Here is a 72089-nt window from a genome sequence, read left to right as displayed (position 1 = left end):
CCCTCTTCTTTTTTCAACCTCCGAGCAGGTCCCTCCCTTGCCCTTAACATTCTTTCCCTTTCCTCTACCACTAAACTCAATCCTCCTTGACCCAAAAGAAGACATTGTTCCCCCCAAAATACACCCCTAAATTTTAGAAATTCACACATGTACCCCGCTCAGCAACCCTTCTCTTGCCTCTCATGTTAAAGATTCCCAACCGAAATCTTCCACCACCTCTACTTCCAAAAGAAAAACACCTGGTATTGATGATGCCTCACACTACTCCATCAACTGGGATAAACAATGATCATCTCCAACTTGTTGTCTTTTGTAGAGTGCTCCATCTGATGATCCCGAGGCACGTTCCATAAAATTACTCACTAGGTGATGACCTACTGTCTCACCTAGTGTGATGTACCCTACTGGGGCAAAGGTGGGAGCACACACACACTTCCTACCCCTTCCTCCTTTTGTTTAAACCCTTGTTCCTTTGTCTTCCCATGTTATTCCCTCCCCCCCTTTTTTTTTCCCCCTCCCTATTCACCCCTAGTTCCCTTAATTATCCCTAATTTTCCTTATTTATTCTCCCCTTTTTGTAGGAAAATGTGGCCGGATGCCATGTGTTACCATCGAGGATGCACCAGGTACAAGGTTCCCACACCCCACCCCCCCATAGCCATGCAGAGACTCTCCCACATCCACCAAAAAGAGCTGGTTAGGATGTGAGAGAGGAGCTATAAACTTCAATATATACCAAGTACCACAGAAGTCTATTTTGCATATAGGATTTCTCCCCCTTTTTAATCTTCCACGTATCAACCACACATCAAGGGGCTCCAATACCCCTCTAATACCATCTTATTTTCCAAGGTAACGAGGGGGGTCATGACCACACATAGGCCCATAATTCCTACACCCCCCCATGGGCCTAGCACCATGAGAGAGAACTTTGGCTGGCCAAATATTGCTGATCACCCACATAGGGCCAGATCAACCTCAAACTCTGACCACCCACACACAGGGTCTGGTCAGACTCACATGGCAACCATCAAGGGATTCTATTTGGTGAGTCCTTTTTTAGAGAGTTTGTGAGTTTTTAACTCCTAAGAACATAAAGAAGTAATAGAAATCTTGCCAAACTCGCTAGGAAAAAAGCCCCGCCTAGTGGGTATAAAATATAATCCCCCTTAAATGATAAACATAAACAACTAATAGAGAACCTGCAAACATTTAAAAAAAAAAACCCTTAAATGGAAAACATAAAAAACTAACAGAGAACTCACAAACTCACAGTAAAAAACTCTCCAAATAGAACCCCTCCATAGGGGTACTTGGAAACATAAAGAAGTAATACAAATATTGACTTCACATGCATGTTTCCATTCTATTGACCCTTCATCATGTCAAAGGGATACCACTTTAAATTTAATTTAAGGGTATCCCTTCATTCAATTTAGAGTAGTATCCCTTTCAGATGTATTTAATGACAAGGTATTGAAAAAAACATGTTCTAGAAGACAGAAGGCGCTGAAGAAGTTCAACTTCATAAGTGACTATTCAAATCCATGACTTGGCAAACTGTATGAAGGCTTCATCACATGTATGTCATTTAATATATTTCAAAGGGATACCACTCTAAATTGAATCTAATAGAGGCCAAAAGAGAGATGCATGTAACATCATTGATTCAATTGACAACTACAAAGCATAAATTCAAAATTGTTTAGGTTAGATGAATGTTATGCCAAAAATAAATATCAAGGGAATCTGATGACTCCGACTAGAATGTAACATGGGCAAAACAAATCCTACATGTCACTTGAAATATGGGTCTAAAATTTATCTTGAATCTACATTGTTTTATGGCTGATGTAGACTTTAGGAGAAGTCAACAAAACTGGAAGATCTCCATAACAATGAGCCAAGGTTGGTAAATTGCCATGCAATCCATGTTCTATCCCAAGACACGAAGGCAAACAACATGCATGTGCTTGCATGGAACAAATATTCCTTGTGATGCATGCTGAATGAAGTCATTGCAAGTACATGATGGTTCACTACAAACACGCACTATATATGTCTTTCCCATAGGATCAGATTCAAAGCTTTCAACCATGAACTCTTCATCTTCACCAACTTTGTGCATCATTCTTGGGGTCACATTAGCTGCAGCATGCAAAGAGCATTTAATGCAATCTATAGCTGCCTTTGAAATGCTTGTCCTACGCTTCATCTTGCGACAGCTAGAGGTAGGAGTCACTTTTTTTGAGAGGTTTGGTATTTGATTCCCTCCAGGTGTGTTATTTGCATCAAAGTTTCCCAAAATCTCAGAAACATCCAGAACAAACTCGGATCTTTGTAGCTTCCTTACTTTTACACTTGTCAAACATACTCCTACTTGCACTGGCCACTTTTTAGTAGCTATTGGAGCACCAATAATGTTGTTGCTTGGAATCCATGAATGTGTCACATCATCCCCGCAAAACCAAAAAAATTGCACTCGTTGACCATGGGCATGGTTCATTCTTCCCTTGAAACTAGGTGCTGGATTTTCTTGCAAGCTATTCTCATTAATCAATTTTCCACATTTGCGACTGACACTTGAAAGCCATGCTTGACAATGCACTTTGCTTCCTCACTCTGCCCTACGAATGGCCTAGCAAAGATCATGAAAATCATCTTCATGCACCCGCATGTGCAGATCATTAGCTTGATGTGTACTCTGAACATTGGGTGTTGATGGTGGCATGCCCAACCTGTCTTCAAATTCAGAATCTCTTCTAGTGGATGCCTGGAAGGTTCTTTGTGCACATACCATGTACTCAAAGTCATGGTGATGAGAGTCATCAACGCTCGAGGGCTTGCCCAACCTTTTCTTTCGTCTCACAGTCTCCACATCTCCCACGAGGTGTGGATCATCTGCTTCTATCCTAACAGCATTCACTGCAAAATTTGCACTCTCACTGCCTACTGAGGACTAATGTAACTTGATCTTCTATTGCCTATTCGTTGAAGCAAGTTCTCCAACGAAGGACCAGATCCAATATGCAATCCTTGGACATGTTGTTCATGTGAAGAGAGTGGGAGAGAAGGAAGGATCTCACTTGCAACTTTCTCACATACACAATGGGGTAATATACACAAAGGTGGAGGCTGAAAACAGTTTTCCTCTTCTTAGTTGTGAAAGCCAAAAGAACTCTAAGTACAAAAGAATAGTTGAACCCTATATGTGGGTCTCAAACCAAACTCAGCTCCATAGGTATTGCTTGCATAAGGCACTCATGAATCCCTAGGAGCATCGAGTTATTATAGTGAGATTTGTCTCTTTCTTTCTTGGCGTAGCACTTAGCAAAGCTGAGAAGCCCACGTATAGCAGCATCCCACCTAGAGCAAGGATTCACCATAGCATGAGTGCTTTCTCCCCACACCATCTTGATTTGTGAGCAGAACTCCTTACTCTGCAACCAGCCATTATCCAATGTGAACGGTATATCAAGATACCAATCAATAGTTAAGGGGATAGCAAATGACCACCATATGGGAGCATGGTCAAAAATCCTCGAACTGGAAATCAGCCCCCCCCCCCCATCGGAGGCTTCATCCACCACCCCTCATTGGCACAGTAGAACCTGTCCAGGTGACCTGCCCTAAACTCCAAACCCTTCCTTTGATTATTCCATGTGTACCCTAGCAGTCCCTTAGGATCAATCTCTGCACAGTCAGAAAGGCCCCATGTCAAGCATAGCATTTCCCAGGCCTCATGCTCCTTCCCCATAACATTTGCTTTGGCATGCGACTGATCTCGAGCATCCACTGTCATATTCCAATCACCACCAAGTAACCAAAAGGCATCAAAGTACTATTCCTTAAGGGCATTCCAACAAATCATTCGCAAGCCAGCAAAGTTGGGGGCATACATGCTCACTACACAAAAAGAGAACCCTTTAAGACCGAACACCCATTCGGGTCTTTGCCCGCACCGTCAGATTGCAGCGGGGTAGGCTCGTTCGTCTTGTCGCACATTAGCACCTCCTCAAAAACCTTAGACATACTACACTGTCGTCTCCTCAGCCCTCTCTCAACTCGAGCATAGTTTTTTCTTGTAGGAGCCACGCGCATATGACAGGACCGCCGATCTCAGCAAAATTCGACAGAGAAGTCATCAAATCTATTCCTTTTACGCAACCATCAACTCTCTCTCTCTCTATCTCTCTCTCTTTGCATGCATTATGCTTGTGGTGGATCTTTGTCTTCTTGGCTATGGCTACAGTTCCTCATGTTCAATTAGTGTTGAGCTTTAAAGAAGCCAAAAAGTACTTACCTTAACTGCACCTATGCATCTAACGCTTCTCTTCACCTGCCCATAATACAAGGCTGGACTATCTTCCTCAGATAATAGCAACAGAGGATAAAACGCTTCTGATTGTCTGCCTCTTCTTCATCCCACTAACACACAACACCTTCAAGACATTAGGAATAAGCTCCATAGTAGAACTAGATTACCTCTGACAGTTAAGGCAGGATGAGTGTCAGGAAGGTAAGCAGGTAATGGAAAAGAACCGGAAGGCAGCTAAGTGAATGGAAGAAGCAAAAGGAATGGGAAATGGCAAACTTACGCTATGAATGGGAAGAAGACTTGGCAAGGTAAGATTAGCGTAAAGAGCTCAGGTGATGTAGGTATGGACTAACTATATGCTTTTTTTTGTTGTTGGGATTTTCATAGGGCAGCTAGAACTCAGGTATCACTTCTAAGCCCTAGGTTAAAATCGATTGATGCTACCTGTGCGAAGACGTACATATGCAAGTGAGCGCTTGTGATACAATCTGATCCTAACTAAGGAAGACTTGGTTTTCCAAATCTTCATTTTTGTCGAGAATGGCTTGTGTGTTGATGTAATAGTGCTTCAATCGGCTCCCGTTTATTGTTGTGTTGAATTGGACTCCATCCAATGTTTCTAGCAGTACAGCTCCGATGGGATTCATCTTTCATACTTGTAACAGGACTAAGTCGCCTTCCTTGATGTCTTTAGCTTTCAAATTTCTGTCAAACCATGCCTTTCTTCTGCATTTTTCTATTGTCATGGCATGGTACGTGACTAGTCTTGTCTTTGTATGCTTCTCCAACTGATAGAGCCTTTCTTGCAAGGATTCATGGTCTCCCATGCATTCCTGTACTATTATGCCTAGACTTGGTATTACAAATTTGAGTGGGACCACACCTTTAAGGCCATACATGAATTGAAAAGGTGTGTTCCCTGTAGTCATAAGGTTGCATTCAGTTTCTCTGCCCAATCAAAATGTTGTGGTTCTACTACCTTGGTGAGGATAATGCATATTATTTTGTTGGTGGATTCGGCCTGTCCATTCCCTTGGGGGTTGTAGGGTGTGCTTTTTCTATGGATTACCATGAAGCCAGATAAGAGTTCTTGGATTACCTCATTGACAAAATGTGTGCCTCTATCCGACACAATTTCAATGGAGCATCTGAATCGGGTGATCACATTTTCGTATAAGAATCTTGATGTGCTTCTGGCATCTGCCTTTCTAACTGCTTTAGCTTCAGCCCATTTTATAAAGTAATCAGTGGCCACAATGATGTAGCGTGCCTGTGTTCCTTTTGCTGCTGGTGGATGTATGGGATCCACATAGTCAATCCCCCATTTTTCAAATGGTTTTTGTGTAACAACTGTTGTTAGGGGATTTAAGTCTTTGTGTTCTGGTTTAGTAGTCCGTTGGCATACATCACAGCCTTTTACATATTCATAGGCATCTGCCCATAGTGTTGGCCACTAGTAGCCTACGAGGAGAACTTTTCTTGCTGTGGCTTCCCTTGGAAGTGTCCTCCTGCAATGCCTTCATGGACTTCACTTAGGATTGGCATGATCTCATGAGGCATTACACATCTTCTTAATATCTGGTCCTTGCCCATTTTGTACAGTTGTCCTCTGCAATGAGTTGATGGGGTGTAGCCTTTAGAATCAATTTTCTGGCATCTACTATTTTCATTCCAAGGGGTGGTCTTCCTACCATCAAGTACCCAATGATATCTCCACACCACTCTGGAACAGCATCTATTTGAAATAGTGTGGCATCCCATAAGTCATCTTCTACTCCAGTGGCTTCTTCTCCCGACTTGACACGAGACATGTGATCAGCAATGTAGTGTTGGGCACCTTTGTGGACCACTATTTTGAAGTTGAATTCTTGAATCAAGAGGAGCCATCTGGTTATTCTTCCTATTGTACACGCATGGTTCACAAGATAAAGCAATGCTTGATGGTCGGTGTAGAAGACAAAATCATTTGCCAGTAGATAGTGCCAAAATTTCTTTACACTATACACCATTGCTAGGGCTTCTCTTTCTGTGGTTGTATAGTTGATCTCTGCATCATTGAGTTGTCGATTGGCGAAGTAGAATGGGTAGTCTTTCTTATGTTCACCAGGTTGACAAAGCACACTCCCAATTGCATACTTGGATCCATCAGTATGAACACGAAAATCAATATCCCAATTGGGAGATATAAGGATGGGTGTTGTGATTAGGTGCCACTTTAAAAGCTCAAAGGCTTGGTTGCACTCTTTGGTCCATAAGAATTCCACTAATAATTTGTAAAGTGGTCTAATTATCATGGCATGCCACAATATAAATCTTCTATAATAGCTGGCATGTCCCATAAAGACTTGTACACCTTTGGAATTTGTAGGAGGCAATTCCATGATGATTTTGATTTTGTCCATGTCAATTGCAATCCCATGTTGAGAGACGATGTGTCCCAAAACAACTCCCTGGGGGTGACCATGAACTGGCATTTTGTTGGATTTAGGGAGATGCCATACTCCCTGCATTTGATTGTACTACTTCAAGACATTTGAAGTGGTCATTTTTGTTTGAATGGATGCACAAATCATCCAAGAACACCTATAAAAACTTATTCAGAAATGACTTGAAAGCTATGAACATGACTCGCTGGAATGTGGCCAGGGCATTATGAAGGCTGAATGGCATGACTCTATATGCGAAAATACCCCATTCTGTAGCAAATGCTATTTTTGATTGGTCTTTAGCAGCAATTTGCACTTGGTTATAGCCACTAAAGCCATCCAAGAAGCTATATATTTCGGAGCCTGCCACCTTTTCCAACACTGTTTCTATTAAGGGTAGGGGATAGTGATCCCTAATTGTGGCGGCATTCACATTTGTTAAGTTTACGCATATTCTGAGCTTCCTTTTGCATTTAGGACAATGATGATGGGTGAAACCCAATCAGTGTGCTCTATCTCGTAGATGAATCCAACATCTAGGAGTTTTTCCAACTCGTCATAAACCATGGTGCCATATTTAGGATTTGTGCGATAAGGTCCACATACCTTAGGTGAGCACCTTCCCTTTTAGGTATCATATGTACTACCACTTCAGGTGAAATGCCTTTCATCGCTTTGTATGACCATGCTAGGCAATCATGGTATTCCATTAGGAGTGCTTTGAGTTTGGTTTCATCTTCTTGTCAAAGCTGTTTCCCAATGAAAACCATTTTTTCTTCCTCCCCTTCAAGGGCGAGCTTTATTGTGCATGTTTTTGCTGGTCCCTCATAGATTGAAGTTTCTCCAATGCTCTCGATTTCTTGAACTTCAGATTCCCTTAGTGGTCTTGGCATTGCTATTGGCACACTACCACTTGTGTAAATCTTGAATTATTCTGGTACTTCTCGAAGATCGGCCTTCCACTGGTAAGGTGTTTCCAAGTAAGGGTTCATTTGCTGCGCATACTCCTTCCAGTCCCTCAGGAGACCATTCAAGAGGTGGTGGTTCTAATTTTGAGGGAGCTGGCTTTGCGAGGTACAATTCGACGTTTGGACTCGTTCAAATTCATTGAAGTGCTCGACCTTGGCTTTTCTGCGATTTCCTCCTTCAGCTTTCTTGCGAGATCTTCTGCTATTATTTAACTTTGGAGGTTCAACTTTTGGGAGCTCGACTGCCATTAGGGCATGCAGAATGGCTAAGTCATTATCAAAGATTCGATCTTCAATTTCAGGATTCGTAGCCTCAGTTTCAAGGTCCCAAGGAAAATCTGAGTCCTCATTGGTATGGGTACCTTCTTCAGGTTCATTATTCCACTCGAGGTCAGCCATAAAGAATGGCATCTCTAGATCGATTGGTTCTTCATGTGGGAGTGGAGGATCTACCTGTAGCACCTTAGCACCAATCTGTGAGAAGATGGGGTCTAATGAATGGCAGTTGTCGATCATTGCCAATGTTTGTATCCAGTTATTGACATTGCTTTGTGAGTCACCATCTATGGCATGCTGTTGCAAGGGAGCTGATTTGCTTGAGATTGTCATGGAAGATGTGTCATCCAATTCTCTAGGCACAATTGGTTTTATAGCTCCTGTTCCCACATTCACCCTGACTGTGGTGTCGCGATTTTGGATTGTCAGTCTATCAGTTTCCTAGTCATGGAGGACTGATGCTTCCCGTAACCAAGGACGTCCTAGTAAGATTTGATAGGATTTTTTGGCGAGATCCAAGATTGTGACTTGAAGGGAAAATCAGACTCCTGTGATCTTTGTGGACACGCCATTCACTATTCCCAAGGGTTTAGCCCGTGAATCATCGACAAGGTGTATGTTGAAATTGGCCTTTTGCATTGGTGGGAGACCCCATTCTTCATAGAGCTCCTTTGATAGGACATTTACACTTGCTCCACCATCCACTATGGCTTAGACTTCATTATATGCCTTGTGGATCAAAGGCATAGTAATGTTGCATATGTCATCTCTCTCACCCATCTGCACAGGGATATCTTCGATGTTGCTCATAGGTGGAGGGGGATTTGCGAGTTCAATCCATCCTTTGAAACTCTCCCAGAGATTGGGACAATTCTGTAGGAGAATTCTGATGGGAATTGACATAGGGCAACTCAAGATGCTAGAGAGTGCGGCTCCTTCAAGTTGATGTGGCGGTACATTATGTTGTGGAGTCTATTGTTGGAACAAAGGCTCGAGTACAGTATCAATACTTTGTGGGGCCAAGTCATGGATTGGGTCTTGAGCTTGTTTCCCAGCCTCAAATTGAGCTTGTTTCTCAACTTCAAATTGAGCTTGTTCCTTTTGCACCCATTGTTGAAGTGCTTGAAAACGAGCCTTCTCGACCTCTGCATTTGGGTATGGAGCTTCTTTTATTTGAGGCTCGGGAGTTGATGTGGATGCGCTTAGTTGCTCATTGCTTGGCGGAGGTGGAGGCACTTGTGCTTTCTTTTTCAGAAGTCGCTTTCGTTGGATTGGAATGTTAGGGTCCTTGGTGGCCTCTTTCTATTGGCATGTAATTACATTTACAGTTTGTGATATTATACTTACTGGACCCAGACTTTGATGGTCCACCCCAATGATGCCGATTGGGACATCAGGCTTAATCTCTGTTGTTTTGGGACCTTATTTTTCATGGGACAATCCATACAAGCATGTCCTATGCCACAATCTCTGTAGAGTGGTTGGAAAGTAGCTGGGCTACCACAATGAGGGCACTCTGTGATCCGGTGATTTTTGCCACAACTGTAGCACTTGATTGGTGCTCGATATGTGTTGGGATGTACTTGATTTGCATAAACTAGTATTAGACCCTCTGCACCTTCTACATAGTGTTGAGATATCAAGCTCTACCCCCGATATATCTCCTGGATGACTATCATTTATGTCACTGCCTATGTTAGTTGTACTCGTGGTGTAGTTAGACTACCACGTATGTTTTTGGTTTGGGTTCACATATGAACCACGTATTCTAAGGTTTGACATATAGGGTATTTCCCTCTTCTATTGTATGGTTGTTGTGTGCAAAAGTGAAGAAAGGCTTCACCCTCCAACCTTGTGTCCTCTCTCTTTTGTGTGTTGTGAAGAAAGCTGAACTTGAGTCTCCTATCTCTCTCCCTTATGCTTTACATGGTATCAGAGCCTTGTTCGTGGTAAGGAGCTCAAGAAAGCAAGCCAAGTTTGTGGTGTCCTGGTAAGAGGACCAGTGTTGCTTTCCTATTTCGAGTTTGGGAGCAAATCTCTGCAGGTAGCACAGCCAGAAGTGCAGGAGTGCACTGTTTCAGATTGAGAGGCCCTTCGCGGTGTGGCGAGAGCGCAGTATATGCTGCGGGAAAGGGCGATGCCCTTGGTGACTTTATTTTTTTGATTTGAGGCCGTTTCGGGGCCCGTTTTGAAGACGGAAGTTCTTCGCAGGCACTCAGAAAAAGGCCTTGTTTTTCGCTGTGCGACCACTGCGCGCGGCTAGTCGGTGGAAAGGTGCCACAGAAATTGCATCGTATGCCTGTGTGCAGAGATATTGGGAGTTGCAGATTCATGCCTGTTGCCTGTTGATGCAAAATCGTCACTAGGAAGTGACTGTGTGGTGAAATACCACTTTCGTCAGTGTTGCAGATCTGCCCCTGTGAGGCTTTTTGCAGAAGTTTTGCTATTTGCCCTTGTGAGACATTTGCTGTGTTTACAGGTTGCTGTTACAATTCATGATTTGTAAAATGTCTAAGAATCTGTCTACCATTGTCAGTGAGAAGCTTGACAAGAACAACTTCCAAGCATGGAAGTTCAGGATGACAAACTTCCTTATGGGAAAGGGAGTTTGGGAGTACATCAGTGGTGAAACTGCAGAACCAGTTTTGGGTGCTGCTCCCACTCCTGCTGAATTGAAGGCCTTTAAAGAATGGCATGAAAAAGCCAGAAAATGCCTGTATTGGCTGTCTGTTAGCATTTCAGATTCTATGATTGTGCATATACAGGATCTAGAGACGCCTAAGGAGGCATGGGATACATTGGTGAAGCTGTATAGCACAAATACCAAAGCACGAAAGATGCAGCTAAAGCAGGAGTTGCACAATGTGCAAAGGAAAAATCTGAATATAAATGAGTATTCCTTGAAGGTGAAAGGCCTTGCAGATTCTCTTGCCTCCATTGGAGCACCTGTTGATGATGAGGACTTAGTGTCCGTGACCTTGAATGGTCTTGGGAAAGATTATGCACAGTTTCGGACATCCATTGGAGTCCGTGAAACATTTCCTGATTTTCAGGAACTTATTGCTCTCTTGCTGAGTGAAGAGCAAAGGAATGGTGGTTCAGCCACCTCAACTTCTCAAGAGACTGCTTTCTACTCGAATACAGGTAGAGGCAGAGGTAGAGGAAGAGGCCGTTTTGGTGGCCGTGCAGGAAATCAGAACCAACAGCAACAACAGGAAAACCAGTCCTATGGAGGAGGACGTGGTAGTTCTAGAGGCAGGGGGAGCCAAAGAGGCCGTGGTTCATGGCAAAGGAACCAGCAAATAAATAGCAGCACAAAATGCTATTATTGTGGAAAGCCTGGACACAAGGAGAATACATGCTATAAAAAGCAAAATGACATCAAAAGTGGGAAGTTGTAGCAAAGCAACTATGCATCATCAAGTGGGCATGGTGACGACAGAAATGAGCACCTTTTTGTGATGCAGCATATGGTTAACTCCATGTCAGGAGATGCTGCAGCTTGCAATGATGTTTGGTATGTTGATTCAGGTGCCTCTAACCACATGACCAGTCATGGTGAGTGGTTTCATGATGTTAGAAATTTGGATAAGCCAGGTTATGTTGAAACAGGTGATGATACTGCGCACCCAATTACGCAGGTTGGTAAAGTGCCATTGGCTATGCAGGATGGCAAAACGAAGTACTTGGTAGATGTACTTCATGTTCCAAAAATCACTAAGAACCTGGTTTCAGTTGGCCAGATGGTTGAGCAAGGTCTGCAGAGGTTAGATTTAATCCTGATGGATGCTTTGTTGAGGACTTGAAAAATAAATGCCGCTTGGTTGCGAAAGGCAACAAAAATGGAAGAATGTTCACCTTGGATGTTGATATGCCTGAGGTGAAATCTGCTATGTTTGCGCATGGGAGAGGTGTCATTGCAGATATTGAGATATGGCACAAGCGCATTGGGCACATGAATATACAAAGGCTGAAATCTATGCAAACGAAAAACATTGTTGCAGGTTTGCCTAAATTCAGAGTTGAGGGAATGCAAAAGGTATGTGAAGCATGCCAAATGGGTAAGCAGGCCAGACATGCATTTCCCAAAAATGCTAAGGTGAGCAGAAGACCTTTGGAAGTGATCAATTCAGATGTTTGGACAACCAAAGCTGCTTCTATTGGTGGATGCCATTATTATGTGACGTTTATTGATGACTACATTAGGAAGGTGTGGATTTATTTTATGAAGCACAAAAGTGAAGTGTTCAGCCATTTCAAGGCTTTTAAGGCCATGGTTGAAAAAGAGAAAGGTGTGCATATTAAAGTGCTAAGATCTGATGGAGGGGGAGAGTACTTTTCAGAAGAATTTTGTGAATATCTAAAAGAACAGGGAATTGAAAGGAAGCACTCATGCAGGTCTACCCCTCAGCAGAATGGGGTTGCAGAAAGGAAGAACAGGCATATTGCAGAAGTAGGACGGGCGATCCTAAATGAGAAAAACATGCCTGATTATTTTTGGGCTGAAGCAGTAGCAACTACTGTTTATATTATGAACAGAACCCCCACTGCAGCTGTCCATGGCATGACGCCTGAAGAAATGTATACAGGCCAAAAACCAGATATTTCTCACTTGAAGGTATTTGGTTGCATAGCTTATGTTCATGTTCCTGATGAGAAGAGAACAAAGCTGGATCCAAAGGCAGAAAAATGCATCTTTATTGGATATGCTTTGCACCAGAAAGGGTATCGCTGTTGTAACCCTTCCACCCGCAAAATGCAAGTGAGCAGAGATGTTGTTTTTGATGAAATGAGCAGCTGGTATGCACCAACTGTTATGGTAGGAGATGCAGATGCAGGAAATGGGAATGCTGCAATAAATGCAGAGCAGCAATCTCAAGCCTTGAGTGGACCCAGAGAGTCCTCTACTAGTGGATCTAATGCATGGACAGGGAGATTGAGATCTAGTGAATCGTCACATGGCAGCCCTAATAGTGTTGTGCAGGTATCACATAAGGGAAAAGAAAAAGTAGACCATGCTCCAGTGTTTGATGTGTCTGCTGGTAGCTCTCATGTTGATGGAGAGTCAAGCGGCTCTGAAATGAGCCTTGATGAGGAACTTGGGATTCCTTCTATTGTTACACCTGGTGCAAGGAAAAGCAGGCATGATTTAAAGACTCCTGCAACTGATCCAGTTGTACGGAGGTCCACTCGTATTAAGTATCCAGTTGACAGGCTGAGATATGATGGGTATACAGCACATCACTATGCTTATATGGTCAAGGTTCTAGAGGAGCCAGAGCCCACATGTTTTGAGGATGCAGCAGGGCATAAAAATTGGGAAGCGGCTATGGATGAAGAGATGGCTGCCTTGGATGCAAACCACACTTGGGATTTGATGCCTTTGCCTCATGATAAGAAGGCTATTGGCTGCAAGTGGGTTTACAAAGTAAAGCACAATGCTGATGGGTCTGTTAGCAGGTACAAGGCAAGATTGGTTGCCAAAGGTTTTGCGCAGACATATGGAATTGATTATGAGGAAACTTTCAGCCCAGTTGCAAGGATGGCAACCGTGAGAGCAGTAATTGCTATGGCTGCTGCAAAGGGATGGTCTTTACACCAGATGGATGTGAAAAATGCCTTCTTGCATGGTGATTTGCAGGAAGAGGTTTATATGATGCAGCCAGAAGGTTATGAGGATAATTCACACCCCGATTTTGTATGCAGGTTGCGCAAAGCCTTGTATGGCTTAAAACAGGCGCCGAGGGCATGGTCAGACAAGATAGGGCAATATCTTGTCACTATTGGATTTCAGATTTCCAATTCAGATTTTTCACTTTATGTGAAAAGGACAAACAGAGGGATTGTGCTTGTAGTCATCTATGTTGATGACTTGATTATTACAAGTGATAGTGATGCAGACATTAATGAAGTGAAGCTGCTGTTGAAGCAGAAATTTGAGATGAAGGATTTGGGAGAGCTGCGTTACTTCTTGGGCATTGAGGTTATTAGATCCCCGAGTGGGATATGGCTGTTGCAAAGGCAATACGGTTTGGACATGCTGTCCAAATATGGGATGACAGGCTGTAAGCCTATCTCTGTTCCATTGGAGCAGAATGTGAAGCTCAATGCAGAGACAGGTGAGCTTCTTGAAGATATTACTATGTACAGGCGCATAGTAGGTAGCTTGATTTACATGACTATAACCAGACCAGATTTGAGCTATGCTGTGGGGCTGGTGAGTCAGTTTATGCAGGCACCGAGGAAGCCACATTTGGATGCAGCTAGGCGCATACTACGGTATGTGAAGTCCACATTGCATTATGGACTGTTTTATGAAGCTGGGTGTGCATTACAGGTACATGGATACACAGATGCTGACTGGGCTGGTAGTGTCTCAGACAGGAGATCTACTAGTGGTTTTATGTTTTCTCTTGGGAGTGGTGCCATCAGTTGGAGCAGCAAGAAGTAGCCAACAGTTGCCTTGTTGAGCACAGAGGCTGAGTACAGGGGTGCAGCAATGGCTGCATGTGAAGTAGCTTGGTTACCGAAGCTACTTGCAGATATGGGACAGTCAATTCATGCAGCAGTTGTCATTCATTGTGACAACATTAGCAGCATCATGCTTGCTAATAACCCAGTTTATCATGCTAGAACGAAGCACATTGAGGTGCATTATCACTTTGTGAGAGAGAAGGTTCTAGCTGGTGAGATTGATCTTGTCTATGTCAGCACTGAGGAGCAGGTGGCTGATATTTTTACGAAGGCATTGGGTACCGAGAAGCTTCGCAGGTTTAGGAGCTTGCTTGGTGTACGTGAGATGGATTTGAGCTTGAGGGGGAGTGTTGAGATATCAAGCCCTACCCCCGATATATCTCCTGGATGACTATCATTTATGTCACCGCCTATGTTAGTTGTACTCGTGGTGTAGTTAGACTACCACGTATGTTTTTGGTTTGGGTTCACATATGAACCATGTATTCTAGGGTTTGACATATAGGGTATTTCCCTCTTCTATTGTATGGTTGTTGTGTGCAAAAGTGAAGAAAGGCTTCACCCTCCAACCTTGTGTCCTCTCTCTTTTGTGTGTTGTGAAGAAAGCTGAACTTGAGTCTCCTATCTCTCTCCTTTATTCTTTACACATAGTACACTGGGTGCTCTGTTTCATACTCAAATGATGAGTCTACTTCCTCGGCTTATAATTGATGTATTGGAACTGCCTGAGGAGCTGGGTTTGGTGCTCTTGGATATGATCATGTATTCGGATTCCTGAGTAGTTGTGGGACTTGTGTCGAAACAGGAACAGGATTTAGCCTTGGAGCTGGGGGCTCTTATGCAAGTGCCGGTTGTCTATACACTGGCATCGGTGCCGCTTGGTATTGTTGAGGTTGAGGCGGGTTGTTGCGCATGTTGAAGATGCAATTGTTTTCATCATGACCGCCGATGATGCAAATATGGCACCACAACCTTGGCGGTGGATTTGCTTGTGCAGTGATTCTAGCTCTTAGGACCGGGCACTCATTTGCTATATGATTGGCCATACAATGTGGACACCATACATTTTCTTGCCATGGATATGTCTGAGTTGGCGACTGAGACAAGTGAAGTTTTTGTTCCATGGCCTACATCATGTCTTCTTTCAGCTTCATGGTCATCGCCTCTAGGCAATCTTCATTTGATGTTTCGGCAGTGGACTTTGATTTGCCCTTTTTCGAGCGCTTATCTCATGTACTAGATTTGCTATCATCACTGCTAGTGTCTGAGTCGGTCATGCCATCCTCGATGTCAATGGCTGCCGCATGAGCAACACTGAACATTTCATAGCTGCTTATCTTTTTCATATCCTTTCGGATTTTCTTTCTTAGTCCTACAATGAACCATGCCGTGAGGTACTTTGCATGTGGGCGTGGGTCACATTTGGTGATTAATCTTTTCATCTTACCCAAGTACGTGTGTACATCTTCTCGCTTGCTTAGTTGGAGAGTGGGATCATCTTGTAGCCTCTCCATTTGAAAGCGTCGTTTGAATTCTGTTTGAAGTAGGTCCCATGTGGCATGCTCTTCCACGAGAAGGTCTAGGAACCATTCAGACACTTCATCATGGGAAACCAAGCCACCTTGGTTTCATGGGATTGATCTCCACCTGCTCGGCATGTGGCATCAAAATGCTAGAGGAATCGAGCTAGATCTCCCCTACCATTATATTTGGGAAGTTCCAATTTTTCCAAGGGGTGTCTGCCTTGATTGTTATTATTTCTTTAATTAAAGAATTTGTCAACCTTTACATCGAGGCTGATATCCCCATCATTGTCGCGACAGCGTCTAGCCATATTGGGGCGTGGAGGAGTTAAAGGGAGTGATTGAATCTCGGGGGGGGATTTGGTATAGAGGATTGTCGGGGGCGGTGGTTGCAACGGAGTTGTATGTAGATTTGGTAAGCGGTGGAGTCATAGGCATTGGCTGGAACGTAGCTGCATGCAGATTAGGTGAGATTTGCCAAGGGTGTCTCTGCCACAAGTGTGGGTGTGGATGAAGTTTTGTTGGGAGGGTTAGAGTGGTGTTAGTTTGTGTAGGACCGTCATGTTAATAATGTGCCTAAGATAGTCATCGCCAACCGGTTTTGTGCATGTGTGTGTATGTGTGCATATGCGTGTGTGTGTGCATGTGCCTGTGCATGCGTGTGCATGCACATGCGCACGTACACACACATGCACATGCACACACACGCACATGCGCACGCATGCACACACACACACGTGCGTGCGGTAATTTGGTTTAGAAAAAATATTATTTGTTTTCTAATTTGGTTTAGAAAAAATTTTATTTAAATTACTTTAAAGCATAGGCATCTTTTGACATTAAATTAAAAATTCTCTTGTTTTCCCCTAGGGCCCACCCCACCTTGATTCTTTGATATTTTTGCGTTCTTTAATACTTAAAATATTAAAATATTTCCTCAACTTATTGTCCAACTTACTTTATTAATACTATCCCCCCCCCTACTTACCTACCACTACTGGCATGATCTTCACACTCATATAATTTTTACTGCAGTTGACTCCTCCACCTCCTCCATCCCCGCCACCTCCATCTCTGCCTTCATATCCTCCACCTCCGACCTCCGCCTCTTTCGCCCCCGCGTCCTCCTCTCCTCTGTCGGCTCCCCCTGCTCTCCCGCCTCCTCTCCACTCCCTTGCCCTCTCATTCTCTCATTTTCTCCCTCCTCACCTTCTCACCCTCCTTCCTCCTCTCCCTTCAATCTTGCATGCATCTTTACCAAACCACTTGGCAAAGAGATTTTTGGGAAGCATTGACAAGCTCTTGGTTTGACTTAGGGGAAGGACATTCCCATTAAAGGGGTGTGATGGAATGTAATGCTGAGTACTTGTTCGATTCCCTAAAATCATCATCTTGAGGGAAGGCATACTAACACTCTGACAACCTCCTCCAAAAAGCCGAGCGGTGCTGTCTACATGCTAGGGCATACACATTTAGGATCCCAATTCAGGATTCTCTCGTCCACACTTCCATCCAAACTGCCCGTCTTGGAATGAGATCGCCCTAATCATAGAGCTCTGAAGCCAAAGTTAGTGAGATTGAGATGTAGACCCCTCCGCTCCATCCTACTATGGGAGACCACTCCTCTAAACATGTGTTTGATGTGATGGCATTGTTTGATGTCTGCGGCTGCAAACATGTGTCCTGAATCATAAGGATGTCCATTGCCCGCCCTACCAGTGCCCTCTACAACTCTTGTCGGAGTATCCAGTACTGCGTCTGGCTACAAACACGGTCGTGGAGCCCGTGTACATTCCAACTCACTATGGTCCAACTCATGAGGACAGGGGAGTTGAGAACAAGGCTCTCCCATGAGTGGGTGCCTGTCCTAGAAAGTCTGCCTTGTGTGATTTTGCCGAGGGTTTAGAGGGGGAGTAGTTAGTGTCTGTGCAGCGTCGTACTAGGGTGGATACAAGCTCAATACTAATCTTTCGTGCCTAGTTCATCATGAAGGAGGCTTCCACCCCGAATAGCTCTGCACACTTTTGGAGGGGCCAGAAGTGTGCCTGCTCCACTTTTGCCTCCGACGGCAATTTGATAACTCCTGTCACCAAACCACACACCAGCTCCTCGCACATGAAGCTCAACTGAAAGTTCACCTCCATGCCATGTGCATCTCAAGGATCTAGTCCCTGTGGCCCCATCCACTTGTCCAATCATGAGTGTAATCTGATTACCCAAAATAGCATCAAACACCTCTGGGGACCATTCCAACCCTGTGGAGGCAAACGGAAATCTCCAAACGGGGTGTGTCTGAGATCCCACTGCACTAATCAAACCCCTCTTCCAGGGCTGAAGGACATGAGCGTTACCTCCAATGGTAGAGGGTATGAGTCTAGAATCTCCAAATAGTTCTAGGGTCCTAACCTCCAGAAGTTCCACAGTAAGGGATGCCTAGGTTGGATGTTGGGAGCTGTTGATCGGGAGGAGGAGCCTCGTCCCTCAGGATCCCTACTGCTACGAGATGAGGAAGCAAAAGGGGGCATCATCGTTCCCTTGCTTGATGGCAAGGGTGTCAAAGCAGAAGAAGCTACTGCTGAAGTGGAGAGGGGGGCGGTAGGAGAGGGAGGGATAGGGGCACGAGGGACAGAGGGAGGGGGGTGGGTGGTGAGAGTGACCATAGATGGGGGGCTAGGGGGGGAGGGGGCGGGGGGAACCCTGGAGGGGGAGGGGGAAGTGAAGAGGAGAAGGGGGAGGGGTCTGGGGGGGAGGGGGAGGGGTCTGGCGAGGAGGGAAAAGGATGACCTCAGGCCCCCTCTGCCAATCAGGCTCACCGGGGCTCTGGATCGTCGGCTCCTCCACGGCCCTCGTTGGGCTAGCATCTATGACTTCCACCATCATCGCATCTAGAGCTCTTGGGGCTTGCTGCTACTGCAAGGATGGGTGCGAAGGCTGAACCTCCGAAGCTGGAGGATCGGCTGGCAGTGGCCCTTATTGTGTTGTTGGATAAGGTGGCTCATGCTATTCCTCCTTCGAGACCTCTCGATCAACCCTGTCCCTCTCCCTACAATTGGCCCTCTACCTGCAGCTTTTTCGGGCCTACTTGCTTGGTTTCTTTTTCTTTTTAACCTGTGTCTAGTTCCCTTCTGAGAGGGTAACCCATGGGGTTTGAGACTCTTGCTGCTCCTGCCTGAGAGGATGCTGAACGTGGGCCTACTGACTCTGCCTACTCTGTGGAGGAGGGGGAGAGGCGCACGAGGCCACGGGGGCAATCTCTGGTGAGGTGACCCATCTGTTTGCACCAAAGACACTGGTTTGGTAACCTGGAGATCTCCACCCTCTAGCAAAGCATGCCCCCTTCCAAGGTTTCGAGAAGGATCAACTCTAGGAGGGACTCTAGGCTCTCAACCACCACCTCCATCATTTGCTAGAACTGTGGCGGCCAACTTTGGTGAGGACTCAAGCGCTGTGCCAAATGCCTGACCAATGGAAGGGCGGATGGCTTGATACTCCTTGGGGAGCCCTAGGAAGCGGAGTGTGACCGAAAAACATGGAACATGATGTGTCGTATCCATGTCCTCCATTGTGAACCCATTATACCAAGGAAAGAGGTAGACAAGATGCGGGCCAAGTAGGATGGGGCTTTGCTCCACAAGTGTCGAGGCAGTGTCGAGGGAGCTCAATTGGATGAGAAAAATGCCTCATCCATAGATGGTGACCTCTTGGATGTGGTCTCCCTCTAATGCCAAGCTCGCCTGGATCCTCTCTTGCACCTGTCTCCATGTAGATGTGAGGCCCACAATTTTGCCCACAAGCGCCTTGTCCTGGAGGGACTGAACTACCTCTGCTATACCTATTGCTTGTCAGCTGGGAAAGAAGAACTTTAACGGCGGCTGTGGGATTTGAGGGTGCTACCATAGAGCCCCTCTGGCCAGACCAAGGGTCTCACCACCAAGGTTCTTCTTTTGCCTTAACAACAACTGCTCCCGCTGCTAGGAGGAAGAAGAAAAGGAGGGTGAGGAAGAAAAGTGTCAGAGGGGGAGGCAGAGGCAAGGTGGGGCGAAGGAGGGGGCAAGGATAGAAGTGGAAGAAGGAGTCAATGTGCTTGGTCCTATGGTGATATACTAGATTCCTGGCCAATGTTTGTGCTGATTGATTATCACATTATATTGTTGTTGTCTTTGATTCATCAAAGCAATCTATTTTTGCCAATAGTCTTTTGAGCCATATAGCCTCACATGCACCTGTAGCAGTGAGTGCCTTATATTCTACTTCAGTTTGAAGACAAAGAAACAATTGGCTGTTTATTTGACAACCATGATATAGCACCTTGATCAATTAAAAATCCATATCCCTATGTGGATCTCTTGGGATGAACCAATGTGAATGAGTGTAAGCTTTGTGTCCCAAACACGATCGGTGTTAACCACACTCTCATGATCTCTGGCATAGTCATTGTCACAGTATCCATGCAACCTTGGATGACATTGGTGGATTGGCAAGAATAGCAAGAAGTCAGGGATGTAGCCTTAAGGGCTCTATACAAATCACATGAGTGAAGAAAGATAGAGAAGAGGATTCCAATAAAGGAAACAAGGATCCGACATAGTTCCGACAATCATGGGAGAACAGTCAGAACATGGTCCGATGTCGATAGCAGTTAGATGTAGATCGGATGAAGGAAGATAATGATAGTGATAAGAGTAATGCCAGAATGGCAAAATTCAAACTAATAAAGCAACAAGAAGTCTAGTTTCAAGAGGATAATGCTCAGAGTAATACTTGTAATAAAAAAGGAAGATTTGACACCTAGCAAGACTGGTTCAAATAGTAATCTAAACACAGTCAGAAGTAGTAAGGAGAAAGTTGAAGGTAAGAAAGAAGAAAAGGATGCACCTAAAAGGGAGTAGGAGTTGCTGAGCAAGGAGGAAGTACAAGAATACTTGATCAATTGCTCAATCTGGTATTTTCTTTTAAAGAATAGTTGTGCCAGAATTTCCATAAGGAATAGCCTTCTATAGTAGCTGAAGTGGGAGTAAGAATGGAAGTTGAAGAAGATCTGGAAACCTATACATCTATGGTGGAGAATGTTGATTATAAAGTACCTACAGTAGATGTGGAATACAAAAGACAAATAATTCCATAATTAATCACATTGATTGGGGATCTAGTGTCAATATACTATCATAAGAGTTGTATAAGTGCTTTTGTGTGACAATGAATTGGTCCCGACACCTTTTCAGGCCAGGATGGGGCTCATCCAACCATTGGGTATAGTGAGAGGTCAGCAAATCAGTATATGGGGACTGACATTTACAATAAGTTTCCAATCCCCATACATATTTTACTCCCTCTCTTGTCAATTTGGTGAGTGGCATACATACATGTGAGAGATACCTCAGAAATCTGCTATGCCATTTAATTTGGCCAATAAATCTAGACAAAGCTTTGACATTCTTAGGAAACAAAGCTTTTTGTATGACTGATACCTTCCTTGGATCAATATCCATTCCATCCTCAGATATAATGTGCCCTAATAACACACCTCTTTCCATAGCAAAAGCACATTTACGTGGATTTAAACTCAAACCATCCATCCAACATTTCTCAAAACATAATCTGAGATGATCCAAATAAGAAGATGTTGGTAGTACCTCCTATTCTACAACCTCCAGATTGGGAGTTACCCTTTCATGTGTTTGTAGATGCCTCTGATGTGGCAGTTGGAGCAGTATTGATGCTAAACAAGCATAAAAAATGGTTCCAACCTATTTATTATGCCAACAGAGTGTTGACAAAGGCTGAAAAGAATTATGTAGTCACTGAAAGAGAAGCTTTGGGAATGGTATATTCTTTACATAAGTTCAGACATTACCTACTTGGTAATAAGGTTGTATTTCATGTAGATCACCAGGCTAAATTGATCTATTTGGTAACTAAACTAGAACTAACAGGAAGACTTGCAAGGTGGATGTTATTGTTGTAGGAATTTAATTATTAGATAATTCATACACCAGGGAGACAGCATGCAATTGCTGATTACTTGAGTAGACTTATCACAAGAGAAGATCCTATTGGAGTGTCGGATCAACTACTAGATGCAGACTTGTTCGTGATCCGAATGGATGATCCAAAAGATTGGTATGATTAGATGTTATTTTTCCTTATTGATGGACTGGTGCCTGATTCTTTGACAAGGGATTAGAAAAATAAAATGGTGTTACAAAGTAAGTCTTATTTGGTTGTTGTTGGTATGATCTATAAAAGAGGTGTTGATCAGGTAATTAGAAGATATGTACTAGTTCATAAGCAGCAAGGCAGTATTGATAGAGGCACATGTTGGAAGTGCTAGAGGACGTTTCTCGGGGGAGGTCACAAGTAGAAAGATTAAGCAAGCAGGCCTATGGATTAAAGTGCAAACGAGCCATCCGACATTTCTCAAAACATAATCTGAGATGATCCAAATAAGAAGATGTTGGTAGTAGCTGAGTTACCCTTTCATGTGTTTGTATATGCCTTTGATGTGGCAGGTGGAGAAGTATTGATGAAAAACAAGCATAAAAAATGGTTCCGACTTGGTTATTATGCCAGCAAAGTGTTAACAAAGGCTGAAAAGAATTATGCAATCACTAAAAGAGAAGCTTTGGGAATGGTATATGATTTACATAAGTTCATACATTACCTACTTGGTAATAAGGTTGTATTTCATGTAGATCACCAGGCTTTGATCTATTTGGTAACTAAACCACAACTAACAAGAAGACTGGTAAGGTGGATGTTATTGTTGCAGGAATTTGATTATCAGATAATTCATACACTGGGGAGATAGCATGCAATTGCTGATGACTTGAGTAGACTTATATAGGAGAAGATCATATTGAGTGCCAGATTAACTACCCAATGCAGACTTGTTCGTGATCCGAATGGATGATCCAAAATATTAGTATGATGGGATGCTATTTTTCCTTACTAATGAACTAATGCCTGATTCTTTGACAAGGGATTAGAAAAATAAAATGGTGTTAGAAGCCTTATTTGGTTATTATTTGCTGGTGTGCTCTATACAATAGGTATTGATCAAGTAATTAGAAGATGTGTACCAATTCACGAGAGCACCAAGCAGTATTGATAGAGGCACATGCTGGAAGTGCTAGAGGACATTTCTTAGGGGAGGTCACAGGAAGCAATGTTATGCAAGCAGGCCTATGGTGGCCGATAGTGTTTAAAGATGCTCATCAATATGCAAAGGAGTGTTTAGCATGTCAAAGAGATGGGAAACATTCACCAAAGGAGAGGATGCCTCATCAACCGATTCTTCCACTTGAACCTTTTCAGAAATGGGGCTTGGATTTTATTGGTCCAATTAAGCCAGCAGCTAGGTATATAGATAATAAATACATACTTGTGCTCTACTGATTATTATACTAAGTGGGTTGAGGCAGTAGCTTTGAAAGATAATAAGGAAAAAAGTGTTGCAAGTTTACTGTATCATAATATCATGACAAGGTTTGGAATACCAATTGAGATAGTGTTTGATAGAGGTACTCATTTTATTAATAAGGTCATTGCAAAGCTAATTAAGACTCACATGATGTTGCATAAGAAGTCTATAGCATACTATCCACTAGGTAATGGACAGGCTAAAATTTCAAATAAGATCATTATGAAAGTTTTCAAAAGGATAGTTGAGGATAATCCTGAGGATTGGGATCAAAAGCTAGATTCAATTCTGTGGGTGTTTAGAAACGCCTTCAAAATAACCATAAGAATGACTCCTTTTAGATTGGTGTATGGCATAGAGGCAGTTGTTCCCAATGGAGTTTATTGTAGGGAGCCTGAGGATTGTTGCAGAACACAAGTTAGCTCCTGAAGAATCCATGAATTTCAGAATTCAGCAATTGCTAAAGTTAGATGAGGATAGAATTATTCGTTCAGGCATCTTGGAGATCATTCAGAGAAGAAGACAAGCTTGGATTAATAGAAATATCAAGTTTAATTGTTTAAAAAAGGTGATTTGGTACTCATGTACAATTCCAAGTTGGGACAAAACTCAAGTTGAGATATGATGGACCTTATAGGATTGTGGAAGTAATGATACAAGGGACATTCTTGGTCAATAATTTGCATGGGAATAGCTTTCCTAAGCCGATGAATGGTTTTAGGCTTAAACCATATTTTGGTAATGATCCGACTAAATCTTGACTTGGAGCCAGAGTATGTGGAGATACTAGCATGGGTGCAATGATGGTTTGTATCTGTCAAGTGCAGAAGATAAGAATTGTAAAGAAAGCACTTGAATTAACAATTATGCAGCGGGTACAGCATTGGCAAGTTGTTGATGTCTGACTATAGTTCTGACCTGAAGGGTTGGCAATATAAAGAAATGTTGAAAGTGATATATTCCTATTTATGGAGCTGAGGCGGTGTGGTTGGGTTAGTCAAAGCATGGCTAAATCTTGTGTACAATGGATTGCATTGGTAAGTTTTGACTGGGCAACTCTTTTTTGACCACGGTCAAATCTGACTCTTGTTCATTGACTTATGTTTGACTATGTCTATGTTTGGATGATGAGCTTCATTGACAACAATGATGTAGCCTATTTGATGCTTGAAGGTGACTCATTGATGAATGTAGTTTCTATCATGATAGTTGAAGGCTATTTGCACTTGGATGGTCATATTTTGCCTTGCATTCATGTATTGCCTTATGAGTCATATGAGCCTTACCTTTGTACAAGAGTAGACACTGCCCTTGCAATGACAAGTGGTAAGACCCTCTTCATATTCAATCTATTTGAAGGCATATGGAATGCAAGAAAGATCAAAGAGCAAAAGAGTTACAAGATTGGCTACACTAAGAACGTCTCCAATGACAATGAACCTCACACTATGGTAGCTTGGAAGAGAAGAAGAAAAGGACAAGACATTCCATCAAAGGCAGGTATTTCCCCACATCTTCAATTTAGAATTTTCGTGTGTATGGTCAATAAGGATCTCTGCCTTGGGATGTCCCCCTGAAAATATTGTATTGGGTTTTGTAAGGGTTGCTAGTCGTTTTGTCAAGAAACCTCCAAGAGAGATTGTAAACCAAGGACCACCAAAATTGGAGTGAGATCATGTTGGAGCTAGGGTGTCCAAAGGAATTTACTGCCAATGCAACTTAGAGTGAGTCTAGGTCCGGATCATGTGTGTTGCCACCAGAGGTGGGCAAGCCATGAAGTTTCCCATAGACTATTGCTAGGGGTCAAGTTCATCAATTTGTGGGAGGGTGTTAGAACAAATTGATGAAGGTATACCTATGTTTGTGTGTGTGTGCTTGTGTGTCCATGTGTGTAACCACCTGTGTGGTGAGTGTGCCTGTAATAGGTGTGATTGATGATGTGTCAGTCAGTAGGTGTGAGTGTGGAAGGTTCTAGTGGATGATTGAGAGATTCATGGAGAGATCAGTGGAGTGATTTGTAGATCTGGGATGCTCTCTCTTGAGCTCACATAGAATGTGTCACTGGCCTATATACTGGAACTTTCTCTCATGAATAAATCACTCTTTCTCCTTGATTGTTGATCTCATCATGACTTCTTTTCAGTTCCTTCAAAAACAATGGCAAACCCAATGCCAATAAGAGCCAAATGCCTCAAACATAAACACCATCCATGAGCATAAGCATCAATAATTTCTCATCCAAGAGAGCATAGCACTATGAGTGCATCAACTGTAATGTGTTAAAGCATTTAAAATAGCATCTATGAGCTAAACGTCCATCAATAAAGCATCCCACAAGGCAATCTAGGCCTATCAGCACATCCAACAAGGATCGTAGTGCATCCAAATGGCCTGTAAAGCATCCACTGCAACCCAATGCAAACCACAAATGAGTGCACACGGCTCAGACTACAATCAGAGTGATCTGCATAAGGTATATCCAAGAAATCATGGCCCCACGGCAATGACCACTAGTGAAAATAGAACCTAGGATGTCTCAAAACATGGGTGTCACTGCATAATTGAACTCAGCAAGACAATATGCAAATATCTCTCTTCTGCCACACAACTCCAAAATCTCATCCAAGGATGGAGTAAGAGCCAGTCAACCCTTGCATTTACTTGCAAAAAATGAACCTTAGGAAACTTAACCTTTGCAAAATGCCACATGGCAAAAATCAATGAGAAGGTCCTGGAAACTTTAAGAAATTTCCTTCAAAGAAACGACGGAAAAACACAGAGAAGCATAACTCCCTCGATTCTTCATGGAATGGCAAGCAGCTTTGTAGACAGATGTTTCAGGTAAGTCCCAGATCTAACGGAACAGACAGCTCTGCAAATGGAGGCCTGGATGTTCAGATCCCACTCACACAGGAAATGAAAAAATGAAGACATGGGAGTAGACAGAGCTTCACCACACCACAACTTCAGAACTTCATGGAATTGGAAGCAGCTTCACAGGTAGACGTTTTGTACCACTTTGAATCCACTGGGAGTGTTTGAACTGCAAATGGCGGCTTGGATATGGAGATCCAACATACGAAATCCGCGCACGAAATTGAATTTCACCACTTTTTGCAGGAGCTATAACTTTCCACTGAAAAGTCGGATGACAGATATGTAAGAACAAAAAATGAAGTAGTCAAAGTCTTCTACAAATTTCCTTTTGATCTCAGGGCAAGATTCAACTCCTAAAGAAAGATATCTTCATCACAAGACTCTCAGGTCTAAAATAAACTGTCTAAAACCACCTGCTGGCCTACAAAAAAAACCACTCAGAGAACTTTCCAAAAGAGCATGTGAATTTCAAATAGGAAAGAACCTTCTTAACACTATTTGCAGACACCAATTTCCACTACAACTAGGAGAAGCTGCATGCACAATTCATTACTCCCAAGGTCTTTCCATGGACTACTTAGCATTTGACCCTACTGGCACAAAATCCCATGGGCTTGCTTATACTGCATTATCACGCATAAGAGATCCATATAATTTCTACATGTTGCAAACATTGGAAATGAAACACATCAAAGTATACATATCTATTTTGCAAGAAATTGAACGATTAAAAACAATGGATGCAAGGAAATTTGGTTGCAGCAATCTCACCCGAAAATGTGCAACAATACCAATCCTCCAATACTTGTATAAAAGGACATTTCAAAAGCACGAGGAGGACATACTATGCAATGCAAACATCCTCACATCACAAATATTTTGCCTTTAAGAAATGTACCTGCACTCCCATCATGATCCTAACATTCCAAACTTTAAACATATCATTGAAACAATGGACCTTGGAATTAAGTTACTACAAAAGTGAAATACATCTACTACATGAACAATATTACTTCAATAATGGAGTCAAATGCTTGCTACCAATGTTCCAATCTCTATCCTTGCAAACTATAGCTATAATAAATGTATGTAAGCCACCAAAGACATAAACAAATTTTTGCATCCATTCACTAAATCGCATGCTCAGCCTTTTCAACAGAAACATTCCCATCTTAGGAGACTTCAACATTGACCTATAAAATGAGAACAACTAACATGGATAAACTCCTCATGTTCATAAAATGATACAATATGGAAAAACTCATTCACGACCCAACAACAATTCAAAATTCCACTTTGGGTTGTATTTGGACAAACATGTTCATCCAAAATTGAATTTTAGGAATGCACTATGCATATTGATCGGACCATTCATTAACATATACTGGTCTTTCATAAGCATGAATGTACACAACTCCACATAGGGCAGGCCTTTTGAATATAATTGAGCTTGTCTCCTTAACTTGTTGAAAAAAGAAATCAGATGGCCTATCACCCAAGTCAAGCCATTCGAGTCGTGACTGTACTTTCACTGCTACCATTCTAGAATATTCCATATCCCACAAATGGTATCTAGAGTTGGTAGCAAAACAGGGTCAAAAGGACAAAGTTTGAGGGTAGCCAATTTTAAGGAGTGGATCTAAAGCAACGGTGCTTCATTGAGCCTCCTTAAGTGAGCTCTTGCTCGACCTTAATGCTTAAAAACATGAATTACACTTAAGAGCCCCTAACCGAGCAGGATTGCCTAATTGGAATATCAAGATGAAGCCATTGAAAGAAATGCTAAGTAACTCTACTTTCATGCTTGTTGTAACTTGCTCTAAAATGCTAAGGAAAGACCTACAAATTCCAACCCTCTAATCACTAGCAATTGCTTCACTATGTTTGTCTTTTTTTTTCAACGATGAAATTAAATTAATTAAAAGTAATAAAAAGACAAAAAAGTAAAACTGACACTACACAACAACGCGAAGCACTTTGCAAGCTACCAAAAACTTTGATGACCTACATCCATAGAAATCTCACACCTCTAGAATCTCATGCTAGAAGCATCCAATTAGGTCATCCCATAAGGGAGCTCCATCAAAGACCAGAGCATTACGATAACTCTATATATGCTGTGTTGAGAAACCATCTCAACATCATATGTTCGATATGTGCATAGCACTAACCCAATAGAGTGCTATAAAGGAAAGGGTTACATACCCTAACGCTTACCCTAAAAGGGTTTGTATATATTCTACATTTTCAACTAAATTGAGTGTACAGTTAGTCATTTGTGGTGTGCTCTCTAGTTGTTCCCTCTCTCCTCATCTCCACTCTTCTCTTCTCCCCTCTTCATATTTTATCATGGCATCAGAGCTCCCTTGCCTTTCGCTGAGGCATTGCGATCCTTGAGAGTGTGAGAGTGATTGAGAGATAACATCTACGAAGAAGATGTCACTGCTCTTAGGGTCAAAGTTCTCTAGATCCTCTCTTCATTTCAACAAAAAGGTTCTCTCCTTAGTAGGGCTGGTGTTAATGTAGAAGAACTCCCTAGTACTTGATGTTAGAGGTAGTGAGAGGCATAAGTACATAGGTTACTAAGTGCTTACATGTGGTGTGTTGAGTATTGCATTGCCAACTTTGCATATGCACTCATTAGCAGTGGCATTTGATTGGATGCACTCAACGAATGCTCTTTGAATAGCTCCAATAGTTTCCTTGTCTACTTTTGTCATGTATGATGTGCAATATGATGCTGCTCCATGTGAATTTAATATAAATTAAAGGTCATTGTTATTTTAATACAGTTGGGTTGAAGTTTTAGTAAACATGTCCTTAGGCTCTCGTCTTAGGAACATCAGCCGAGTAGGAGAGGAAAGGGGGCTAGTGAAGATGGAAGGGAGGAGTGTGAGGGGTGGGGAAAGGGAACTATGGAAGGGCTAGAGCCGCGGAGGTTAAGTAGGGTTAGCGGGTGTAGGAAGGCCCGGCACGTCTAGCATGTTAGGAAAAGGTGGCCACAGGGCATCGTCGATTGCTGAAGGCGGGTCGGGCACCGTCGTCGTACCGTGAGCGATTATCGCCTTGGGTGAGCGTTGTGGGCTGGCCGCGCTGCTTAGGCGACCTTAGGTGCTTAGGGAGGGTGAGAGAGAGAGAGAGAGAGAGAGAGAGAGAGAGAGAGAGAGAGAGAGAGATGGGGTGAGGGGGGGAAGAAAGAGATGTGGGGGGTGGGAGGGGGGAAGAGAGAGGTGGGAGCGGGAAAGAGAGAGGTGGGAGGGGGGTGGAGAGAGGTTAGGGGTGGGGGAGGAGAGAAAGGTGGGTGGGTAGCGAGAGGAAGGGTGTGTAGAGGGAGGTAGAGAGATGGTGGGAGGCAGGGGGATGGTGTGTGGAGGAAGATGGGGGTGTTGAGAGAGGTAGAGAGATGGTAGGGTGTAGGAAGATGGTGGGGTGGAGGAAGATGGGGGTGTAGAGAGAGGTAGAGAGATGGTGGGAGGAAGGGGGATGGTGAGATGGGGGAGTAGAGAGAAATAGAGAGATGGTGGGATGGAGGGAGATGGGGTGTAGAGAGCGATAGAGAGATGGTGGGAGGAAGGGGGAATGGTGGTGTGGAGGGAGCAATGGGTATTACCTTAAGTGGTGGAGGTGGAGGTGATGGAGGTAGGGGGTAGGGGAGGAGGGGGATGGATGGAAAAAAAGGGGGAGGTGGCAGGGAGGTAGATGATGGCAGGTGGAAATGGAGGTGGTGGAGATGGAGGTGGAGGGGATGGATGACAGAAGTGATAGTGGAGGAGGAATGTTGGATGGAAAAAGTGGTGGTGGAGAGGGGAGATTGAGGGAAAAAGTGGACGAAAGGTGGAGGACAGAAAATGGAGGCAGACGAAAAATATGGAGGAGAGATGAAACTGGCTTGGAAAAGTGAGGAGAAAGAAGTTAAGGGGGGGGTATTGTTGCTTTTATAGGATGTGGGGGGTTTAAATGTTAATTTTGTGTGATTAGTGTATTAATGTGCTTCTATAAGTCAACATTGTTTAAGGTATAAATTCTCATCCTTTTGCACAAATTGGAAGCATTTTTCACGCCTTTGTCTTGAGGGATGTGTCTTGAATGGTTTTTCGAAGGGGGTTCTTGTCTCTCCCAAGTCTAGGTTTCAAGGGTGTTGCTCACCTACAATCATGTCATTGCTCGTTTGTAGCATAGATGTTCACAAGTGTAGAATAGGTCCTCGGGTCATATTTCGGTGAGAGGTGTAGGCTAAAGCATAGAAAGCAGATCTCATGCTCGCTTAAGTGAGAAAGAGGGCTTGATTACAATGATGAATAGAGGCTCTCGCCTCCACGGAAGTTCAAGGGTTTAGAAGGGGGTTGCAGGGTTCAGAAGGGGACAAGGTTGAGAGAGCTATCTTGGGGTTCCAAGGTTCAGAGAGAATTGCATATTTAGGAGGAGTCCATGGTTGAGGAGTGGAGAGCTAGTCTCATTCGTGACTTCGAGGGGTAAGGGTTGAGGAGGAGGGACAAGGGAGGAGAAGGAGAGAGAAGAAGGAGGAAGGAGGAGGAGGAGGAGGGAGGAGGAGGATCAGGGAGGAGGGAAGAGGAGGGAGGAGGAGGAGGAGGGAGGAAGGAGGAGGAGGAGGAGGAGGAGGAGAAGGAGGGAGTACAAGGGTAGGAAGTGCAAAGGTAAGGGCATACTAGAACACGATAGTGTAAGAGAGCATGGACATAATGGAGATCAATCACGTGAACACAATAATGAGCTTGAACACTGAACCCCAAAGAGTGGGAGCTTCATTCCATTGAGAGATATTTATATATGTTGATCTCTACACAATCCATAGGTACCTCTAGGGCGAGACCTCTTTTGTAGGAGACCTTTTGGACAAGAGTCCCTCCACTTTTTGGGGGTACCTTTTGGGTCTCTACACAAAGTGGGGGGAACTCAAAAAGTGTGGCCTTTTAGTCTCTCTTTCTCTAGGTTTAGTATTTCTCTCTCTAGATCAAGATATTACAAGCGGAGCTTTGCCGCTACTCTACACACACAATGGCCTCATCGCTGTTGCTCTAGACTGCACTTCTAGCCCTTGTTGCCATAGGGTTAACACCAATGTTTTGGCTGTTCTTTCAATTAATGGTTGTAACTATGATCATTTCAGTCTAGAGCGCTCTGGGTGCCCATTAGCTCCTTTGTTGTTCGCAACAATAGTTACTTGATTGTCATATTCAATGAGGAACTTTTCGTGGTCTTACACTTCCAATCGATCGCAATTCGCCTCTCAATTCTTTGCGAAGGATAACACTAATATCCTAGTCATGGCAGATCCTGACAATCTTGATGTATCATGACCATTTACTTTCTTATCCCTGGTTAACGCCACAAAGTCCACAGTACTTTACTTGGGCTAGGTGTTCCACCGAACTAGTTGTCCACTTGTGGATTTAAGGTAAATCTGCCGAGCTTAGTTTTTCAATACCTAGGGTGCTCTCGGTGCCCATTAGCTCCTTTGTTGTTCACAACAATAGTTACTTGATTGTCAGATTCAATGAGGAACTTTTCGTGGTCTTACACTTCCAATCGATCGCAATTCGCCTCTCAATTCTTTGCGAAGGATAACACTAATATCCTAGTCATGGCGGATCCTGACAATCTTGATGTATCATGATCATTTACTTTATTATCCCTGGTTAACACCACAAAGTTCACAGTACTTTAGTTGGGCTAGGTGTTCCACCAAACTAGTTGTCCACTTGTGGATTTAAGGTAAATCCGCCAAGCTTAGTTTTTCAATACCTAGGTTTCCTCTTGGGGTCAGATTCCATGGGTTAGAGAGATTACAATGGTGCTTGTAGAAAATAGAGGGTAGATTCACAAGTGGTGAGACTACTTCAAGGCCATGTCGGTCACCACCTTGATGATTGGAAAGGGTCAAAGACTCCGATCAGAAAGCTTCGAGCACTTCCAATCAATCTCCTTGAGACATTTCTTAATGATCTGCAAATAAACCCATTGTCCTTCCTTGTAACTTAGTCATGGCTATGCTTGTTGGCTTGCGTTCGGTCTCCTAGGCTTTGGCAATGCGGTCCTTTATTGACTCCATGATCAGCTCATAGATCTCTATGATGTGATTGGCTTCGTATTTCTTCTCGGATGTCCTAATGAGAAGGGACTTGAACTTCTTGCTGAAAGTTGCTTCATAGGGGGCAGTATGGGTGTCGTTCTAGGGGTAAGTACTGTTCTCAGTGGGACTGAGCATCCACAACATAGCATTTTAGAATATCAAATGATAACTTGTTGTAGACTTTGTACTCGTCATCTAACTACTGATGAAAACTGTGCTAGAGAAACTGAGCTTGGTACCAAAGTTGTCAAATAGGGCTCTCCAAAAATGACTAGTAAACTTGGAATCCCTATTGGACACAATGATATGGGGCATGCCATACATCGAATATCACCATCTGAGAAATAAACGAGCTATGTCATGTGCATCGATGGTACCTTTGCATGGAATTAGCATGAAAAACTTGCTAAACCTGTCCACGATGGTTAGGCACATGGTGATCCTAGTACCAATGGCTGGTGGAAGGCCTGTAACAAAATCCATGCTTATATGCTCAAAAGGTTGGTTCGGGATCTTGAGGGGATGGAGTAATCTTGGTAGCCTCCCGTGAGATGCCTTCACTTTTGCTGGCACACCTGGCAATGAGACCAATATTGAGATGAGCATCACTACGTAAATGAGGCAGAAAAACTTGCGCTCTATCTTCTCAAGAGTGCTTGTGACGCTCTATGTCCACCTGCTGGAGAATCGTGCATATCATGGAGCATGGTAGCACCGTATGAGGGCAACACACAAAGTCGTCCTTTGAAGGATAACCACCCATCATGTATAGCATAGTAGCCTAGGCGTTCGTCAAGCATGACTTCGCACCAAGGTATCTAGAAATATGCATTTGTATGGTACTGGTTGTGCATCTCCTCGATAGAAGACTCCTAGACTAAGGAAATAGAGGTGACCATTCCTCCTCTTTTGCTAAGAGCATCTGCCACAACATTCTCTAATGTGGGCTGATACTCAATCATGCCACCAAACTGTTGAAAAGTCTGGCTCCATTTGGTCTATCGATCGGGCCACTAAGCGACGAGCATGGTCTAAAGCCACTTCAAGGCCTGAAGATCTGTACAAACTGTGAAATCCTGACCATAGAGAAAATGTTTCCATTTCTTGAGGGCATGGATGACTGCACATAACTCCTTGTCATAGACTGAGTATCCGGTCTCTGCTAGAAGCAACTTGTGTCCCTCAAATACAACGAGGTGACTGTTCTACTCCAGAACCGCTCCAATGGCATAGTCACTAGCATCAGTCTATACATCTAAGGATTGATCCCATTGTGCCAATGCTAGGCACAGTGTTGTAGTAACTGCCTCCTTCATCTAAGTGAAGGCCAAAAGAGTTGTCGGAGTAAAGGTAATAGGCTATTTCCTGGCTTTTATTCCCTGTAAAAGATCGGTGATGGGAACTACAATTTTTGCCAAATCCTTGATATGCTTCCGATAGGCATGGCAAATGTCCATAAACATATGAATCTCGTGTGCTGTGGTAGGCACCTCCCACTCTATAATATCCTCCACCTTGGTGGGGTCCAAGCGAATTGCTATCGAAGTGATGATGTACCCCAAAGTAATGTAACTCCAAGAAAAAATTGGTTTTCTTGGCATTGATGTACAACTAGTTGTCCTTCAGAAGTTGAAGAACCTACTGAACGTGTTTCACATGATGTATTGGATTGTTCGAGAAAATTAGAATGTCGTCGAGAACCACAAACACTCTTACTGATCAACATTTTGAAGATCCGAAGCATCATACAGTTGAAGTACGCAGGTGCCCCTGTGAGACCAAAGGGCATCACCACGAACTCATGCTGGGCTTTCTCTGTATAGAATGATGTCTTCTAAATATCTGGCTCATGAATCGGGATCTTATTGTGCCCACTCTTCAAATCAATTTTTGAGAACTTGGCTTCGTTAAGGCGCTCCAAGATGTAGTCGATCCTTAGAATGGGAAACCTGCTCTTGATGGTTAGCTTGTTCAGTGCGCGGTAATCCACACATCCAAGCTAAATTGTCCTCCTTGATGAAGAGGATGATGGAGCTGCGTATGGTGAGTTACTGGGGCAGATGAAGCCACTGCGTAACAACTCCTCTAACTACTGCTCAAGCTTGTCCTCCATCGTCTTATTGAGACGGTAAGGATGCTTGTTGGGAGGTGATGATCTAGGCAAAGCTCAATACGATGGTCCTCTAGCCGACTTGGTGATAAGACTGGAGGCAAGCTCGATGTGAGGAAAATGTCCTAGTATTGCTAAAGCAAAGCTTCCTGCTCGAGGGTCCTGGTTGGAACTTCTGTATTGGTTGCGTTGACATAGACAATGTATGCCTCTCCTCCCTTGCAAATCTCGCGTGCCATCTAGATTGCGAAAATCAAAGGGCGAGGCAAACTATCTAAGCCAAGCTATGAACTTACCCCCCTAGTCCGGAATTTTGAGGTCCACAAATCCTGGTTCCGATAGTCTAGGTGAACTTCGAACTGGTGCAACCATCGGGCTCCCAAGATGTCCGCTGCTTGAGTTGGTGCAACCCTGAAAGTACAGGTATCTGACCGTCCTCTTATCTTTAGAGTGGCACTGAGGCCACCTTGTTGTCCTATGAATGCTCTCCATTCAAGGCAATGGTATCGAAGTGAGTCAACCTAGCTCGCTGAGCAGCTTTGGTAGAAATGACATCCCCTGAACTCCCGAATCTACGAGGATGAGGACTTTCTATCCACCAATCTATCCGTAGAACTGGAACATGGTGGCAAACTAGTGAAAGTCCTCCTTCTGTTGATCGTCTTCAATCTCCTCTGTAACCACTGAGGTTATCTTGGCCGAGTCAAAGCGGTAGAAGAACCACTTGACGTGTATCCAACTGCTCGCTGCTGCTTGAAATGTGGGCAATCCTGGTTTTTGTGCCTCTACTCGTGGCAATAGAAGCAACAGTTCTCTTTGGCATAGGTTGCTCGATCGGGTGGATGCATCCAAGCACCCTCCATAGCCATTGTTGTCTTTTGCTAGCCAGTCCTTCTGTTGCGCCGTGCTAGCCTTCTTTCCTCATCTATAGCGACAGAATCCAAGGGCTTCTTAATGTAGACCCGCTTGGGTACTTAACCCTTATGCATGAGCTCAAAGTTCTAAGCAAGCTCGTATGCACACTCATAGTCCCATGTCTAAAAACTACGAACATACCACCGGATGTTTGATCGCAACCCATGAACGAATTTGCTCATCTTTTTCCTCCAACTACCATTGTATGAACATTGCATGAATTTATTGGCATAACAATTCACTTACTTGGTGTCCCCCTAGCATAGCTCGTAGAATAGAAGTACTACAGTAGCAAGAACCGTGATCAAAGATCTCTCACAAATTCCATTGAACTGTAGAAAGGTGTCTCCTCATATGCATTATAGTGATCCTTCTACCACATGTGTCACTAGGTGACCGCCTTGCCTAGATGCTAGGAAGCACCACTCATTGTCCTTCATAGGCATCGCTGAAAAATAACTTTCGAGCTAATTGAGCCACAAAGTCAACACTAAGGATCTTTGCTTAACATCATACCATATGAAGTTGAGCTTCCCCAAAAAGAAAGGCTTAGTTGAAGGTGGAAGTCTCTCCTTCTCTCCTTTTCTCCCCCCGCTAATCAAAGTAGAGAAATGCGAAGCTTCCGATACCGTTCTTCCTTTTCTTCTTGAGCAATACTTTCCCAAATCTCCTCAACTTCCCGAGCCTCTCAATCATGTGTCTTTTGCTTCTTGATCTGCCCTTTCAACATCTCGAGCTTCCCGAGCTTTTACCTCTCGAGCCTCTCAATCACGTTCTTTTGCCTCCTGCGCTAGCCTTTCACGCTATCTCGCAACCTGCTGACGATCTTCCCGCATCTCTTGAAGCTGGGTCATGCAAGTAAAGAGAGCCTCAGACTGTTGTTGATGTATTTGCATCATAGCCTACAGCGTGGCTGTCATGGGCAGACATGGAAGTGCAAATCTCCTCAACTTCCCAAGCCTCTAGATCGTGTTCGTCTTTTGCTTCTCGAACTGCCCTTTCAACTTCTCAAGCTTCCCAAGCTTTTACCTCTCAAGCCTACCAATCACGTTCTTCTTTTGCCTCCCGAGCTAGCCTTTCACACTATTTGGCTGCCTGCTCACGATCTTCTCACATCTCCTAAAGCTAGGTCATGTGGGTGAAGAAAGCCTCAGACTGTTGCTGCTGTATTTGAATCATAGCCTACAACATAGCTGTCGTGGAAGTGTATGTAGGATTCTATGGTAGAGGGTGAGGCATTGACCCCCCCCCCGCCCCTTCTTATGTTTAGACTGCTCACTAGTGCTCATGGCGTCCTTACTGAGTCTTGTCTAGACCATAAACAATGTTTATGGTCTGACCCTAACTAGCCTGAACCTCTTGATTCCTTCAAAAAGAGTTCCCCTCTTTACTACATGCCGTAAGGTGTAAAGACCTACGGGTGAAGACGACAATCAGCCCAATGCACAATGGAGTAAGGGAGGAGCAGCAGTGGAGTATGGTACTACCACTAATCCAGGGTAGGGACAAAATACAAAAAATAGATAAGATACCACTAGCCCGAGGTAGGGACAAAATACAAAAAATAGATAGGATACCCCTCTGTCTTAAGAAAGAACCTGAAGCTCTGATACCAATGTAACGGAAGATAGACTATCCTCACTCTCTCTCCTACTCAACTGCAAACTGCAAGATGATGCACTCGATACACAAAGTGATGCTATGGATGTGAGTGAGAGAATCGGAGGGAGAGAATATAACTGAAATGCATGAATGCCCAAAGGGCTGAATACAACTGTATGGAGGGGCTGAAACCCTCAATTACAAAACTGGAAAGAAACTAGACTACCTAGAGGAGGTGAATCCTCACTAGATCCCTGTATAGGCTGAGGTACCCTGCTGGTCTGCTGCCGGTAAGCCTGGCTACTGCTACTCTGAAGGCTTTAAGGCCTGAGAAGTGGATGAAGAATGAGGGCCAAGGGGGCTACTTTTATAGGCTCCCATGGACCCCTAAAGTGCCGACCAGGCTGCTATATGCTCACTGACCAGCATCATCCTGTCCCGACCTGCTGCTGCTGCTGCTGCTGCTGAACCACGTGCTGACATGGCAGCCGACTGGCCACGTGGCAGGTGCTGACATCAGCACTGCCACATGGCAGCTCCTGTGCTGCCTGCATGTACTCCTGCGTTGTCTGCATGGCAGTCGGCATGGCCACAGGCTGTGGATGCCCGTGACACACTGTACCCTTTTATCATGTATATATAGTGTGCGCGCGCACACGTGTGTGTGTGCGCACGCACCAATGGAGAAGGCTAATCAAAAGATAGCCCACATTCTCTTCAATCAAGCTACAATTGTTTGTGAAGACAAGAATTTTCCTTCATATATATAACAAATCACAAAGTAGCCCTCTTGCACGATCTGATTTCCACTCACTTCAAATGCACATATGCTAATCAAAAGATAGCCCACATTCTCTTCAATCAAGCTACAATTGTTTGTGAAGACGAGAATTTTCCTTCATATATATAACAAATCACAAAGTAGCCCTCTTGCACAATCTGATTTCCACTCATTTCAAATGCACATATACAAAAGATCATACAATAGGCAAAAGGTGTTCCATACATCCTTTCTTGTCCATCCTTTCTTGTCCAGAGTCATGCGAATGACTCACCAAGATAGAAATGGATAGAACTCAAAGGTAGTTGCCATTACATTTGAGCTAATATAAAGTTTCATAAACAACTAAACTGGTAAATCTGCCATACAAGTAGACTTTCTTGTATAGCAAAAATATAAGTGCATCACAGCAACATCCATGAACTTCTAACTTACCAAAAAAATTGCCTGATCCACCTGCTGGCAAGAGTGCAGAGCACTATGCAAAGCAATAAATACGTACATTGAACCATATGCCCACAGATTAGTGAGATAAGCAGTGAGTTATCAAGATACTTTTTGAAGTTGTAAACGCTTTGATGATTCTGTGTCCAACACTGTGCTTCCAAGTCGCGTTGGAGGCCAGTATCGAATCACAGATCTACCTAGAATGTTCTTTGCAGGCAGGGGCCCCCTACAAAATTTCAAGAACAACCAGTAAGACAAGATTGCATATTGCTCCCTTTGACTAAGGAATCAAGTAGAAAGTAAATGCATTTACCAGGCATGTGAATCATAGCTGTTGTTTCGATTATCTCCCATTACAAACACATAGCCATCAGGTACATACTGCACAGCAAGTTTACAGAGAGGTGGTCAGTTTGGAGCATGCCAAGGTTCACTATGAGCAATAAATTGACAACAATACACTCAAAAACAACCTGTGTGCAGGTGTGAAAGAATATGGCCGATTGGAAAAAATCTTAGGGTTAGAATCAGGCGGGTGGTCAACTGGAAACAGTCTCAGAATAGAGTTGGCATAATGGCTTTTTTCCCTCACACAATAATCTGACTACTTTGAACTCACTGAATCGACATTACTTGGGAGACATTAAACAGCAAAGCTCAATATCAGAACTTTGGATATTGAAATGTTCAGGAACTAACAATACTACGCATATCATATTTTGGTGGCTCCGCAATAAAGTCCTCACGCTGGGGAACACCATTCACAATGAGCTTTCCATCATGGACCTGTATAAGACAATTCATCATCAACCGCAAAACAAAGCTTCCCAGAAAGCAACAGCAATCATGAGTTGCACACAAATGTCTCGATTAACAAAAAAAGAAAGCATACTTCAACAACATCCCCAGCTCTTGCAACCACACGCTTTATAAACACCTCTCCGGGACCAAAACCTCTTTCCTGTCATCAGCAAGACAGCAGCTAGAACCACATTATGGATTTGTGAAAGATCACCAGTGTTATGTGAAGAGACGGGACCAAATAATAATAATAATAATAGCAAATAGAAGAAAGAAAGAAAGAGGGGGAGGAAGGTTTAAAGGGAGAGAGAGAGAGAGAGAGAGAATGGAAATATCTCTTGCCTGTAATACTGGAGGAGCTGTGAATATGACAATGTCATTCACATCTGGTCTTCTAAAGTAGTACGAAACCTGAGAAAAGGAAGACACTCAATGAGGTTCGATTTCACATGCTTACGCACAGAATATGGATTCAAAAAAAAAGGGCATAATTATGTAAATGCAGTATTTACTACACACACATACCCTGAAAAAGAGAAAGAGAGAGAGAGAGAGAGAGAGAGAGAGAGAGAGAGAGAGAGAGAGAGAGGGGGGGGGGGGGCCCTGGGGTGTAAGAGAAACTGATTTCACAATTACAGAGGAGTGCACAATGTCTGGTAGTATATTTTAAACAGGAATGGCAATAGGCTGAAGGGTATAAATACACTTCAGGCTGCATTGTCATAAACGATGGCAGTCAAGCCAACCTAAAGAAAATAAAAAAGATCAAACGATATAAGCATCAAGAGACAAGTGATGAGCTCAAACGTTTTCCCTAACTTGCAAAGGATGGATACAACAGAGAAGAGACCCTGATAAAAGATTTCACAAGCTAGGTGGCTCAGATAACAGTTGGAGCAATTTTCCAGCTGGACCTTTAAGCTACAACTGACTGTAAACCTTTGTCTGATAACAAGTAAATGTCATATGAGAAAGGAGATTGTAATGCAGCAGGCTCTTGGCACATGCACACGTGTCAGCCATTGATGGCCATCTCCTGCTGCATATGGCCCAGCAGGATCAAATAGACAACTCCCCAACTAACAGACAGTCGATCATAGTAGCGAGGCACATGCCTTCCGTTATAGAAGATCCCATGAGCAGTTCCAGCAGATCTTTCGGGGTCCTTACAGCAGTCAGCAGGGCACATTCCTAGGCTGCTTGGGGCAGAAAAAATTCGATAAATATTGTACCAGATCCCATGAGCAGTTCCAGCACATCTTCGGGGGTCCTCAACAGTTGGCAGACCACAGTTGATTACACAGGCCTGCTGGGGTACGTTTTGGATAAACAATGCATGCACGAGATACCAACAAGAATAGAGGATGTAGCTCTCTGAAAGCCTAAATCATAAGGCGAAGAGTTTTTGCATAGCTCAGGCAGCTTCATCACTGGTAGAAGTGTGCACAAATATTACTCAAAAACGAAGCACTGAGATCTGAAGAAGCATACACAGGAAATAGGACAGCCAAAATACCATATGTATATTGCACCAAAATATCTCCATATAAAATGGATTAACCCTCCTGAGTGCCAACCCCTGCAGCTCCTGCCAACAGGCTATGCCATCTAGACAGCTCGTTAGCCAGCTGGGGAAGAAAGAAGAAGGGGGGGAGGGGGGGCGTGCGGGATAACTAGAGCAAAGACTGTCACTCTTAATCCCACAAAAACCTGTTTGCAAAAACATGCAGGAAAGGATAAGCAGCAGCTCCTTAGATGTTCAAAACTTCAGTTTTCCAGCCTTCCCTTCACTGAGATTCGCTGGTGTACTGAGCAGTGCTTTGGAACCTTCAGCCACACTTGTAAAAGTTCTTTCTGGCCAGTTCTATTCCATATCTGAGTTCTCTATTTTCTGCACATCTTGAGAGTGATTGGAGAGCGTTGTGAGATCCCTTTGCTGGCATATTCCGCTGCATCGTCTAGCAGTAGGTTGCTGTCTTTTATTCTGTGATGGTGTTAGAGCCCAAAGGTTCAACTCAAGATTGCACCGAATTGAGAACGGTTCTTTGCTTGATCAGTATGGTGCTATGTTTCGTTAGATTTAGGGGTCAATACCCTACCAATAATGTGAAGAATATGGTACATATTTAGTTTTATCCACAATTGGCTGCAGTGTGTACCATATTCTTCAGCTGGTAAGATCAAATCATTTGCGTACATAGCCAGAGGCATACCCAGCTAGCCTAAGTTCGCCTACGCAATACATACATTACAAAAAAATGACAGGTCATGTCAACTAAACAAAAACAATGACCGGTCTAGGAAACGACAGGTTTTACAGACATCAATCGATAGATACGAGGATGATCTATTTTACATAAGAAGTAAATTTTCATTATCATTAGCCTAAGCATGTATGACTCTTTAAAACCAGTGATAGTATGATATCCGAAATCCTTAAGACTAAGCGCTTGCGAGCTGAAGTTCACAAGACAGATTTCAGCACAAAAAGCGTGATCACTAAAGTCAAGCAATAGAATGAAAATTGATACATTCTCTGTTTAAAAAAAAAAGAATGAAAATTGATACAACATTGCAAACACAAAGGAGAGAGTGCAAACCTTTTCGGCAATGATTTTATCTCCGACCTCAAGAGTAGGGAACATGGAAAGGGATGGGATAAACCTAAAGTCTGCTATGAACCATCGGAAGAGAAAGGATAGAACGATGGTGACGACAATAGTCTTGTAGTCTTCAGCAGAAAGGTTGACCCAATCAAAAATCCGTTTTAAGAATCCATCAGTAGCACTGTCGCCAATACAGCTGAGACTCTCTAGTGGTTTCCCCGTATCACCGATGGAAGTTGAAGCTGTGTTTATAGTCGACTCGTCGTCGGCTGTATCACGGATGGGAGATGATAGGCCGGGGACCTCGAGCTCGGGGACCTGGCTAATAACAGGTTCATCATTGGAGGCAGCAAGGCGGCGGGAACCGGGTCTGCGAGGGCGACGGCACAAACCATGATGGCAGATGGAAGTGAAGATAGGGCTAAGGGAGAAGTCAGTGCAGTAGAGGGGAGCAACGCTCCAGGAGCGCAAATGTAGCATGGGAGGAGGGGGGGTCAAAAAAAAAAGGGGGGAGGGGAGTGGAGACGGGAGGAGCGAGGGGAGGGGGAAGGGAAGGGGGAGCGGGGGAAAGGGGAGGCTAGGGAGCCATGCGAGGAGCTCTGCGGGGGACGGGAAGGGTGGCAGAGATGGAGGAAGGAGGAGGAGGAGGAGGAGGAGGAGGAGGCGAGCGAAGGCATTCTAAAAAAGCAAGAAGATAGCACTCACAGCACAAGGATCGCCATAGCCATAGCCATAGCTCAGTTTCTGAACCTCCCACACTACACACTCTTCAGCTGAAGATGAAGATGAAAAAGTACTTACTACTTATTGACATATGCTCCTCCTTTGTGGGTTGCTTCCTTGCTTGCTTGCTTGAGGAACAAGATACGTCTTCCCCTTTTCCTAACCCACATTACCTCACCTCCCATCCCAGCCTCTTCCCCACCCTTTCTTGCTCCTTGTGTACCCGCCACCGCACGTGCTTTACTACCCCCCAAGCTCTCTCCCTCGCCACAAACATGAAGCTTGCCCAACATTTTTGGAGCCGAGTCTATAAGCACTGGCACACCCAGCTCGCACATTGCAGCATTTGCTATGAGCTGGCTAGACAGCTCCACCTTGCCTAAGCATGTCGATCGCCCGTGGCTGGTGGGTGGTGCTGTGAACAACCCATTCCAACTCATTGGCACCTCACTGGAGATCCTCAATACCTAGCCTAAGCCGCCAATTGGGGTTCAAGCCAAACCGAGCCAAGCCAACTCTATGTGGTGTCCAAACAAGCCAATACCTAACAATAAAAACACATCTTTCTCCTACAATTTGCTCAAAGTACTTTGATTGACACTTGGGCAAGGAGAGGGCAATGTTGGAGGACCCTCTCGAATCATGTTTTGCCATTTCCATCAACAGCCCTATGAGATGAACACCATCCGCCCCACCTGAACCCACCCATACAGTTTGTTTCTTGCCTCTTCTTCTCACCCTTGTTGCCTCAATCTCAACAGGGCCAAGACAACTCACCCCCTTTCAACTCCTTTTGTGCATGGGCTAGTCTGGCGCCATAAGATGCTCTGGAGCAGCATATAAACAAACTCAATGCAACATCTACTTCCAGGTAAAGGAGCATCTTAATATCGAAATTTTAGCGGCAGGAATTTTTGTTTTGTTGCACGAGAAAATGTTTGTGTCAATACTGGTTGATTGTCAAATCAAAAGTTAGGGAGGACACATTGAGGACTATTGGTGTAAGGCAAGGGGCTATGGAGCCGCTATTGGATATGGTCACTTGGAAAAATTTGGAGGAAATCAGAACAACAGCAGTGCAACTGTTCACTGGGTCTGTCAAGGGCATCTTTGGCATGCTCGTGCACGAATGCTTGTCGAACATCAACAACAAGGGTCTAAACACGAGTATATTATACATCCAGCAAGCTGGTTCACGATTGCGGTTCAGGATAATGGCAAGTTGAATCCTTGGAGAGTTTTTTGCGGGTTGCTGCATTACTTCTTAGCGTCCCCTCCATATTTGACATGGGCAAAATGGTCCTACTACCTGGGCTTATCGACGATGCAGCAAACGCGCATGGTTACCTCCCCTCTCCCCCTTCTTGCCCTTTCCCTTCCCCTCACCCCTTTGGGACCCTTTTACATTACTGACATGGAGGTGAAGTATACTATAGATCAGTCTATGAAGCTCCCACACTGCACACTCTTCAGCTGAAGATGAAGTACTTGCTTGTTAACATATGCTCCTTTGTCCTTGCTTGCTTGCTTGCTTGCTTGAGGAACAAGATACTTCTTCCCCTTTTGCTACCCTCACCCCAACCCAAGTTTCCCACATTACCTCACCACCAGTCTCAAGCCATCCCAGCCTTTCTTGCTCCTTGTGTACCCAGCACCGCATGCTCTACTACATTCGAAGCTCTCTCTCCCGCCACCTCGCCATGAAAAAGAAGCATGCCCAACGTTTTCGGAGCCGAGTCCAAAGTATCGGCAGCACTACCACACCTAGCACACACATTGCAGCATTTGCAATGAGCTTGAGAGACAGCTCCACCCTGCCTAAGCATGTCGACCGTTGGGCGATGCCGTGAACAACCCATTCCAACTCATAGGCACCTCAATGGAGATCCTCAATACCTAGCCAAAGCCGTCGATTGGGGTTCAAGCCAAACCTAGCCAAACCAATGCTATGTGGTGTCCAAACAAGCCAATACCTAACAATAAAAACACATCTATCTTCTACAATTTGCTCAAAGTACTTTAACTAATGCTTGGGCAAGGAGAGGGCAATGTTGGAGGACCATCTCAAATCATGTTTTGCCATTTCCATCAACAACCCTATGAGACAAGCACCATCCACCCAACTTGAACCCACCCATACAGTTTGTTTTTTGCCTCTTCTTCTCACCTTTTTTGCCTCAATCTCAACATTTAAGGTTGTTTATAGAGTGGTCGTCCGTGCACGCTTTGGTGCACACATGCAAGTGCATGTGTGTGTGTGTATGTGTGCGTGTGCACGCATGCATGCATGCATGCATGTGTGTGTATGTGTGCATGTGTGTGTATGTGCGTGCGCGCATGTGTGCACATACATGAGTCCATGCACAAGCGCGTGCATGTGTGTGCACACACATGGGAATGTATCCCCGCACACACACATACTTTATTTTTTTAAATCTTACATACACACACACACACACACACACACATGAAACTCAAATTTGGAATGACCATGAGGATACAAGGATTTATAACATTTCCATGAAACATGAAAAGTAAAGGAATTAGCAACACAAAGATTGGATAAATTATTGTTGAATGTGATGTAGCTAGAAGCTGACAATGCCATGCAAAAATGAAAATTTGGATCATTGCAAAGAGAATGTGTAGCTTGGTCACAACAAAGTTTTTTGAGGATAAACTTTTTGCGAAAGGCTTATATTTATCCTAGAATTTGACCCAATGCAAGATAGCTTGGTCACAACAAGCCATCAATAGACTTAAAAGAAAGATGCAAAGGGTCCAATAAAAATTGAACAAGATTTCTTGCAAGGTTGCATATAATAAGTCATCTTTGCTTTCCTCATGTATCATTTCCATTACTTGATATTACTTATTTGTTAAAGTCCATATGGTTTATATTGACCCAATGATCATGCTATGTAAAACATTTGGAATCAGGTGATGTACAATGCTAGCCATACCTTGCAAGGTGAAGTCAATGTGGTTGCCCCTTTACACACTAATTGTCAATAAAAGGGAATCGCTTCGTGGCAAAAATCCAATCAGTCTTGAGCGATGCAAATGCTATAATTCGGGACACTAACCATGATGGAACTATACAAGTTATAATGGAATTTGGATCCTTTGTAGTTTAATTTGGACACATAAACAAAGGTACAATAGAATAAAATGACCTTTTTATTATTTGGAATGATACTTTTGGTATTGCACAAGCAATATTACAAATAGAATAAAACTATCTTTTTTTGTTATTTGCAAGCAAAGGTGCTATATGCAAAAAGTGGTAACATTTTTCCTTTCTTTGATCATTGAAAGAAAATTCTCAAACACAAAAATGTACAATGTTAGCCGTTCCTAAGGAGGGTGGAAGTAAGGTGGTTTCCACTTTATAGACTAGATAGTTGATAATTTTGCAAGCTATTTTACTATGGAGCTAAAACAAGATATGCAAATATAGTGATATTGACAATAATGGCACGTTACAAGGGGGTTATATATATTCAAGGGTCATGTTATGTAAAATGTTAGCCATCAAGTGATGTACAATGTTGGACATTCCTTACAAGATGAAGTCAAACATGTTTGCCCCTTTATACACTAAGTGTCAAAAAATGGGAATTGCTTCTCAAGGGAGTCGTGGCAAAAAGCCAAGCAATCTTGAGAGATCCAAAGATTATTTTTGGGGACACTAACAATGATGGAACTATACAAGGTATAATGGAGCTCGATCCTTTGTAGTTTCAAAATCGCATAATTGACGTCAAAATCGCATACTTGACATCAAATTTCCAAAAATACATCTGGAATCACATAAGCAATGGTACGACAGAATAAAACAACCTTTTTAGAATGTGGAATTTATATTCTAGGCAACATCATCAAAGAAAGGCATTACAATTTTGAAGATCTTTGCAAACATACTAGCCATTTTGGTGCCAAATTTCATGGGGAAGCATTTATGCTTTCTGAAATAGTAAGATAACATTTTCTTTCATCAAATGTGTCCCACAATACAAGGAATGCATGATAATTAAAACGCACTTAAGTTGGCACCCAATTGGTCATTAGTGATGCCTTTGTAATGTTGTGTATGTAAAACATTAGATTAGTTAGAAAAGAGCTAAAGAGTGTAAAAATTATAAAGTATGAAACCTTCCAATATGTTCTTTGAAGGGGTAGTTTTTAACCTCATTTGTTGGACCACTGCATGTGTGTGTGTGTGCGCGCGCACGTGCGCATGTGTGCAAGTGTGTGCATACATGAGTCCATGCACAAGCACGTGCATGTGTATGCACACACATGGGAATGTATCCCCCCCACACACACATACTTTATTTTTTTAATCTTACATACACACACATATGAAAATCAAATTTGGAACGACCATGAGGATACAAGGATTTATAACATTTCCATGAAACATGAAAAGTAAAGGAATTAGCAACACAAAGATTGGATAAATTATTGTTGAATGTGATGTAGCTAGAAGTTGACAATGCCATGCAAAAATGAAAACTTATCCTAGCTTTGGATCATTGCAAAGAGAATGCATAGCTTGGTCACAAAAAACTTTCATGAGGATAAACTTTCTGTGAAAGGCTTATATTTATCCTAGAATTTGACCCAATGCAAGATAGCTTGGTCACAAGAAGCCATCAATAGACTTAAAAGAAAGATGCAAAGGACCAATAAAAGTTGAACAAGATTCCTTGCAAGGTTGCATCTAATAAGTCATCTTTGCTTTCCTCATGTATCATTTCCATTACTTGAGATTACTTATTTGTTAAAGTCCATATGATTTATATTGACCCAATGATCATGCTATGTAAAACGTTCGGAATCAGGTGATGTACAATGCCAGCAATACCTTGCAAGGTCAAGTCAATGTGGTTGCCCCTTTACACACTAATTGTCAACAAAAGGGAATTGCTTCGTGGCAAAAAGCCAATCAATCTTGAGGGATGCAAATGCTATAATTTGGGACACTAACCATGATGGAACTATACAAGTTATAATGGAATTTGGATCCTTTGTAGTTCAATTTGGAATAGCATAAACAAAGGTACAATAGAATAAAATGACCTTTTTATTATTTGGAATGATACTTTTGGTATTGCACAAGCAATATTACAAATAGAATAAAACTACCTTTTTTGTTATTTGCAAGCAAAGGTGCTATATGCAAAAAGTGGTAACATTTTTCCTTTCTATAATCATTGAAAGAAAATTCTCAAACACAAAAAATGTACAACATTGGCCGTTCCTAAGGAGGGTGGAATAAGGTGGTTTCCACTGTTTGTAGACTAGATTGTTGATAATTTTGCAAGCTATTTTACTATGGAGCTAAAACAAGATATGCAAATATAGTGATATTGACAATAATGGCACGTTACAAGGGGGTTATATATATTTTTTGACGTCAAATTACCAAAAATACATTTGGAATCACATAAGCAATGGTACAATATAATAAAGCAACCTTTTTAGAATGTGGAATTTATATTCTAGGCAACATCATCAAAGAAAGGCATTATTTTGAAGATCTTTGCAAACATATTGACCATTTTGGTGCCAAATTTCATGGGGAAGCAAATATAATGTAAGAATTGTCATTTGTGCTTTCTAAAATAGTAAGATAACATTTTCTTTCATCAAATGTGTCCCGCAATACAAGGAATGCATGATAATTAAAACGCACCCAAGTTGGCACCCAATTGGTCATTAGTAATGCCTTTGTAATGTCGTGTATGTAAAACATTAGATTTAGTTAGAAAAGAGCTAAAGAGTGTAAAAATTATAAAGTATGAAACCTTCCAACATGTTCTTTGAAGGGGTAGTTTTTAACCTCATTTGTTGGACCACTTTATTGCAATTTTTTCCTAAAACTAGTTGCTAGAATGTACCCCCAATGAATGAAAATTCAAAATTCACATTAGTATTAGTTGGATGCTCCTCAAATTAAAATTTTAGTTTCAATTAATGGGTTCCCAAAGGTTCATTGGTGGCTTAATATTTGCAAGGCTAAGGTCACGGTTAATGAAGTGGTTGAATGCCAGCTCGAGGTGGCAACGGCTATCGTATTGCCACCCATGTCTGCACAACTGCTACAACCTGACTGCTGCCTGGCGGAGATAAGTCACCCCCTTTCAACTCCTTTTGTGCATGGGCTAGTCTGGTGCCATGAGAAGCTTTGGAGTAGCCTATAAACAAACTCAATGCAACATCTTCTTCTAGGTAAAGGAGCTCTTAGTATCGAAATTTTAGCGGCAAGAATTTTTGCTTTGTTGCAGGAGAAAATAATTGTGTCAATGCTGGTTGATCGTTAGATTAGTAGTCAAGGAGGACACATTGAGAATGATTGGCATGAGGCAAGGGGCTATGGAGCTACTATTGGATATGGTCACTTGGAAAAATTTGGAGGAGGAATGAGAACAACAACATCGCAATTGTTCACCAAGCTAGTGAAGTACAATCGCAACAGCATTCGAATGGTAATGATGCATGGGTTTGTCGAGGGCATCTTTGGAATGCTCTCGTACAAATGCTTGTCGAACATCAATAATAGGGGTCTAGACTCACGAGTATGCTATACATCTAGCAAGGTGGTTCGCGATCGTGGCTCAGAATAATGGTGAGCTAAATCCTTGGAGCGTTTTTTGCAGGTTGTTGCATTGCTTCTTAGCTTCCCCTTCATATTCAAGATAGGCAAAATGGGCCTTCACATTTGAGATGGGCAAAATGGTCGTGCTACCTGGGCTGATCGACGATGCTGCAAACGCGCATGGTTACCTCCCCTCTCCCCCTTCTTGCGCTTTTCCTTTTGCTCACCCCTCCAGATCCTTTTAGATTACTGATGTGGAGGCTTGGGAGAATGGCATAATGATAGAGTGGCATAGCTTTGGGGCAGCAGTGGTGGTGAATGCCTTTGATGAGGCATTGAGCAGAGCTTATGGATCTTCAAGTGTGAAATGGAGTTGAGGCATATTCAAAGAACAAAAGGAGCAATGACATCTGTTTTTCTGTGGATTTTCAATTCTTAGAGATTTTGAGCAATTGCCAACAAGGGTTTCCTACATTGCTATGAGCAATTTGCACAACAATTCTTCCTTATGTAGTGTTGTTTCAGATTTCACTACTTGGGCTTAATGATGCATGATGTTGCAAGCTAAAAGCTTCATTAAATGGAGGGGGATACTAGGAGAAAAGGGCAAGCTACTCAAACAATTTTTTTTTGTCTCTAGGCTTCGTTTGTCTCAGCAATAGTATTGCACATCAGGCCAAGTTAAGTTAGTCACATCAAATCTTTTTAATAAAGTTAGGTTATGTTATATAGATTAGGTTAGATTAGGGTTGGTTCGACTAGGCTAGAGGTAGGTTAATCAAATATTGCCCTTATGTTAAGAAAGGTCTAATGTCTACTAAAGTAATGTGAATTAATATAAATTTATGAAATGCAATTCAAATTGGTTTTTTGCCATTTGATTTTGTTATGTTGAGAATAAAAAATATTGGCTTTGGAATCATTATCATAACAAATGTATTCTGGAAGTTATGAATTTATGAAGAAACGATACCCATTATATGAATTTATGCTAATATATACTGTTTTGATGATTCATTTGTCCCTAATTGTTTAGCTTTTTCTTCTATTAGCTATTTCCATGTTTGTGCAAGTAGTATCCATGTTTTATAAGCTTTGGTATGCTTTGAGTTTGTATTTTTCGAAAGCTATTGAGAATATCAAGGTAATATAGTCTTTCAATGGGCATGCCATGTACCCCTCTTTATTTATTGCCTTCTCATGATGACAAGAAAATTTCTTAAGTCTTAGCTTTCCGAGCCTCACTTTTGGTTTTTGAGAAAAGTTCTTTAATTTTTTGGAAAATTGTTGCAAAATAGATCCCCTTAATCATGCTTAATTGTGGCCCTCACTCACCTTGTTTAGCATTACTTGTTATCTCTTGGAGCCACTAAAAAATTTTGCTTAATACTATAAGTCATGTTGACTCTTTAAGTGCGGAGACAATAAATATGTGAGCTTGAAAATCATAATGTAAGATAGAATAATTAATTTTTATACAAAGATATACTCAAGAGGGCATTCTTGCATTAGAATGTCATATGTACTTGGGAAGACGAGGATCACAATAAGAATAACTTGAACAATACGTTCCCTTCTATATTCTTAATACATTAATGTGAGCTTGAAAATCATAATGTAAGATAGAGTAATTAATTTACATACAAAGATACACTCAAGAGGGCATTCTTGGATTAAAATGTCATAAGAACTTGGGAAGACGAGGATCACAAAGGAAAACTTGATCAATACGTTCCCTTCTATATTCTTAATACATTAATCAAGTGAATTATCACTATTGGGTTTCACTATGTAAATGCATCTATAACACCTCAGAGCACAAAGGTGGGTTTTTTGGGGCTTTTCCATATGCCATAAAAACAATTAGGAAGGGCATTAAGATCCCTTGTATTTGTTGTATAAGATGGTATTTCTTGAGGGGTGTATCATGCATATGTCATATACAATGGTATATGTTCAATGACTTATGTAAGATGGTATTTCTAGAGGCATCATTTATATAGGTGGTATCTAACCTCAGTGAACTCTCCTTGCCCTTTCCCTTGTATGTGCCCCCAACAATATGCTATAGGTTTTTAACTATAACTATCATGGAGGCTTGGAAGGCTATGTCTCCAAGACTGATCTATGCATTATGTTATACAAGCACCATAGTGTTCATTATTGTTTCTTTTGGTGATTGTTTAGCCAATTCATAGCATTTCAAACCATAGATCTTGAAATTAATGTAATTATTGGACTTAATTTGAATTAGTATAAGAATTGAAGGGTTTGAGTAGAGAGAGTTGTGACATGAACATAAGCCATTAAAGGGATGTGTCTTAAAATATTTGGCAATTTTGGTTAGCATAATGGAAATTTAACTTTTTTTGGCATTCATGGATCTATGTGATCATAAGAAAATCATAAATTTTGTTGTAGTTAATCTAGCTATTAGAGGTAGAGTGACTTGGGATGAGAGTAAAATATTAATATGAGGGTTTGTGTGAGAAGAGACTTGACATTTATGGGGACCATAGCAGTTCATGGAGAATTAATTGTCCATGTGAGAAGAAGTACAAGGCAAGGAAGAAATTGTCTCAAATGAGACTTAGCATGTTTGGGGAGAGACAAGCTGCTTGTACTCCAAGCAAGGACGATTAAAGGCCACTATACATTAACCCCAGTTATGTAGCCAATATTCAACATATATATATGAATGACATAGAAGATAAGAGTGTTTTTAGCACCCACAAATCTATGTGTTCCTCTCTGTTTGTCACTCTCTCTTGTTTTCCACTTCCGTTGTGAACTCACAATTGGTATCAGAGCACCATGGCATTAGGCCTGTGGTATGCGTGGGAGAGGAGCTTCGGTTCAAGGCGCTTCTTGAGGTGTACGATGATGCAATAGCCACAGGATAGAGATTGAGCTTGGATTGGCCATCACAGGAGCTTACCTATTGTGTGAATCCCCTCTTATCCACCACAAGAGGGAGAGTCATTCTTGGATATGTGAGCTGTCTTTGAGGTGAAGAAGCTTCTCTGTGGAAGTCGCACAAGCCTGACATCCCTTCACCGTTTTCACTGTAACTTTTGGATTCGATATCGGATTTGGGAGTTCTAGTAATGGGATCGAAGAGTACCGATACCTAGGTAGTTACAGCTTGCATTCTAACGTTTATAGGTCTCTTTTTTGCGCACAACAGAGTTGATTTGTTTTGGGACAGCAAGTCCAAATTTGTTGGAACTTGAGTTTGAAGCAACCATTCGCAGATCTGTCAGTTCCGGTGGACCATTCCAATGGTGTTTACAAATGGATCTGTTTGCTAAAATGTTTTTTGGTCCGTGTGTTGGAAGTGATTGGGACCACCGTTTTTAAAACCGTCTGTTCCATCATGTTCTAAAAGCCTCCCGTGGAGATTTGGAGAATTTTTGTCTCTCTAAGATGTCGGATTGTCTTCTTTTTTCTCTCTGCCAGAAAATCTTTCGAAGGTTCAATTTCAAGTCAACTACGAGGATTGACTGGCTTTTACTCCCTCACCAAATAAGATCAAGTCAAAAGACTTTTGCAACTCATTACACAGAATACTTATGCATAGGAGCACACATAAGATGCAAAAATTAATAGCTGTAATCTCCATTTTGCCTCTTTGTATCCCAAGAAGCACACGAAGATCCTTTGTGGTCTGTTGGCCCCCGCAACTCATTGGGGAACAATACGATAATATCCTTGGTGCATGTATCTCCAAAAAAAATAGTCTTGAACTTGGAGTTCCAACAAAAAACTCAAACACACACTAATACATAACTAAAAATAAGTTTCACTTATTGCAAAAAAATAAAGTGATAAAAAAGATAGTTTATTCACCCAAGGTGAGATGCCATCTCCAGCTAGTCAACCAATGGATATGGTGTCACTGGAGCTGACCAATACCTGGGACCTGTATATTTCTAAATGTCAATAAATATATTATTAAATAAACCAAGCTAGCATTTAATAGCTATTAAATAAATATATATATGTGATATTAGCCACCATTGAGAATGATTCATCCATCCTACCATGTTGCAATAAAGATACACCCTCTCAAAGTATATAATTAATGGGGAGAATCCAACCACTACCATTCCTCCATAGTTCTATGACACCAGAACGGTACTCGGGTCATAGTCTACAAATACCTTATCAATGGAATTTAAGGCGTGATATTCTCATGAACCTTGGTGGTGTTCATAAACACCTTAGTTTCTCTTACCTTAACCATATATATCCATGTGAATCTTTTCTCATGTCATCACCCTTAGTGGTGTCCATATCCCAAGAAGCCCTGGACTAAGTGGAGGTATGCAAGATTATAGTTGATGCAACGATGAGGCAATGACAAAGCATTTAATATGCACTTCTAGATGTTAAGACTAAAATTCTTCATTTTAAGAGTTGGATTTCTCATTAAGGCTATTTTGGTTTTTTTTCTTTTGTTGAAAACTTAACAGTTCATGGATGCACAATTGAAAACCATAAATTCAAACATCTTTCAAAAAATTTTGACATTATAATCCAGAGAAGAATGCCATGTCACTAGTGCCATTTAGTGAGTGTTAATATGAAATATGTAGCATTGCCTTAACTATGTTGACACATTATCATGCAAACATCATACACAGCATTTAAGACCCAAAGTCTACAACTAGTGTAAGAAAAAAAATGCATTGGACTAGTATTGAATGTACAAATGAGTAAATATCATTTTTTTAAAATCATAGCTCCTATCCTGCACACATATCATCTATGGTTTCAACACAAATGTGTCCATATTCTACAATGTCTACTCTCCTCATGGAGATGGACCAAGGTGGTAAATAAGGGGAAAATACATAACAACATTTGGCTTTGAATTTGTATTTTTGCTGCTGTTGATAAACCCGGCCACATTGCCATGCCAAAGATCACCAATAATGTACACCATATCCTCCATAGAAACATAAGGGTCCTCTTGGATAGAGTACTTCTTTAGCCTTAGTCTAACTTCACACAATTCTTTCCAATTTTAATATGCATATTTGTCACCTCTGCAATGGAGAAGAGTAGCCCCTCTCTTAATGGAATCATGCACAAATAAGTCATGGCCAGCCCCTGTAATAGATGACTCATGCACCTCAAAATCCACATTTTTTCCTTGATGGGGATAGGAAAATTTGGTGTTCCAAGCGAATCACTTTCTTGTACGTACATACTCAGGCAAGATTTTAAAGTATATCTATCTGCATGGCAAAAGACAACCCAATTAGCCCAAAAACATTATAGTAACTTGAGATAAAATCAAAGGAAAATTTGGCATATGTACCTTCATGGAAAATGTGCACTTAGAAGTCTCTTTAGAAAGGTCTTAGCAATGTGCTTCCCTTAGCATATTTATTTGTGACATGTTAAGTTGAGGCAAGTCTTCACCACCACTGTGACTTGGCATGTGGGATGCGCCCTCTAGTTCTCTCTTAACCCTCTCCCTTAGGTGGTCTGCAAGAGGAAGCTTTCCTATATTGTATTCCATTATTGACCGTTGATGATTTTTCTCACTCCATTCTTCAAGAACTTCTTGGATGAGGTTGAAATCTTTATGGCCCTCCACCACCGGTAATTGTGCCTACTGATTACTCTCAATCACAAATCACTCGCCTCTTCAAGATGTAGCAACAAGTAAGGCTTCAACTCTCCTAGTAGAATGTTATCTTCTTTGTCTTGCACATTAAACAGATGAGGAAATATGTGATTTGATGGAGGACTGATGCAAGTAGTCATCAATAAGTATTGTCCTCCTAGCATCACATCCAAATGCCTTCAAGATTTTTAATAAGGATTTGAACATAGCCTCTACACCAACCTTGTCAGGCCTATTTATCCTCCTCTTAATATAAGTGTAGCATCCCTACTGAGCCCATATCACAAAGAAAGGGAGTTTTTACTTTGCATATATTTGAATATTTTCTACCATTTCAATGACATTATGCTCCATTGCTATTGACCAAATACCTACATTAGATTTTTGTAGCAAGATCCTTAGAAATTCAATTCACCCAGGTCAAAAAACCATATAACTATTGTGGCATACATAACAAACGTGTGTATTGTGACTTGAACAAGCAATGGGTTAATAGTAAGCCATTCAATCCCAATATCACAGTCATCCTTGGCTTACCCAGGGAGGATGGAATTGGATGGATTACAAGCTGCCTTGTGCTCTATGTTTATTTATGTTTGGCACATCACCAAGATCCAATTTTACCTTAGAGTCGCCAGCTCTTGACACCACTTCAAAAAGTGCACTGCTATTGAGGTTGCTTGTGGTTGTCCACAATTTTGATGGCATGTTTTCTTGTGTAGTAGTTGTCTCCACCTTCTTTGAAGCATCACTAATTCCAACATCACCAAGATTTGAGTTGACCTTAGACTCTCTAGCCCTTGATACCAGTTCCAAAAATATAGTGCTAATGAGGTTGCTTCCAGTTATTCCCATTTCTAGTGGCATGTTCTCTTGTGTATTATTTATCTCCATCTCCTTCCTTATATCATTGATTCCAACATCCTCAAGGTTGCTCTCTCCTAATACTACTTCCAACAATGTACTTCTTTCTGGTGTTATGTTTTCTTTTGTAGTATTTGTCCCCCTCTCCTTCCATGCATCAATAATTCCTATGGAGTATAATTCCAAGAAACTCATTTATTATTTACAATATAATTATCATGGCATTTTCCCTTTAAGTTTATGGAGAATGGCACTATTGCCATTCTCCTTGTGTGGATGTGGAGAATGACACTATTGCCATTCTTCCTATGAGGTGATGGAGAATGTCACTTGTGAGATAGACAACTGCACAAAGTACTATCCCCTATCACCACATGGAGAGTGCATTTTCCCATGGCACTAGTTCCATTCTCTGCATCACGAGGGTTTCCAATGAAGCACTTAAAATATAACAAAATTTACATTACAAAACTTCTAAAACTTATAGGAAGTGAACATGAATACAAATGCAATATAGGTTGATGAAATAGATATCAAAAATATGAATGGGACAAATCACCTTACTCTTATTCTCCACAACCTCATATGAAGTGGCAGAGAACTGCACTAGTACCATTTAAGTTTCAATGGATGACAATAACATCATTCCTTTATGAGGTAAGGTGAATTTCTAAAAAACCTCATCAGAGAATGGCACTAGTGCCACTCTCCAAATTCTGATGTTTGTGGAAAGAACTTCAATTCAAACACTTTGGAAGGACAAATATTACAATACATTGGGTTCATAGTACACAAAACCAATATCAATAAAAAAAGTGGCAATGTTATATTATTGAAATGGTCACTACTACTTTTTTAAAACTAGGATTGATATGTCAAATCATCAAGTGACATAACAAGTGGAATATTAGCAATATCTTTGGCAAGTATAGGAGGCAAGGGTCCCATTGGCTCACTATCATCATCTAAATCATTTGGTGGTGTGGCAAAGCAGCATGTGTTTGTAGTGGCTTTTCGATTCTGGACCAACATCTGACCTTTGGATCATTTGTTAAAAGTTCAAAGTAAATGGACTTAACATCTACAGCTTGTTCTTTTGTTAACACTGAGGATACCACTCTTCTTTCATAGGATAATGCATGCATTGCCAAAACTCCTTTGGTGAAGAAGTCAACTACAAACTGATTATCCCTGCAAAAGCGTATGATGCTTTCTTTGATGATGCATTCTTTGATGGCCTCCTGTGGATCTTTTGTTTTGTCCTCATCATCACTATCAACCATGATATTATCCTCAAGTATGTTGTAGGGCTTGGCAACTTGCAAGAAGTGATAAAATCTAGAATATCCACCATCTGAGCTCAAGAATGTCAAAATGCCAAATGTTTCTATCAAACCCATGAGCGTCTCATCTTTGGTGCAAATGGCACACATGAATCTTTAACTCCAAATTGAACACTCATCAATGGCATTCTTTAGATTGACCATCTCTATCATATTCAAAAATGATAAAAGAACAAACTATGATAGAGACAATGTGGACCGCATTACAACTTTAATTAACTTCCCAAATGTAGCTTTATTCCATCCAATGTTTTTTGCAAACCCTTGTGTAGTGTCAAGAACACACAAGCTTATAGCAAGGCCATTTGAAAAGTTTTGTGACAAGAATTGGTCACCTTCCATTTCCATATTGACAAGAGATACCGTCCATGGAAAACACTTTTTTGACTTGACACTATCATCATTTCTTGCTTCTATTAATCATTCAACATAGCTAATTGTAGCTAGTGGGAATTCAGGCATTGGATCTACCAACCTGTAGCTTTTCCTTTAGCCATGTCTCGCAAATTCCATGAAATCTTTGGAAAACAATGGGAGTAATACCAAAATACCCTGCAAAGTTATCCCATGTCCCAAAGGAGGGATTTGGATGTTCCGAGGTGAATACTTTTGTAAGCTCCTCTCTAACTACCTTGTTTTGCTTCATTTTCGACGCACTTTGAGCCATGTTGGTAACATCCTTGTTGTCTTGCTTGGGCTTGATAAGTACAATGTCACCTAACTCTATCTCCCCTTGGATCTTTCTCATACTATCATCCAACCCCAATAAGTTTCTCATATATGTTATGGTTGGTTGATGACCTCCCTCCTGCACTAATCTCAAAAAATTTATCCACTTTTCATAGATGTCATCCTCATAGGTCACCATATGGGTGTCGGTGGAAAATTTGGCACCCATTAACACATTTGCAATTGACACAAAATTGTAAAAAAAGACAATAGAAAATCATAATCAATACTTATAATAGATGCGATTCAGCCAAACATCCAAAGACAGATTGCCATTCTTCTGGAATTGAAGCCACTCTAATCATTCTCACTGAAGAGAGAAATGGCAGAAGATCCATTCTCCAAAAGAAGTGAGGAAACAAACTTGGAATTTGACATCATTACAAAAGAAGTGAGGAAACAAACTCGAGTATTCAAGCTGCCACCACCATACGCACATGAAGGGTTGAGGAGTGTGTGTTAGTCTTGATCAATGTCCAAGGAACCAAATCCAAGCCCAAGTGTGTGTTATCTTGCGTGTCCGGGGCCATGCGTTTCGCCTCTGTCTTGCACTACCTCAAATGCCTGGTGCACCCCTCTTCCTCCCCCCCAGCGGGGGAGGAGCCCAATTCAAAAATCCCAACAAGGACCAAGGTTTTACCTTCTAGCATGCATCTCATCAGCTCAGCACCCCGACTAGTAGCTCCAGGCATGGCTCCCTTTTCCTTGTTTGTATGGACTAAAAATACATTCTGTTTTTTATTTTCAACTCAAAATATGAACAACAGAGATAGTTTCTCTATTGTGCAATGTAAACGTCTCATTTGAATGGAATGCATACTTGAGGCTTGAGTCTTACAGTGTGGTCTTTAGTACACTGTCTGGTTTTGTTGATTTTCAAATGACATCATTACAATGTGGTCTGTAGTACACTGTCTGGTTTTGTTGCTTTTTAGATGACATCATTACAAAAGAAGTGAGGAAACAAACTAGAGTACCTAAGTTACCACCACCATACGCACATGAAGGATTGAGGAGTGTGTGTTAGTCTTCATCAATGTCTAAGGAACCAAATCCAAGCCCAAGCGAGTAATGGAAAATGGAGAGTCATAATGAGCAAGGAACAAGGAGAGCTAGATGTTCGGTCAAGAAGGGAATTAGGCATATGTAGCTGTGGGCCTCACCAGAACCCAACAGAGCCATGCACAGCCCAAGTGGTGCCATGATAAATAGCATAAATAGCAACCGATGAAGGCATTGAATGAGTTGGATGTGCAGTACATTGAGTGAGCATTACGCTATAGAGTTACCAAAGAATCCATGCAAGAACCTAAACATTCTTCCAAAATGCAACGCTGCCACCATGCAAAAATGGGCACCGTACCTTATACTAGCCTCTGTGAATTTTCATTACATCACTAGCAATCACCAGTTAGTGCAAAAGCGAAGGTCCCTCCAAACTTAGCACAAATCACATTTTCCACGGGAGCCACCTACTCTACCTTATCCACAACTCACCATGATTAGTTGCAAGGTTAGTAATTTTACCTTTCGTATGGTAGAAATCATTAATTTGTATAATCACAAATGCGTCCCTAAGCAAGGAACAACAACCATTGTACTAGAGAGCTAATATAATTACGTAGGACTAAATAAACCCAAACTAAACAAATATACAAAGGTTGTTAGATATGCTAGCTAATTAAACACAAAGTAAGTTTAGGTTAAACTTAAAAAACCTCACTTACAAGCAAAGGAAGCTTGATATAATATATAATTTAATACAAAAGCAAGTACTTTAAGCATTAAAATCATGAAAAGGAGCTCATTAGAGCAATGCTCCTTAAGAGTATCCCAAGGAATTATTACAAAACCCAAGCTTCCATCAAAAACCAAAAACAACAAACACCCAACATGGTATGTCAATACACTGCCTCATAAAAGAACACTCCACAGTTGAGTACATAAAATCTATGTACATTAATCACACTGATAGTTCTCGTTCTTCAAGAATGTACCTCCAGTAAGTCATTCATCTATCAAAGTGATAGTACCCTACATTATAAATAGAATGCATCCATAATTATGAGTGTGAGCATCAATGCCCCATTAGCACAATACAACATAGTGAGATGTGAGCGTTATGTCAACGATTGAGTTAGAAGTAGTAATCATAGTGTGTATGTGTGTGAGAGTGTGTGAGTATACATGTATGTATGTGTGTATATGAGTAAGTGTGAGTGTGAGATATGTGTGCGTGAGTGAGTGTGTATGTGTGTATGTGAGTGTGTGTTTGTACGAAATGCAAAGTGAAAGGAAGTAGTAGTAGTAGTAGTAGTAGTAGTAGGAGGAGGAGGAGGAGAGAGAGAGAGAGTGTGTGTGTGTGTGTAAAGAAATAAGTGTCTGTTTGTGTGAGATACATTTACTAATCAAATTTATTGTGTGTGTGTGTGTATGTGTATGTGTGTGTGTGTGTGTGTCCGCAACCTAGAGGATAAGCCCACATGTTGAGGGGTAAGCCCACCATATGGAACTTATATAAGATTTTGGACATCAAACCATAAACCAGGAATGATGTTGTTATTCAAGAAATGCAAGATATTTTTGGTGATCAAGTAAGGCTTAATACCATTTTTCTCAAAAAGACCAATTAATCTTAGCAAATCGATATATGCCCAAGGCCCAGGCAAATCATTATAATTAAGAGGGAGCACTTATGAGATTCAAACCTTATATGCAATATTTTTGGGTCTATTGCTAGCTGTATGAATAAACAAAACCTTAGTACAAGGGAGTTTATCTTTTTTCTAAAAGGTATGGGTTTCATAGCAACCAATAAAAGGTCTTAAAAGTGTTATGGACATGTTCAAATAAGTGGTAGAATAAGTGTCATAAGTGGGCTTAATGGTAATAATATCCAAAGGGTAAATACACAATGGATCTGCTAAATCAAAGGGTTTGTTTTGAGAGAAACAATCCAAAATAAACTTACTATTAATAAAAATTAAATCATCCATAAATCATGTCAAGATATAAAAGGCCTTGAGTTTCTCCATGTCTTTAAGTCTTAACAATTTGAGAATATATTGTACTTCAAACCAGGCAAGATACAAGTTTCTCCATGTCTTTAAGTCTTGACAATTTGAGAATATACTATACTTCAAACCAGGTAAGATATAGGTTGCACCAAAGTGGAGAACAAGAGTATCCCATAGGAATACCTTTTGTTTGAACATAAACATCCACACCAAGTAAAATAAAAAGGTTTAGATTAATAAAAAATTTGAAGTTGAGCATACACTCTTTGTTTTTCTTTGTGAGCCCCAGCTATTTTTTGGTTTTTTTGAAGCCAAGATAGCCAGCTTTACTTAGAATATTGATAAATTTTTGGATAGATTATATGAGGCTATAACTCCCTTGGTGAGGTATGGCTTCATAGCATGACATGATGTCAAAGGTATACACTATGAACGTTCTTTCTGGTAGATTAATCAAAAGATCATATTGGTTATGAATAATCTGATATGCATTTGTGCAAGTACGGGTAAAGGTCTAGAGATCTCCATGATGCCTTTCAGTATATTCCCGATTCCAAAGTCAAGGGCAATAAGCATTTTAGTAATAAACTTGGTAATATTAGTAAGCATACAATTATGGGCATTAGTGAGCCATCTAAATGCCTTTTTATGCACTTTATACGTTCCCATGAGATAGGGGAAAGTGAGATTAGATGGCTACTCAATGCCATAGGATAATGAATATATTTTAACATTTTCAGCTACATCATTTTTTGAGCATTTTTTGTGACCAAAGACTGTGAAAATTTGGGAGAGCCTTAGCTGCTAGTCTCATTAGCTTTTTACAAATGAAGGTCGAGGTTTGAGAGGATTTATCTAGACCTAAAATATAAAGAGAGTAAGGTAATCCACTTCATCCATAATATTTTTATCAAGAAACCATGGTTTTTGATTGAACCTATGATTCAGAAAATGGGATTTCAATTTCCTAAGGACAATCAACTTAATGCAATTCTCGTGTTTTGATGCAGCACTGATGCACATCCAAGCACATAGTTTGGTAGAGGCTAGATTTAACTCTGTAATGATTGGGTAACAGTTCACCAAGACTAGGGGAATATGGTTAAGACCTTTTTTCATAAAGTCTTGCAAGAATGGTTGTCGACAGATCAATGGGTCCATGGAAAGGACATGGGTGCCAAAGTTGTCAAAGTCTTCTGTAAAGGCCCTAAATCTTTTTGGAGTGGAACAAATACATGCTATCGAATCTATAGAGAAGTCACAAAATGTGTCCCACTGATTTATAGAAAGTGGCAAAGCCAAGTTTTTAGGAAATTTCCATCCAAACCCAATGTTAAAAGTGGGCAATGTCTTTTTAACACCACATTCTTCAAAAACCTCCACAAAAACCTTTTTCAGTGGAATAAAATTAAAAAGTTTATTGACAAAAAGGAGATGAATAAATCTTTAGATTTCCTATTCTGACTATCGAGCAAAGATAAATCATTAGCTTTTTTTGTGATGAATCTTACTTGCTCATCCTCATTACTAAATTCAAGTGCTTTTGAGGTCTCGCCAAGTCCTTCGAAACAAAGGAACAAGGTTTCTTGGTAGAGCTTTTCATGGTAGATGGAGTAGTCATGAGCCATTTAAGATCCTTATTTTTTTATGGAAGTAGGATTGCTTCAATAGTGTTGGCCACTGGAGTGTTGAGGAGTCGAGGCAAGAGCAGGGAATTCGGGGTAAAAATTAACAAGTTATGAGTAGCCTCTAGCATAAAATCATGAAACCAAAACTCACTAAGACTGCAAATTCGAACTCTAAGGGGAAAGAGGCTACCCAACCAATGAAGGCATATACTAGAATTGGCCTTGATGCGAAGGGAGAAAAACTAGACAAGTTTCGAAACACAAACCATAAGAGATGATCCAGCAAACTAATGGAAGCAGAACAAGCTGAATTGGGATCGGATCTTTTGCATTGGCATTTTAAAAATGGTCTATAGGTATTCTAGCAATTTTTCAAGAACTTTTTGGGTTCCTAAAGCTTGTCTTGATTGATGGGACCTTTGGTTCTGGAAATCAAAGCCATGCTTGAGCATTTGGAGGGATCAACATCAGAAAGCTTGATTTGAAAAATATCAAAGAAAAAGTCATTAAACAAAAGATATCTGGATTGTATGGCAAGCATTTTGCAATGATCAACCACATCAATTAAGAAACTACAAAAAAGAGCTAAGGAGGAGATTGAGAAAGGAGCTCTATGGTTGATAGCGTCAAAATCCCAAAGCTTATGCTCCAATGTTATGGAGTCTAATTCAAGTTGTCGATGAGGGCGGAGGGGGATAGCACTAGAGAAGGCAGGAGGAATTACTTTTTGAGGAGAAGAAAAGGATGGAGGAAATGGAATTTAAAGAAGAAAGAGCTTCTTTCTTATTGTGGTTCAAGAGGTCAAAGTCCAAAAGAAAGTTGACGATTTCAAGAATGTTCTTAATTTCTAATGGAATAGTTGGAATACCTTTGAGAAGAAAGATTTTGTTAACAACTAAAGGTAGGGTAGAAAAGTAAAAGTTAAGATCCAAGCGTCAATCAAGGGAAGGGATGAAAATAATTTGTTGAAATATTCAAGAAAATCAATTGGGCCTTGGATAGAACAAGAAGTGAGATCCAATCATTAATGGAGCAATAGTAAAAGTAGAATTTGACTTCCTAAGGGTAGATTGCTTTTAAAAATATAAGAGCTTTCTATGGAAGTCTGGACCTTTGAAGCAAGATAAGATGCATTGTGTACCAACAAGAGGAACCGAGATGTTGGCTAAAGTAGCAATATAATCAAGTTTAAGCACGGATGGAATCCATTGGTTCTGCCATAAAATAAACGTAATTAGTGTACAAACAAATAAAAAAGAATGAAAACCCAGCACAAACAGTATAGGAAGACTAGTATGCATCATTCAACAAGTAATCCAATGCATAGTTAACCAATGACCATTTAAATCCAATGATTAAGAATTAACTATATGGTACTAGCCATGCCCAAAGGCTACTTGGGAAATAAGAGTTTGTGTTTCAATTTAATACTCCCATCAAAATTGAACCATATAGTTGATTCAATCATTTGGATAAAGTGTGCCCCATTCTAATAAATATTTCTAAGGATATGAGTAAATGATAATTAGAGGAATGAAGTAGAAGCAGATTATCAAAAACCTTAGACCCCACTACAAGGGCACTTAAACAAGCAATGTTTTTTAGCAAGACATCACATGTGGAGTATGAACATAATTATCCATCATAAACAAAGTGTATACAAGAAATCCAAGTGATGAGTCCTTCCAGAAGTCCGAGAACCAAGGTCAAGTCAACTTACTTGCCAGCATCCAACAGAAACTAAGTGCTAGAACATCTTAGCATCAATTGAGTAGATAGGTAATGAATGTTTACCCCAGCTTATTATCGCTTTTACCAAAAAAAAAAACCTTCTAGATTTAAAAGTTGCCGGTGAACTGTGTATGCAATAAGACATGTGTTAGATTAGGGATTAGCATATGTGTGAAGGCTTATCCTTGGGGGGTAATCCAAGCTTTTATTATTTCAAACAATTATGCCTAGTAGCTCTACATAAGAAAAAGACCTACAATTGACTTAAAATTGTATAAATGTATGAAAGCATACAGCCAATTTAGCACTATAGGAATAAGAAAGCTTAATATTAACAGGAGCAAGAGATGATATTATTGCAATAATAAATTTCACATAAGGAAAAAGCACTACGGGAGTGCAAGCAATATCAGTGAAGAAATATAAATCATTAATTAAGTCCCAAACCAAAGTTTGAACTACATGTTAATAATCCAAATGTTTGAAAGACTAAAGATCATTAAAATGAAGACCACCCATTTGGATTTGAGAAGTAAATAACGTTTAAGGAAGTTTGAATAAAAAACAAGAAGAGCATTATGTCCAAAGAGACTAGGAGAATCAGGAGAGCCAAATAGGTTAGCCAAGTAACTAGCTGGGAAGAATAGGTAGAAGAATTAGATGACTCAAGAAGAAATGAATAAAAAATAAATTGCACATGTAACCATTTCTCATATAAATATTAATACATAAATCAACATATGTAAAAATAAAAGTACATAATATGTTGACCTTTTAATTAAAAAACATTTAAATAAACCAATGAAGGCGTGAGGTAAACAAGAGAAATTATTGTTGACTAATGAGTGCAAAAGTTATCAAGGAAATGAGTATATCTATAATCATTATAGGAGGAAGGAGAGCGAGAGGATGAGACGGTTAAAGAAGTTCAAGAGTACAACAAATTTATATTGAGCAAAGCATACTATAGAGACCTTATTAAAAAAATTATTTGCATAATGATATGCGTATGACAAACCAAGAGAACAAAAAATAATAAATAATAAGTCTACAAGAACTAAAAATCTTTACATAAAACTAACTAGCAATATAGCTTTTAAAAATGGAAATATATGCATGCTTAATAAGTAATAGATTGAAGGCCATCAAACGCTATGCCCTAAGAGATAAATATAAGTAATACAAAATATATAAAGTACGGAGCACCTAAGCGCAACTTAGGGAAATTCGTCACTTCAATAGCGAATTCACACAGCCATTTATTAAGCCATGGATCATCCTGCCACTATACAATATGAAGCCATAAGCACAGCTCACATAGCAAAGAGCCATAAGACAAAACGGGTGCAACCAAACAAGATGCAAAAGCCCAACTAGCCTGCAACACAGCAAAGCTATGAACAGCCAGAGACAAATCAAAGAAAATTAAAGAGCTTATAAAGTAATAGGTTGCTGGTCATCTCACACAAACTACCAAGAAACCATAGCGCAACATCAGTTGACACAAGCAAGGACCAACCCACAACGTATCATGACAATAGGTAAAGCAAAGGATCCATAATTAGAGAAATGACTGGGAGACTCAAGGGGTAAACATTATCTGCAAGAGGCCAATGAATGTAGAGTAATCGGATAGGGCAAATGATATTCCAAGCCATAGCCCAAAAGAAGAAATCAACCCCAGTTATGCCACCTAGCTTTTGCGTGCACTAGCCACCATAAGCCATTACAAGCATAGCTCTAAGTTCCATTGGGGAACCAGCAAAACCTATTGAGCTAGAAGTGTAGTACATTGAGCAAGCATTATGCTATAGAGCTATCAAAGAATCCATGAAGACACTAACTACTCTTCCAAAACACAGTGTTGCCACCATGCAAAAATGGGCTCAAACCACCGTACCTCAATGCTAGCCTCTATGAATTTCCATTAGGTCATTAGCAAGCACAATATAACTCTGCAAATGGGTGGGTCAACTGCCTTGATTAGAGAATGGATAGCACAAAAGTATGCATTACAAGCCCATGATGTCTAAACAGAATACCTGAGAGGTACTACAAGTAGGGAGGTCAAAATAACCTTGACTAAAGTGGAACAAGAACTAAAGAACCAACACTACAATTGTTGGACAACAAATCAAAGCCAATGAAATATTGCCGAACAAAAGCTTCATGCATACCTAGGAAGTTGCCATGAGTGTGTAGTGATCAAAGTCCCTCCAAAGTCCAAGTGATGCAAGGAAGGAACAAGCACGTGCGAGTAGTAGTAGCAAAGACAGAAGCTGGAAGGGTGAGTAGGAAGGTGTGGAACGACTAGGATCAAGTGAGAAAAGAGGTAGAAGAAACCCAAATATGGAACTAAGCATTGGACACCACCAACCCCATGTGAGGATCCCTCCAAACTTAGCACAAATCACATTTTCCACGGGAGCCACCTGCTCTACCTCATCCACAACTCACCGTGATTAGTTGCAAGGTTAATAATTTTACCTTTCATATGGTAGAAATCATTAATTTGTATAATCACAAATGCATCCCTAAGTAAGGAACAACCATTGTACTAGAGAGCTAATGTAATTACATAGGACTAAATAAACTGAAGCCGAACAAATTTACAAAGGTCGTTAGATGTGCTAGCTAATTAAACACAAAGGAAGTTTAGGTTAAACTTAAAAACTCACTTAGAAGCAAACCCTGCCTAATATAATATATAATTTAATGCAAAAGCGGAGTACTTTAAGCATTAAAAATATAAAAAGGAGCTCATTAGATCCATGCTCCTGAAGGGTATCCCAATGAATTATTACAAAAACACAATAATATTGAGTTTGATTGACAAACACTTACCTACCACCATTCAAACAAACTAGGTGTTAGAACACTGTAGTTATGTTTGGGTAGACAGGTAATGCCTGTTTTCCTAGGCTTGTTATTGCTTTACCTAGGAATATAGACAACCATATGGATTCTTAGATTATTAATAATATATATATTTTAAGTAACAAGGAGTAAGGAGCGAATGAGTACATGGGTTCAAAAGGGGTTCATAGTTGGGGAAATATACATGTGTGTGTGTAGATTAAGAAGTCCCATCAATAATTGAGCCATACAATTAATTACATCAACTAGATTGGGATGCGAAGATGTCATGTGTCTGCCTTTGTTGCAGGGAGGCAGGAGGGGAGGGGGGAAGAGAGAGAGAGAGAGTCTTCGAATGATCGAAGGGTCTATGAGACTGAATGAAACTAGATACAATAAATTGGAAGGATGGAACCTTTAAACACACACAATGACTTCAACATAATCAAATATCTAATACACGTGTGTGTGCACGTGCATGCATGCATCCGTGCATGGGTGCATGCGTGCATGCATGCATGTGTGTGTGTGTGTGTGTGTGTGTGTGTGTGTGTGTGTGTGACACACACAGAGAGAGAGAGAGAGAGAGAGAGAGAGCATATTGTGAAATGCTCAAGATTAGATCTGAATACTGTGCCCCCTACAAACTAGGATCTGCCTCGTTTATTACCATGTCTCACCCTGGCAACTACCTAGGGTAGCTACAACTTGAAGGGCTGCCATGTGTGGTCACTACCACATGGTGCCATGTCACACCTCCCCCTCTCAATTTGATGCAATGAAAGGTTTGATTCGGCACTTGTGTGCACATGTCACTGGCTATCAGTTAGATGCTGCAACCTGCATGTGTACATGCGGAGCCTTTTCAAGACTTTGTATAGTCTGATCCAGGTATGCATGAAACTTTTGCATAATCCCTTCTTGTGGACTGTGTAATACACTGAGACTAAATCTCCTTCCTTGTAAACCGCATCTTCACGGCACTGCTTGTAGATTCGCTGCTACTTGGATTGTGCAACTTTGAGGTTATTTAGTATTACAAATCTGAAAATCGGCTGCACGTTCTATAGACTCTTGGTTCAAATCAACTCTGTGTCTAAATCTCCATGGAACTTCTAGATAGGGTAACTTAGGTGGGAATCTTGGATCGTGACCATATAGGGCTCTAAAAGGAATGATCCATGTTGATGCTTGTATTGTTGTTTGGTAGACTTGGAGCACATAAGGTAGGATTTGGTCCCAATTATCATGGGCTAGATTGACATAAACTTTTATCACATCTGCTTCATTGCCTTCATCAACTTCTCTATCAAATCCATTGTTTGATGATGGTGGGGTTCAAAAATCACAATCACAAACCTAAATATTTTGTGAGCACTTCCATGACTGCGATTTGAAATTCGTTCCTTGGTCAGACAGAATTGTGGTCAGGTAAGCATATCGTGCGATGACATTGTCCATTAGAAACTTTGCCACTATATTTGATGAGATATCTGTAACTACAGCTGCTTCACACCATTTTGTTAAATATTCAATTAGAATTATGATATACTTATTTCCTAACAATGACTCTAGAAAAGGACCCATGACATCCCAAGCTGCTAACTCAAAAGGTTGACTCACTATTATACTCTAAAGCAAACCTAAGAGTTTAGACATGAAAGGTTATGTTGCTTGACAAGTTGGACATGTTCGGATATGGTTGGTAATGAAAATGTGCATTTTGGGCCAATAATATTGTGTCCTAATAGCTTCAAGGATCTTGTGTACTCCTAAATGGCTAAACATTGGGTGTGCATGACAATAATTTGTAAAGTGGGCATGCAATGCAAAGGGTATGTAAAGACGTGGTTCTTTATTTGGGGCTACAAAATATAATAGATTATTCATTAGCTAGTATTGCATTTGGTCTGGATGAGGTTGTGGCTGACGGATATGGGTCACTATCTATTGAACTATGGGATCTTTTTGTTGCAATATAGAAAAACTAGACATATCATGAATGGGTTGATCAGTAGTTGCTATATGAAAAGGGATTGACAATGGAATTAAAGGTGTAGCAAGTCTCAAATCTAGGTCGACTAGATTGAGTTGTTGGACATTTTAGGGTATTGGACTCGGCAACAATGTTGTCTTTGCCTGGAGTGTATTGGATGTCGAAAGATTTCGGTTCTTGATCCCTCATTCATCGTGAAATGTCGTGTCTAAGCCATGGCCTCAAGAAAAACATCTTCATTTCTTCTAACATAGAAGAATCTGCTCGGAGCAACAATTGATTCAATTTGATGACAAATTGTGCTATGAGCTCATCTACCTTCAGCTCTAAATCTTGTGATTGCTGAAGTGCCGTTTGTGTAACATTTGTGTGTGCAAAGTTTTGCATCAATGGATGATGCAGACTCGGCCAATATTGCTTTATCAACTCATGTTGTTGAAAGAACCAAATTGCTACGATCCCCTCCAATACCTTCTGCAGCTCCACTACTTTTCGATCATCTGCCCAGCCGAAGTAATCAGCAATAGTTTTTAAATGGTCTATCCAGGCTATTACGTCTTCAGTAGGGAGTCCATGGAAGGACTTTGGCCTCACTTGATGATCAGTTCTAGAATTTGCATGTGACAATACATGGTACGAATTGAGCATTGCCATCGATGTTTGATTGGTATGTGAGAACTGATTCATGAGGGCAATCATGTGTTTGCCTCTGATCTGTGTGATATGTTGAATCTCCTGCTCTGCCATGTGATGCTCCTGTGTTTGGAACTATTGGGTTGGGACAGCATTCGAGCATTCCATGACCTCGCAGAACCAACGTCTCCACCAAGATTAGATATGAATACTGTGTCGCCTATAAACTAGGATGTGCCTCGTTTATTACAGCGTCTTGCCCTGGCAACTACCTAGGGTGGTTAGAACACCACGTGTGGTCATTTCCACGTGGTGCCAAGTCACAATATGGAAGAAGAAGATTCGAGGGGGATGGGCATTGTGAAGAGGGGGAAATTGAGATGGGTGGCACATGGGAAGGTGAGAGAGGTAGTTAGTTGGGCAACGGATAAGCTCATGAATTGGAGAAGAAGAAGATGAAAACGAAGGCTTTTGCATGGGAGGCGTTAAGAAAAAGTTAGAAACCACAAGAGCTCTTTCATGAGCCCTTCCTTCTGTTCATCTTCTTCTCATCTCAGAGCTATGGTTATGGTTATGGCTATGGCTATGGCTATGGCGTCCTTTGCTCTCATCCAAGCCTCCCTCTTCGTCTCCGCCCTCTCCGACCTCCCTTTCCCTCCCGCCCAATCGCCCCTCCCTTATTCCTTCCCCTTCTCTTCTAGTTATCACCCCATCTCCTTCTCCACTGCCTTCTCTAACATCTGGTCTTCCGATCACCAGATCCCCTCCCCCGATGACCTCTCCGTCCGCCTCTCCCTCGATCAGCTTTCAGGTCCTTCCTCCCCCGTCCCTCCCCCTCCCTAGACGCACCCAGATTTGTCCTCCGAGCGGTTTTCATGACGTGGGTCTTCCGTTCCATAACGCTTTTTCTTCTTTGCTTTTTTGAGTTCATGCTTTCGACCTCCATTTGCAGGTAGCGGCTTCAAATCGAACTCTCAATACTTATATGGACTTTTCAGTGCTGCTATCAAACTCCCTGCCAACAATTCTGCAGGCGTGGTGGTTACTTTCTATGTATAGTTTCGTTCTTTTCCGTGGCGTTTTCATTGTTCCTTCTGCACCCAAAAACTAGAATGAGACTAAACTATGACGTTATAGAAATTCTGTAAACGAGGGCAAATGCAAATGATGCTGTGTCAGCAAACCTTGATTAATGCATAGCATGGCTACTGTGGGACGATGTTAATTGAGTGCATTCAAAACATGAAGACCGTCTGAGCTATATAACAAATCGATATATGCCTGAGTAATTCTATGCACCAAACATGTTACATTATGGAATACCGCTGTTAAAGAGGGTCGCTCTTTTCAGACTTCAAATACTGGAGTGTATCAAGATACTCACGACGAGATTGACTTTGAGTTTCTGGGAGTGCTTCCGGACAACCCTTACGTCTTACAGACTAACGTTTACGCAAATGGAAGCACAAATACAGGAAGAGAACAAAGGTTCCATTTGTGGTTTGATCCTACTGCCGACTTTCACCAATACACTATTTTGTGGACTCCGAACCATACCGTGTAATCTACTTTTCCTACGCCAATTTTCAATTGCACATTTGAGCTTTTCCGTGTCTTGTACAGCAAAAGAGCGTGCTTTTGTATTCACAGCCTGCATTTAAACTAATCTTAATCAATAACAAAACCAATTACCCGCCAAGATCCTAGAATTGAATAGTTTGTTGCTCACAGCTTTTTCATAGATGGGATTCCCATTAGAGAGTTCCCAAAGACTGAACAATTAAATTCAGTGTACCCATCAAAGCCTATGTCTGTCTATGGTACCATCTGGGACGCCTCCGCTTGGGCCACCGACGGCGGAAAGTACAAAACGAATTACTCCTTCGCGCCGTTTATTGTCTCATACACAGACTTTGTGATCAATGGATGCAAAACGTCAGACGAAGGTCCGCCGGTGGATTGCTCAAACCAGAACACCGAGGAACCATTTATGAGTGAAAGTCTAACGTCGGACCAGGAGATGGGGCTCCAATGGGTGAGGCAAAATTACATGGTATATGATTATTGTTCAGATTCGCAACGGTATCCGCAGCAGCTTCCTGAATGCAGACACACGACAGTTTGAATGCCAACTTCTTTTGCAAAGTCTGAGGATTATCCATGTTCTTGTTTGAGATTGGACACCACCCTAATAAAGTCGTCACACCGGGCATGTGTATAAGAACTTCCTAGATTTCTAGCATTGTCTCTATCACCCATCAATTCACAATACTTTTGTGATTTCTACATCTTATAAACGCTTCTCTCGAACCCTTCATTCAACTTTTAAACCCTTCAAATCACAATACTTTTGTCTTTCAATCCTTGATCCCATGTCACATTGTCTTGGAATCCTTATCCCATGTCACATTTAAAATCTAGTTGTATGGCCAAGTGGAGCTAAGTAGTAGTGAAAAAATCACTCGAAGTTAACTTCTCTTCTCAAAATATGACGAGCCTTAAGCATTGAGTCCTATCATTATGAATGCAAAAATATACATTATAACATAAAGAGCAATGTGCACAACTTTATAGTATTTAAATAATCATAAAATGGTTAACCAATGGTTGAGGAACCTTGCACAACACGAGATTTATGCAAGCTTTTGCTCTCTTTAGATAGTTTGAACAACCAAAAAGGTAATATATTATA

The 72089-nt window shown here is 41.5% G+C and overlaps 2 protein-coding genes across 2 annotated transcripts; one reads left to right on the top strand and one right to left on the bottom strand.

Annotated features, from left to right (window-relative positions):
• Positions 1 to 38028: 38028 nt before the first annotated feature.
• Positions 38029 to 42415, bottom strand: LOC147890514 (uncharacterized). Its single transcript, XM_087390572.1, has 6 exons — positions 41630 to 42415; positions 39372 to 39440; positions 39121 to 39189; positions 38928 to 39014; positions 38542 to 38609; positions 38029 to 38454 (listed from the first exon to the last, which is right to left on the bottom strand). The coding sequence occupies exons 1-6, from the start codon at positions 42113 to 42115 to the stop codon at positions 38328 to 38330; spliced, it is 906 nt and encodes a 301-aa protein (XP_087246698.1). The 5' UTR covers positions 42116 to 42415; the 3' UTR covers positions 38029 to 38327.
• Positions 42416 to 69958: 27543 nt separating this feature from the next.
• On the top strand, positions 69959 to 71522 carry LOC147890513 (putative xyloglucan endotransglucosylase/hydrolase protein 30). Its single transcript, XM_087390307.1, has 4 exons — positions 69959 to 70208; positions 70350 to 70450; positions 70749 to 70957; positions 71129 to 71522. Exons 1-4 carry the CDS (start codon positions 69959 to 69961, stop codon positions 71520 to 71522), a joined length of 954 nt encoding a protein of 317 aa, XP_087246433.1.
• The last annotated feature ends 567 nt before the right edge of the window (positions 71523 to 72089 follow it).

This window comes from Dipteris shenzhenensis, chromosome 19, assembly GCF_047967505.1.
Source record: "Dipteris shenzhenensis isolate YYH24624 ecotype China chromosome 19, Dip_SZ_1.0, whole genome shotgun sequence".
Lineage (NCBI taxonomy): Eukaryota > Viridiplantae > Streptophyta > Polypodiopsida > Gleicheniales > Dipteridaceae > Dipteris > Dipteris shenzhenensis.
The sequence above is the reverse complement of the archived record's forward strand: the minus strand, read 5'-3'. Positions and strand labels throughout refer to the sequence as shown.

What these genes read in the sequence shown, in the direction of transcription:
- LOC147890513 (XM_087390307.1), top strand. Translation starts at nt 69,959, where the DNA reads ATGGTTATGGTTATGGCTATGGCTATGGCTATGGCGTCCTTTGCTCTC. An exon ending in CTCCCTCGATCAGCTTTCAG is followed by an intron (nt 70,209 to 70,349) that starts GTCCTTCCTCCC and finishes CTCCATTTGCAG; the next exon opens with GTAGCGGCTTCAAATCGAAC. An exon ending in TGGACTCCGAACCATACCGT is followed by an intron (nt 70,958 to 71,128) that starts GTAATCTACTTT and finishes TGTTGCTCACAG; the next exon opens with CTTTTTCATAGATGGGATTC.
- LOC147890514 (XM_087390572.1), bottom strand. Translation starts at nt 42,115, where the DNA reads ATGCTACATTTGCGCTCCTGGAGCGTTGCTCCCCTCTACTGCACTGAC. An exon ending in ATAAAATCATTGCCGAAAAG is followed by an intron (nt 39,441 to 41,629) that starts GTTTGCACTCTC and finishes TCCTTTTCTCAG; the next exon opens with GTTTCGTACTACTTTAGAAG. An exon ending in GAGCTGGGGATGTTGTTGAA is followed by an intron (nt 39,015 to 39,120) that starts GTATGCTTTCTT and finishes TGTCTTATACAG; the next exon opens with GTCCATGATGGAAAGCTCAT.